At 34.6% G+C, this 72,089-nt stretch overlaps 1 protein-coding gene across 2 annotated transcripts; it reads right to left on the reverse strand.

The window, feature by feature from the left end:
- Window positions 1-7,033: 7,033 nt before the first annotated feature.
- On the reverse strand, window positions 7,034-45,476 carry LOC138714995 (uncharacterized). Of its 2 annotated transcripts, none has more exons than XM_069847393.1 (4): window positions 45,340-45,476; window positions 34,041-34,126; window positions 19,158-19,314; window positions 7,034-12,029 (listed from the first exon to the last, which is right to left on the reverse strand). In XM_069847393.1, exons 1-4 carry the CDS (start codon window positions 45,355-45,357, stop codon window positions 11,856-11,858), a joined length of 435 nt encoding a protein of 144 aa, XP_069703494.1. In that variant the 5' UTR covers window positions 45,358-45,476; the 3' UTR covers window positions 7,034-11,855. The 2 variants fall into 2 exon arrangements, with proteins under 2 accessions (XP_069703494.1, XP_069703585.1); XM_069847484.1 differs by having other exon boundaries at window positions 19,158-19,299; window positions 45,340-45,469.
- Window positions 45,477-72,089: the final 26,613 nt, after the last annotated feature.

Raw genomic sequence — 72,089 nt, forward strand, 5'->3', positions numbered from 1 at the left:
CCCAGTCATATAAGAATAACATGAATACTTACGAATAATTTCAAGTTAGAAATATGGTCGAGCACAAAAGGTCGTATGAAACTTGCCTATAATGGTAATTAAGACGCTCGTATGAAAATTATGAAACTCGCTTGCGCTCGTTTCATAAACATACTCGCGTCTTAATTACTACCATTATAGGCTCGTTGCATAATGTACTATTCTAATTTTCTTCTTCACTGTGATCAGCATGCAGCTACATATGATATGAAAATTCCCTCACATATTTTTTCACATTACTGTTGTCCTTATATTTATTTATTGATGTACAATCACTTCAATTCGCCGTTATGTAGTAATATACTCCTTGTTTACGGGATGTTTTACGATTAAGTGACCATTGTGAATTTGGATTAAATGGCATTCTCTGTCTCTTTCTGTTCTTGCTTTATGTTTTCTGTAAGTCTCCAAACACTTACGTAACGTCCAGAAACCTTTTTTTTTTTTATATTTAGATTAGAAACCTTCCACTACATTATTGAATCTATAACCACCTTGCATTGCTATTTCACAGGAATTCCGCATAGGAAGTGTGAATCTTGGCGGTGTAGCTCACCGAAAAGAATGTTGAATAATCGTCTGTGTGCAAGTTCTGTACATCTTTTTATTTTATGTTGATTTCAACAATTTATTGCTTTCAAAAGTCTAACAAAACTTACCAACAAATTATTTCGTTGTCATAACAACATAAGCTTCTATATAAAACAAATGAATCATTGTATAGCGATACAAAAATAATATTATCTGTAAGATAACATGAAAATAATACCACAGACTAGTATATACAGTCACGAAGCTTGAGTTGATGAGGGTACTAAAACAATAGACGGTGCATTGTCTGTGATAAGGCGATAGTAGCGATCCTAGTGGTTAGCAACTATCTATGGATGCATATTTCCTACGTATTGAGATTCGTGACTGTGTATACTAGACTGTGATAATACGGTAAGTTATTATTTGAAAAAAGTGTTGCCGATTATGTCATATCTCGCACAAAAATGCCCGCAAAATTATTCCGTATTCATAAAAACGTTCCTTTCAAAATGTAAGATTCGATTTGTCTTAACATTTTCTAAAAACATCCTCTACTCAATTTTAATTGAGTTTATGCGTTACTTATTTTTAAGAAGTTTTATATATAAATATTAATTTAAGATCGAAAGAAAGAAATTATTATTTGAAATCGGATTGCTCTGAAAAAACAAGAATTATTACTATTTCCATTGCGATTCGCTTTAATTGCGAGATTAGTATATTTAATCATATACTGTATTAAAATAAAGGAATCTATAGTCCCGACGCTGTTATTTCCGGCGTGACTCCGCCTCTTTGCTTACGTCTTAGAAAGTGAAGGCTCTATAAAGTCTAGGTAGGTAGTATCGTTAGCCATTTTTGTTGTTACGTTGCCGAGCTACCATACGAGGAATCTATTTGCCACACCGTTAAACATTATCATGTCGTAGCTCCTATGATAATAAATCAAACGCACTGTAATTCAGCAAATAATTGAGCGGCAAATAACGTCTTCGTGTGCTTTCTGCGAACGCCAACGAAAGAGCTAAAATGGCGGGCGATTATATTAAGTATTTATCGATCCTTAATAAATGAATCAGCGAATCACAAGATGCACACGTTTAAATGTAGCCGACCTGCAACGCGATTGGCTGCCGGAAATTAGAGCGACGGGACTATAGTACATCGAGGAAGTGAAGGAAGTTACTACATGCATTTTAATGACATCAGGAACAGAATACAGTTTCTCAACCAGTGTCAGGAAATGTGGCCTCTGGACATGGAAGTTCAAACAGTTCTGTTCAATAGGTCTATAACATAAATGTAAATTTTTCGTTACGTTTTTGTCTTCATATATGTATGTAATGATACTCTTCCGTTAGTTGTTTTTATGTACCAATTAATGGAATTTAATATTTTATTAGAACTGGTTTTGCAAGAATGTAAACCAGCGTTATTAGCATATAATACTTCTTGTCAGTCTACAGTAAATACAACCTAATAACCTCAACTTCCTTGAAACAAATGTGATGAAACTTGCTGCTAATATAATATTTTAATTGGTCATTTTACGACGCTTTATCATCTGCTATTGTTGTCTAGCGTCTGAATAAGATGATGATAATGCCAGCGAAATGAATCCAGGGTCCAGCGCTGAAAGTTACTCTGTTTGCTCTTAATGGGTTGAGAGAAAAACCCCGGCAAAAACCTCAACCAGGTAACTTGTCCCAACCAGGATTTGCACCCAAGCCGGCTCATTTCAAAGTCAGGCATGCTAGCCGTTACGCCACAGCGCTGGACCTGCTTCTCGTAAAATAATACTCACGGATAATATAATGATAAAGGTAAAATTATTTATTCTTAAGAGCTTTTATTGATAGCGTAATTTCTTCGTATTTATTCTTAAGAGCTTTTATTGATAGAGTAATTTCTTCGTATTTATTCTTAAGAGCTTTTATTGATAGAGTAATTTCTTCGTATTTATTCTTAAGAGCTTTTATTGATAGAGTAATTTCTTCGTATTTATTCTTAAGAGCTTTTATTGATTGAGTAATTTCTTCGTATTTATTCTTAAGAGCTTTTATTGATAGAGTAATTTCTTCGTATTTATTCTTAGGAGCTTTTATTGATAGAGTAATTTCTTCGTATTTATTCTTAGGAGCTTTTATTGATAGAGTAATTTCTTCGTATTTATTCTTAAGAGCTTTTATTGATAGAGTAATTTCTTCGTATTTATTCTTAGGAGCTTTTATTGATAGAGTAATTTCTTCGTATTTATTCTTAAGAGCTTTTATTGATAGAGTAATTTCTTCGTATTTATTCTTAGGAGCTTTTATTGATAGAGTAATTTCTTCGTATTTATTCTTAAGAGCTTTTATTGATAGAGTAATTTCTTCGTATTTATTCTTAGGAGCTTTTATTGATAGAGTAATTTCTTCGTATTTATTCTTAAGAGCTTTTATTGATAGAGTAATTTCTTCGTATTTATTCTTAGGAGCTTTTATTGATAGAGTAATTTCTTCGTATTTATTCTTAAGAGCTTTTATTGATAGAGTAATTTCTTCGTATTTATTCTTAAGAGCTTTTATTGATAGAGTAATTTCTTCGCATTTATTCTTAGGAGCTTTTATTGATAGAGTAATTTCTTCGTATTTATTCTTAAGAGCTTTTATTGATAGAGTAATTTCTTCGTATTTATTCTTAGGAGCTTTTATTGATAGAGTAATTTCTTCGTATTTATTCTTAAGAGCTTTTATTGATAGAGTAATTTCTTCGTATTTATTCTTAGGAGCTTTTATTGATAGAGTAATTTCTTCGTATTTATTCTTAAGAGCTTTTATTGATAGAGTAATTTCTTCTTATTTATTCTTAAGAGTTTTTATTGATAGAGTAATTTCTTCGTATTTATTCTTAAGAGCTTTTATTGATAGAGTAATTTCTTCGTATTTATTAAGAGCTTTTATTGATAGAGTACTTTCTTCGTATTTATTCTTAAGAGCTTTTATTGATAGAGTAATTTCTTCGTATTTATTCTTAAGACCTTTTATTGATAGAGTAATTTCTTCGTATTTATTCTTAAGAGCTTTTATTGATAGAGTAATTTCTTCGTATTTATTCTTAAGACCTTTTATTGATAGAGTAATTTCTTCGTATTTATTCTTAAGACCTTTTATTGATAGAGTAATTTCTTCGTATTATGTGCTGGCGTCCAGAAAACTTTTCCCAGGGTCTGATGTGTGATTTGTTTGATATTGGTCGTTATTGGAGACTGAAGTGTATGCGCTTTACCTGTCTGCATATTCTTCTCCAATGCTGTCCACAGAGAAAATTCAGGCGATGTCAGGTCCAGTGACCGGGCAGGTCACAGTCTCCATAAGATATTGCGAAATCGCAAGATGTCCTCCAGATGCCGTTGCGATGCGCGGGCTGTGTGAGCAATTGAATTGTCTTTCTGGAACCATCCTCTATTGTTCCGTGATTTTGGTTATGAATGGGTGAATAGTCTGCCTGGGGTACCGTTCTGAGTTAAAGGTTTAGTTGTAGGAAATAAGTCCAATGATGCGTTTACGAATAATGGCATACCAAACATCGACCATCTGGCCGTGAAAAGGCACTGCTCTAAATTCATGGGGATTTTCAGTACTCCGCAGGCTAGTGTTTGGTTGTTAATGTACTCGGAGAGGTGGAATCATGCCTCTTCTGCGAACAAAGTCACCTATCATAACGTAAAAGTGGTCAGGTCCTTCACTGCAAACCCAGCATTCTCCAATCTTCTCTCATTTCCTCTTAGTCTCCGCATACGGTCTCTCTGACTACTCAAGGAAAAAAATCGATACCGTCCATGATATAATTTTGGAGGATCCACGAATTTGGCTCCAACGTACATACATAGACATATATCACACACTTTGAAAATTTCCTATAAACGTATCTTTCACATACATCATGATTTGATTATGGGAAAATTATCCACTAAATGGATCCTAAAATTCCTGAAGGATCCAAGAGTGACAATTTTCAAGTTGCTTTTTCGCCGTTTTGAAGAGGATTCTCCTAAACGTTTTGGATCGTAACTATAGACGAAACGTGCAGTCATTATTACGATTCAGAAACAAGAGAACATAAAAGAAATGGACGCAATCTAGTTCTCCAGACCAACAGAAATTTCACATTAAAAAATTGTCAGAAAAGGCCCTCGCAATTTTTTTTTTTTTTTTTTTTTTTTTTTTTTTTTTTTTTTTTTTTTTTTTTTTTTGTACAATGACCGAATAATTGCGACATACTACTCATATAACTAAGCTTATAGAAAAAATTATGGCGGAATGCCGTGGTAAATTTTCCAATAATTGTATGCTGTTATTGCAATACAATACACTCGCTCACTAGCTCTGATTGCGTTACAGAAAATTGATAAAATTGGCTTTGAATTGATTGACCATCCTCCATACAGGCCAGATTTAACCCTATCAGACTATCACTTATTTATAAAACTAAACTTTGAAAAGAATGTTTGGTATTGTGTATAATAATTTAAAAAAGAAATGCGTTAAGTCAGATTGCCATAGATTTGGTCCTAATCATGTTGTCTTTTTTCATACTTTTGTGCTAAATAAGGAAACTTTTGGGTATTTAATGAACTTAAGTTCTTATCTACTGCATTGTATGCTATAAATTAATTTTCAAATTTTAAATATATTTTTAGATACACTTTGGTACACTTTTTTAAAAAACTATTTAACTTAGACTTAAGTGACACCAATAAAGCATCACTCATCAGGCAACTAAGTCAGGTGATAATGGAGTAAGGTTGCCAGTTTCTTTCCCCCTTCATTGCATATATCGCTGACTAACAACATATAGGTCTTAAATTATCTTCTTTGTAGCGAGGAAGGATATACGAGTAATTTTGTTTTATTTGTTTCACAGAAATTATATTTTTATAATTTCAAAACTTTATTTATAAAGATTGTGGCTGAAGTAAATAGTCTATATCGTCGGTTTACAAGCAAAACACATCAAGTAAAAAAATATTACTCTTGAGAAAAAGGTGTTTGAAAGATCTTGACAAAACTGAATCCTCAAAATATTATATTTAGTAAGTTGTTTCTTTTCATGTATATTTAATTTTCCAATTGTAAGTTTATATACATACATTATGTACATTATATAGGCTTTTTTTCTCAGAAGTAATATTTTTTTTTACTTAATGTGTTTTGCTTGTAAACCGACATGTCATTAATTTTTCACAAATTAATCTAGAATAGCCATGCGCATATTGTAAGACATATAGAGTGAATCATTTTACGCTTACGTTATTAAATACTAACATTCAAATAACCCCATGTGTATTTGTTTACTGTTGTACAATACAATATTATTTTGTGCGAAATCGTGCGTATTTGCTTGGTTTCCTCACAAAACCAATACGCGGAAAGTCTAAAATTCCACATTCAGTATTCCCAACCTAACACACATAACAATTTCCCTCTTCTTACCGCTTAAGTGACATATTGATTTTACTGCTTTAGGCTTTTAACATATTATTTTTAGAGACGTTCAATATAGTAATAATTATAAATTGGAAACTTACCACCTCTGCAATTTCACCTGAATTGCACTGTTAATTATTGTTTTTAAATATTTGCAAAAATTAAGTAAACTCTAAATCATTACATAAGCTTACCGTTTGTTTTAAGTTCGCATTTATAGACTGGGAGGAAAAAAAAGACAGACGTATATCACGGCCTGCTGGAGTATTATAAACACAGAAAACATTTTAAAGCAACAATGTTGAAGATATATATTTTTGTTTTGCAAATTTGACGTCATTGAACAGAAACCAAGATGGAGATTTCATTGCAACTAATTAGAAATTCCTCTTTCAGGTATGTAATAAACGATCTTCGCACAAAATAATGTACAATACACGAGCGGTATGTTTTCTTTCAATTCTCGGAAATTAAAAAAGCTCAACTACGTTTCGCTTTTTCAAACTTTTCCTCGAACATGAAAACTTCAACATACCGCTCTTGTAACGCATAATACTATTAGTATGTCCATTATTTTTGTACTAGGGCTCAAATAAATATTTGTCGTTCAAAAAAAAAACTTTTATTTCCGTGTGGAAAACTTAACACAAATCTGAAAATTTTAAGATTACCATCCCTGATCACATATATATGTAACAGATTGGCCATCCCCATTTTAAAAACAGTAACATATGGAAGAGAACAACCACCAGGATCGCCACTGTCGTTTGGTAACGACCGCTAATGGAAGTACAGTTGCTCCATGCAATTCAAATGAGAGTTATAACGTGATTTCTTCTGCACTCGCTAGATGGCAACATAGTAAAATTGATTAAAGTTGTTGCCTTCAAAGCCCATAAGGCTGATCAATATGTTAATATGTGATCTGGGCTACCATATTACATGTTGGGAGCGGCAAAGGTTATAGATTAATATTAATCACTCTCAAAGTATTATGGATAATTAATTTAATAACAAAATTACAAAAATGTATTGTTACATGTTTTATGTAATTTAAGTAATTCAAATTGGAAATAATTAACTGATCTGTGAAAGGAATAACACAAGTGCCAAATCATTTTGATATAAAACCAGTGCATTGACTAAAACTCAGAATGCATCAACTTCGTGGAGATCAACACCTTGCTACTAACTTTAGATTTTCTTATTTATTTTATGTTACAGTGTACCGAACGAAAAGTGTAGTCCCGATACTCACCTTCTAACCAAGTAGTTAGGCTATTTTTTATTTATTTAGTTTAAGAGTTTCGCAAATGAAGACATTTTACTGCAAAATTTGCAATACTAAAATTCTGCCCACAGTGGCGATCAATTTTGTCTTTCTTTCTTTAATTATTTCCGTTATACACGTTATCAGCCATATCCGTTATGATATTATCTCGTTAATGATAAATAAATAATCTATATTCCGTTCAGTTTTGTATTTTCTTATCTCCAAATATCTTATTTCGTCAGAAAATTTACTCATTGTAGTAATTTTTCCTCCTTTTATATATGGATTACAAAGTGTATTCCAATCTAACAAAATAATTTCATTTCTGCATTTAAATTAAATAACTGTTTGTATGAATGTAGGTAAATCTTTTGTTCTATATGTCACCGAATTAATAGCATCTAGTTCTGTTTAAATTTAGGTTGACGTGATCTATATCACTACATTAAAAATAAACTCATTCGGTATATGACTACATTCAAATTTCATTACCCTGCGCGTAACTACATTGAAATCATGTTGCTATGTGAATATCCGAATTCAAATTGTTTTTTCCTGTATATGATTTCATTAAAATCATCTCATTCTATATACGATTACACTGAAATCTTTGCTCTGGGTTTAATTTATTGAACTAAAATTACGTAATTCTGTAAACATCTACATTCAAATTTCCCTTCTCTGTATATCACTGCATTAAAATGTTGTACACGATTACGTTGAATTTTCCTTCCTCTTCATATATTTCCATTAAAGTCGCCTCACCCTGTATATCATTGCATTAAGTGTTTACATGTCATTATATTTCATAATTTTTCTCTTTACCTCGACGCATTTTAATTTTCTCGCTCTGTATGGATACTACATTTCAATTTCCCTCATTCTTTTCCATTAACTAAAACTCGTCTTAGTCTGTACAAATGTGCATTCCAGTAGCTTTCCTTTGTGTACAGTTCTTAGTACAAAGTGCGGCAGAAACAATGACTCATTTTAAATCTCGCGCCATTCTCGATTACTGTGTCCTAGAGCGCTAATATTTGTTTCATTGGGTAGTGCAGTTCAAAGCATTGCGGTTAGTATGGAGCAGTGGTCGAATGAACATAATATGTTTGCTGTTGAAAAATGTTTCTATATTCAACTTCTGGAGATTATAAACCAATAGCCAAATTTTCTCAACTACTTGATGATGACGGAGGAGGCACACTTCCATTTAAATAGCAAAATTAATAAACAAAATATCAGGTACTTAGGTCCTGAATATCCGCGTCACTTGCACGAAAGACTACTTCATGGCCAAAAATTAACAGTTTGATATGGAGTGTATTGTCATGATATTGTTGATCCCTAATTTTTTAATGACCCCGGTGGGACCGTCACGTCACAAGAGATCGATATGAGGCTATAATTATTACGATAATTCGTATGAAAAGAACTGCGCCAATAGGATATCAATCTGGACTCAGTATGGTTTCAAAAGAACGGCGCAGTCCACAGCTGTGCAGTAACGGTTAGCACGTCTGATCGTGAAACTAGCGGACCCGAGTTCAAATTCTGATTGGAAAAAAGTTACAAGTTTTCTGGGATTTTTCCTCAACCCATTAAAAGCAAATTCTGGGTAACTTTCGACACTGGATCCTGACTCATCTCCCTAATATTATCACCTTCATCTCACTAAGACGCTAGATAGCCATAGCAGTTGATAAAGCGTCGTAAAGTAACCAATTAAAAAATATAAATTCGCAACAACTCATACAGAAAGAACGCCCATGAGGACTTTAACAAGAATGTTTTCCGCACATTGTTTTCTGGTTCCAGATTTATCATTCTGTGAGACTTTCTTAAATCAAAAGTCTATTCAAATAAAGGGTGGGTTAAAATTCTCGGAACAACTGGATAATACCCACGGCAGAGCAATGTCGATAGTCGACGTTACTCGCTGGCCACTAGTCACCGGGCCGTACCGAGCCGTGCCAAACAAAACACAATCGAAATGGTGGTAGTAAAATTCGCGACTATATTCTTAAATAATTCACTGCATTAGTCAAGTGTAAGACTTCTGGCTTCTGTTGCATTCAAACAATTATAAAACACGATAATTGGGTCCAGGGAGCATCCGTTTTTGATGCAAAGATAATTTGTTTGGCTTATTTCTTAAATAAAATTACGAAATGGCGTTCCTGTACTTAACATTTAATAAAAAACGAAATATAGCAAAACTGTTTTGTCCCGAGACTCTCAACTAAGTCACGTAATAAGTCACGTAATCTACATCAATATATTTGAGCAAATATACCTCGTAGCTAACAGTGGTGCTATCTCTCAGTAATGTTCAGAATGAAGGAGATAGAGAGAGAAAATAAACAAATTTCTCCCTCCAACGACTCCACACACCAACGTCCTGTTCTTATGTTGGCGAGATTGTGTATTTACTTAAATTTGGTGCTAAACGTAACGGCACGGTTCAAAGATACCGTGGGAATTCTCCAGTTTAGCGAAATTCTCTTTCCCCAAACACTTCCTTGCATTTTATTACATTGAATTTACATTTGACACACATTCCTTTACAGATTTTGTTCAAAATGGAAGCCCTGTTTCTCGATACACAATTCACAACGTTTAGAAACTGATTTATAGACATAATTCACGATTTTCATCGATTTTCACCAATGACTGTTCGATGATCTGTCGCAATTGATGCAGAGCTTGTGGTTTCTGGGCAAAAATATCACTTTTCAGGATACCCCACATGAAAAATCACATGGCGTCAGGTCACGTTGTGCTGTGGTTAATTTGCTATTCATTGCAAGAAACTAGCAGTTATTGCATAGAGGCGCAACCCAACATAGTAAAACAAAACAAGAACATTAACAAGACATGACATCGGAAAAACAGTTGACACACGAACATGGTTGTCAACCCACCACTTATGACACTATCTATTTGTTTATTCAAATTAAGAATTTGTATATGTGTACAAGTATGAAACCTAAGAACGAATATTGGGGAAAGTGACTTTTGACCCACCTTGTAGATCAGCACACATCCAGCAATTGAATAATAACGTTCAAACCGAATGCAATAACACAAGAAACTCTGCAAAATGTTACGGAAAATGTGAGAGTTCGTATATTGCCAATGGTGGTCCTCAGCAGGGCGCAATTTACAAAAAGTGACTGTTGTAAGAAATGGTTTCAAGTGTTCTTCTCAACAGTGTACAGCAGTGGTGTCAAAGCAAGCGCATTTTTCTGACCTTGACGTCGTGCGCGGGCAGCAAGCGCTAAGTATCGAAAGAGGAAGAGTTGTGTATGTGAATAAGCAGCCTGTTGGATTAAGAAAACAGTGGTGCACAAACTTCAAACGGAACGTGAAATTTTATGTAGTTATTTTTATATGGCTTCTTTCTGTTTAATTTTACCTATATTGTCTGTAAAACAAAAGTACTAATACCTATTTCTTAATATTGCATTTGCGTTTTAAATCTTAATAACATAATAGAGAGTTAAGAAGGAATATTCACATAAATTCCATAGTAGTATAATATTATACTGTATTAAGTGGATGAAACACATCATTCATAAAGAAAGTGATATTCCAAAGAAAGAGATTGAGTATGACATGATAAGTTGGAATTTATATTGATGGTATCTTTAGCCTTACAAAAGTAATCAATAACTAATCAAAACAATATTACAGTACAAAGCAAAGTTACCTAGGTACTGTATCTGTTTTAAGTGTAACTAATATTACATAAAAAAACTCTTATCGCATTATGCTTTTAAGGTGATATTTGTGAGCAACTTCCTATCATCAGAATATTAAATTATTTTCTCTAAATCTGCTCAAGCTATAGAGCTGACATTTTTACAACACATGGGCACGTATCTTTTGCTTATGATGTAACAGTAGTTGCTTTGTTAATTCATTTTCTTACAAACAATTTCCATGCGAATATTTTCAAAATTTTCAATACACTATCTTCAGTAATACGTATATACGGTATATTAGATTTACGAAAACATTCTGTAAGGCTACTAAATAAATAGGCCTATACCTGAAAATTTCACTTTTCTATACGAAAAGTTGAGAAAATATTTCTTTTGAATAAAAAAATCAAACTTGTGAAAAATGAACATTAAAATTAAAACTTACATTCTTATAATGCACTTATACTTCTCAGGAAAATCTAAAAATTAACATGGATACAGTTTTAATAAGTTCTCTTCCCTTTATCTATTGAATCAGTGCTGGCCATCCCTGAATATAGTTCGACCAAACGGCATATACCACCTCTTTCGTCTATGTCTTTCATTTCAGCCGTAAAGTGCTCAGGCTCTCCTGGGCTCTAAAGCGCGCGTTTGCTCCTGTGGGCATCAATTGACATGCCTGGTGTACAGTAATAAAATTTAGTTACAAAATCTAATGCTGATATTTAATGTTTAAAATGGGTCAGTGTTTCTGCCGCAACCTGTATAAATGATGATATATCTGCATGTTATCTCCATTGGGACACTTGCTCGCCACTGTAGTCAGACTCTTGTGGTTCATTTGTTTTCATTAAGCTGCTGGTTGCCCTGCACCAGTACGGATCCCGCGTTGTCGATGTCGTCCTTGGGTACGGAGCATAGGCAGGGCACCAGTTGCATGCTGTGGTACGCTGCAGCCTGCAACGTCGCCGCCGAGGACGCTGCAGACACAGAAGGGGCCGCTAGCGCCACCTGTAACCAACATGGAAGCAACTCATCTGTGTACAAAATGATCTCTCACCCTTTAAAGCAGTGGCCGGCAGATGCTGCAGTTATGACGTAAGAGCCAGTCAGGCCTTAAGAGCTTGGAAGTGCGAGCAGTTGAGTCGTATTACTGTTCACACGCACCAGCGCAGTGGCGTCAGTGCAGCAATGATGCGACAGTTCTTGGAGATAAATTGATGGAATCACATTCCTGTATTTTGCTAGGGAATAACTACTCTGCGGTCATGATGGCAACATTCTTGGCAAATTCCCCGTCATTAAAAGAACGCATGTTCTTTGCAATGGCTAGTGAAATCCTATATCTTAAGCCTTAAGCTTACCATTGATTCACTGACAGTGTGTTCCCTAGCTTCACTTAACAATTTATCTTTCAATTGCTGCACTAGTACTTGTCGATAATCATTTGTGTGGCATAGAGAATAATGGCATTGTATCTTGAATTTCTTTACATGCTGAAACAGCTTGCCACAAATCAAACACTTCGCAATACCTCCATACTCCATAACACAGTTTGATCTCGACAAAGCATTTAACTTGGGCACGGTAGTAACACAAAGTGATGGTGTGTTTCAAAAGTTGAAATATACTTTGCATACTACTCACCAAGTTAGGGCCTATATAGTTCAATCTGTATATTGTGTAGGAAAATGTCTGTTAAAAACACTTGAACTGTTTTCAAGTTTCCGAATAGACAAAGTGTTGTAGTACTGCTTAAATTATTTATTTCTATATTTGTATATTTATAGCAGTTTCGGAGCCTCATTTACATAATGCGAACGCTTCTGCAGCTAGCTGTATTATGAATTTCATATTATTATAAGTATATTAAATTTGATTACAAACCAAAATATTTTGTTACATTGATTTATCACGGATGTACAGTTTTGTTTTCGTACAAATGTATTGTAATTGTGCTGTTCCCATACTACCTCAGACGAATGGATCCCGCTCTGTCAGTGCACAGACCCGCACCACCACTGTTCAGATGAACCTTCTCTCCTCGCTGTCTCAGTATGCAGAGATTGCCGAGCAAAGAGCGTGGCGGCTCCGTGGTATGACGTCACAGAGCACGGAACATGCCGGTCACTGCTTTAAAGAGTAGATGAATAATTTTTCAAAAATACTCTCACTTCAAAACTACTGCCCTGTGACAGATGTGTGTTCTGCGACACTAAAATACAGAAGTCACAAGCACTAGAAAGACAGTAAGTTGTTACAATATGTAAATAACATAGAAAGACTTCCAATTCAAAATATACTTTCGAGAGGCTGTTGAAGCGATGTTAAAGCTAAGCCAATGATGGCAAAAATCGGAACTTCAGCTCATGTTACACAGCTGGATCGGTATTGAAGTTGTCAATTATCTATATACTAATGATAAACCTGTAGCCGAAATTTTTCTGGTAATTTTCGATTTTCCAAAAATAATTGGTCCTAACATATATAATTAACCACCCTGAAACCGAAAATCGCTTTTTTGAAATTTTTGTTTGTATGTCTGTCTGTCTGTATGTTTGTTTGTTACCTTTTCACGCGATAATGGATGAACGGATTTCGATGAAAATTGGAATATAAATTATGTTCTTTGTAACTTAGATTTTAGGCTATATGGCATTCAAAATACATTATTTAAAAGGGGGGTTATAAGGGGGCCTGAATTAAATAAATCGAAATATCGCGCTTATTATTGATTTTTGTGAAAAATGTTACATAACAAAAGTTTCTTTAAAAATAATTTGCGATAAGTTTCATTCCTTGAAACATTTTGATAGGACTGATATTTAATGAGATAAATGAGTTTTAAAATTAAAATAACTGCCATCTAAGGCCGTGTAATGAATTAAAAAACAAATGACTTCGTCTATAAGGGGCCTTGGACAGCAACAATCGAAAGCTATGAAAGATAGCCTACAGAGAATGTTTCTGTGTTTGTAAGAAGTAATATCGGAAGCTAAATTAACCGATTTGTTTAATTAATTATTATTTCACCATTGGAAAGTGTAGTTCCTCTAGATGGACATAATGCTATAATGTTATTACAGTAATAACTTCTGATATAATATAATATAATATATAATATAATATATAATATAATATAATATAATTTAAGTTATTTGAAGGGTTCAGAACCATAGTGGGTCAAGCGCCATTTACTGAATACATAGAAAACAAGGGTTAAAATTAAGTTATTACCATAATTCAATGGAAACCTATAACAAGTAAAATAAAATATACACATTAAATCTAAATGATGTCAATCTTCATTAAACTATGGTTGCATGTAATAAAAATTAAGAAACATGTTAAAGGAATTGTCATTGCACCAAATGAGTGTCTCTAGACCAAAATGATCGCATTTTAATTATTTGGATACAATTTAAATTAAGTAACATATTAAACGATTTATCCTTCTATCAAACACGAATGTTCCCTGGATCAAATGTCCTATTTTAATTATGTAATTACTTTATATTTATTCCTAACGGGTGCAGCGGAGCGCACGGGTACGGCTAGTAAAAATAATATTATTACTATTATTCTTCATATTACATTAATGATTTATCAGTTTAATGAAATGTTTAATCACAATAGGCTATGCATACCTCACAAAGTTTGAGTTTCACATCTGGATATAAATATAATGGTTGAACATTAAACTGAAAATCATTGACAACACATTCTTCTCCGCTACGCGATCTATTCGCAACAACGAACTGTGTCTTTACTCTTTAATATTGAAATATAACAAGATCGCCAACATCTAATCATTGACTAACTGAACGAACTTGGCTAATATAATTATGTGCTTGGTCTCGGACTGGAATTGAAGATCTGAATTTCAGAACATAGAACTAGTTTTTTCAGAATAGACAATAAAACGTTATAATTATAGAAGTTTTTGTTTCATTGAAGTCATTTTTGGTCAGCATATAGAACTTTTTTTTTTCAGAATAGACAAAACCGTTATAATTATAGAAGTTTTTGTTTCATTGAAGTCATTTTTGGTCAGCATATAGAACTTTTTTTTTCAGAATAGACAAAAACGTTATAATTATAGAAGTTTTTGTTTCATTGAAGTCATTTTTGGTCAGCATATAGAACTTTTTTTTTCAGAATAGACAAAATCGTTATAATTATAGAAGTTTTTGTTTCATTGAAGTCATTTTTGGTCAGCATATAGAACCTTTTTTTTCAGAATAGACAAAACCGTTATAATTATAGAAGTTTTTGTTTCATTGAAGTCATTTTTGGTCAGCATATAGAACCTTTTTTTTTTCAGAATAGACAAAACCGTTATAATTATAGAAGTTTTTGTTTCATTGAAGTCATTTTTGGTCAGCATATAGAACTTTTTTTTTCAGAATAGACAAAAACGTTATAATTATAGAAGTTTTTGTTTCATTGAAGTCATTTTTGGTCAGCATATAGAACCTTTTTTTTCAGAATAGGCAAAACCGTTATAATTATAGAAGTTTTTGTTTCATTGAAGTCATTTTTGGTCAGCATATAGAACCTTTTTTTTCAGAATAGACAAAACCGTTATAATTATAGAAGTTTTTGTTTCATTGAAGTCATTTTTGGTCAGCATATAGAACTTTTTTTTTTCAGAATAGACAAAAACGTTATAATTATAGAAGTTTTTGTTTCATTGAAGTCATTTTTGGTCAGCATATAGAACTTTTTTTTTTTCAGAATAGACAAAATCGTTATAATTATAGAAGTTTTTGTTTCATTGAAGTCATTTTTGGTCAGCATATAGAACCTTTTTTTTCAGAATAGACAAAACCGTTATAATTATAGAAGTTTTTGTTTCATTGAAGTCATTTTTGGTCAGCATATAGAACCTTTTTTTTCAGAATAGACAAAACCGTTATAATTATAGAAGTTTTTGTTTCATTGAAGTCATTTTTGGTCAGCATATAGAACTTTTTTTTTCAGAATAGACAAAAACGTTATAATTATAGAAGTTTTTGTTTCATTGAAGTCATTTTTGGTCAGCATATAGAACTTATTTTTTTTTTCAGAATAGACAAAATCGTTATAATTATAGAAGTTTTTGTTTCATTGAAGTCATTTTTGGTCAGCATATAGAACCTTTTTTTTCAGAATAGACAAAAACGTTATAATTATAGAAGCTTTTGTTTCATTGAAGTCATTTTTAGTCAGTATATAGAACTTGTTTTTTTTTTCAGAATAGACAAAAACGTTATTATTATAGAAGTTTTTGTTTCACTGAAGTCATTTTTGGTCAGCATGTAGTAGTTTTTTTTTTTTCAGAATAGACGAAAACGTTATAATTATAGAAGTTTTTGTTTCACTGAAGTCATTTTTGGTCAGCATGTCATGGACTTGGATTTTTTCAATGTAGAGTAAAAAATAGATTATGGAAGAAAAAACACATTTAGTATAGCCTATTACGAGTATTTACACATTGCAATACGAATGATGGTAATAAACCTGAAAATAACAGAGGACAGTATTTAAAAAAATAGGAAACAAATTTAAGCAGTTTCTTTAAAGTAAAATTTTCAGTCAGCCATTTCTTCTTCTTCCTCTTCTTCTCCTCCTCCTCCTCCTCCTCCTTTTTTCTGCTGTTATTTCAAGTTGAGAAAAGCCTGTGAGAGATGAGTATAATGCTGAACCTGCTGATGATATATACTTCACTATACGTTTAAGATTTTCTTGCCTTTCTACGTTTATAGGCATATAAATGAAGGTCGCTAAAAGTCACTTGCTGGAAAGTTTAGTGCAGAAATTTGATCCGAACAAATGTAACATTGCAAAATTCTTTGCAGAACGAAAAATTACATTTGTTCGGATCAAATTTCTGCACATTTAAAGGGCAAAACTAAAATGTTTCAGTCATTTATTATCAACTGAATTAAGTCAATGACTTTCTCATATCATATCATCGTTCACAAAGTGCAGTCGTAGGGAACGGTTGTGTAGTAAGCAGCATATACAAGTAGGTTAGCGTGTGAAGAAGGTATGGGCGACGACCTAAATTCTTACAGGGCGCGAATCGGGAGCTTCAATGCAGAGCAGTGTTGCAGATGTTCAAAAGGTGAAAATGCTATAGTGTCGGATAGAATCAACATATTTGTGGCCGCGGCTGTTTTATCAGTTCTACTGATTATCGAGAATGTGGAGTTAAACCCTGGTCCTGGAGATACAGAAGGAAGAGTCTACACTGTTGAAGTGTTTCAAAGAGAATGGATAAACTATATGAAAGAAATGAGAGAAGACAGACTAAAGGCAAGAATTCTACTAAACAAAGTAGCAAGTGATATAGATACACTACTAAACAGATAACACTGAAGTGGCAAAGAAGTTAAAGGAGGTTATCCAAGAGCAGGTGATGTTAAAATCGATAGTTAAAAAATGGGAAAATGATAGTAAAATTAATAACATTGTAATTTATGGTGTTGAAGAGTGCAATCATGAAAAATGAATTGATACTGGTTTCGTAGTGTTAGAATTATTAACTAATTATTTCAGTCTAAACTTGGACATAAGTGCGATAAATAATGCATATAGAGTCGGTAACGGAAAAAAAAAGACCAATTATTGTGAAATTGAACAGTTACTTTATCAAAGAGCACATCATTGCCAATACGCGTCAACTCAAAGGCACAAATATCTACATAGAAAATGACTTTGCAAAAGAAATTACAGAGAAACGAAAGAAATTAATTCCAATATTAAAAGAAGTTCGAGGTAAAGGATTTAGCGTAACTTTAGTAAAAGATAAAATGAAGATAAACGGAAACATAGTTAACGTAGAGTCCTTAAATAATCAAAACATTGAGGATTTACTCAGTTACTGCAACAAGAACAGAAATAAGGAAATTGAGACTTGTGGAAACAGAGCATTATCTCTCATATCATATCATACCAAACAATTCTTATCTGGAAAAGAAAGCAAAAACGAACGAAATTGTATTTAACTTTTTGTTTGAAATATTTCAAAGAATAACCCTCTGAAATTAATGACATTACTTGCGATTCATCCTGTATATCAGTAAAGAAAGAAAGGGAAGATAATAATCATTAATAATACAACACATAAATTGCATTAAATTTACTTCGCTTTCAGTCTTATTCGCAATCCTTATACATAAGAACCAGTAATTTTTAAAAATCTAAATATCACGATAACATCCAACCGAGAACATGCACTTTTGACGCAATTACTCAGACGCTATGAATCCTCTGTCACTTTTTTGTCTTAATTTTTAAGGTTTTAGTATAATTGCTATTCGGTTAAAGATACAAGCAGACTAACAGCTTGCGAGATGAGATTCATGCGCCGAACAGCTGGCTACACTAAATGGGATCGAAATAAAAATGAAGATATCCTTCAAGAACTTAATGTGTCATCAATACTCGACTATATCTCCAGATATCAGTTAAACTGGAAGGAACACGTCTCAAGAATAGTTTCATCCAGGATCCGTAAGGCAATAATGAAGTATCGTCCAAATGGGAAACGATCACTTGGTCGACCTATGAAAAGATGGCAAGAAAATCGCTTTTTCAGGCCGTAACAGTTCTTTTGGGATTAGTACTTGACAGGATGATGATGATGATGATGATGATGATGATGATGATGATGATGATGATGATGATGATGATGATGCTATTCGGTTATTTTCTACAAGCTTAGTACTAATCATAACCAGACTATAAATTTTCTAGATTAATAACTAAAAAATTGCAATACGTTCCGGTTCAGTAATGGCAGTTCCTTATTGACGGCCGTTGGATTTTATTACAGTCTATTACTCTATTACCTCCTACACATACATCCATATTTACAGCTTTCATTTTTATGCTAATGGAATAAACGCATTAAATTGAATTCCTTTTGTTTCCTATCCTACACATAAAATAGCTTCTTTTAATGGGACATAATCTTGGAGCTTGCAGCGGATATATTGGCAAAAAGATTACAAAAACCGGACGGGAGTGAACGTAACAAAAGGATCAATTACTTTCTTCACAAAGTATAACGAAATACTGCTTCTCGGTAAAAACATTATAAATTCAAATTGTGTGAACAACTTTCACCTTGTGAACAATAACAAGCGATACCTGTGGATGGGGTGGCGGCGCGGGGACCGCGACCGGGTATGGCACGGCCACCGGCACGGCATGCTCCAGCGCTCCTCCGCCGTGGTAGTGCTGGCCGTAGAACAGAGTGTCTCTCATCACGGGCCACTGGGCAGCCACCTCCCTGGAACATGGGTCACTTTACAGGGGCGTTAGTATTCCGGACCGCGCCCACACAAACTGGGTTGATACATGGTCAGGAAGTTTGACTGATACTTAAGGCGTGCTACTCTGAAAATGTAAGTTGAAAACACTAGGGCGTGTGCGGCCAAAAGTCATGATAGCGCCGACTCACTGTTATATAATCAGAGATGGGCATCGTGCCTCACTTGAGAATCTATGCCTCACTGACCTTCACAGAGCTTATCGCTCTGAGTGACATCATCTTCACAGTCCCCGTTCCTCCCTCTCGTAGCTCCTAGGCGTGGGCATGTTCTATATCAGTTTCATAAGCAATATAAGTGGTGGCATAATAGCATTATCAAAGCAGTGGCTGGGTAACTTTCGGTGGTGGACCCCGGACTCATTTCACCGGCATTATCACCTTCATTTTATTCAGACGCTAAATAACCTAGATGTTGATACAGCGTCGTAAAATAACCCAATAATAATAATAATAATAATAATAATAATAATAATAATAATAATAAATCAAAGCAGTATGTACGCGTTAGAAAACAATTATTTCATGAGAAATGGGAGGAAGATTTTTTTGCTGTTTAGAAGGAGAGAACATACGATGTATGTTACGCTCGAAAATCCTATTAGGAATTAATAAATTTAATATAGGCTACAACGACATTACTCCTTATGTCATAAAGAACATGCTGAATTAGAAGGTAAGACAAATCAAATGTTACTTTTCGTACTATTCCGAAGAAAACTTATGATCTTAACATTTGCATAGTATACTAAATACGACATTATACCTTAAACACGCTGCATTAAAAGGTACGAGGAATTAAAAGTTGTTTGTACATATTATTTCCAAAAGAAATTTATATAAAAAAAAATCAAATGTGCATAGAAAACGAAATATGATTTTCTGAAATTATTTTAGGTCGAGAACGTGCAAATCTATTAAGTAATCTTGAGAAACGCCAGAATATTCAAGAAAATAAACGTAGACAACGTGATGGAATATTATTGGCTAGTTACGCAATTTCTCGCCTGTGGTTTAAATCAATTCAGCGAAACAGTAAAGAGGTTTATGATTAAAGCTGCCGAATTAATTTGCCAAATTGAATAAAAGTTTTCGAGTCTCTCACGTTAACCAAGCGCTTTCCTAATAATTCGCCACTGACCGCCTTAGCGATTACGATAAGGTGACGCAGGTCACAGCAGTTTATATTTCCCATCCTACTCTGCAGTCTCCTCTCCTAGTAAACAAACTATTTCAAATCGAGTGCCTCACGTAACCTAAAATTGTGCCCATGTATGGTTATATTCAATATTCATGTATGTACAAGAAGAAAACTGATTATGTGCTAAGGACTGCAATTTTACAACATTATCTCTCTGATGCAATAATAATATTCGTATAGCTCGAGCAAGGAACGATTACCTAAAAGCAATGGTGGCGTTGCTGTCTGTTTTGACGTGTGTATGTAGGCACGCCGAGGGGGGGAGAGGTACGGGCCGATGGAAGTACTGTCTCTTCCAAGAAGATGAACAGATGAGGACATCGCTGTGGAAATAAAGAACGTAGCAAGAGAAAAATTCGAAGCTAATTAAACGCGCAACATATGTTTACGAATGAAATAATAATACCGTGCGATACAAGACACGTATTCACATGCAATGGAACAAACCAAAGTCGTAATGTAACTATTACAACTAGAGATGGCCGATATTTCACAAACCGATATTTTTTTTTGTCACAGATAAACCTGTGACTGATGACGCGAAATATCTGTGACAAAATATCGCTATCGAAATCTGCTCCGTAGTCAGTACTCTGTGACTGATATTTTCTCCTCTACGTCGTAGGTTTGCGCGTGCGCATGATACAATAACAGCAATCGGGCGGTAGTTTCTCCATCTTATTATAAATGATGAAGTTATTACACGATTTAAATAATAACACCATTGGTTACCAGTACCTAATCTTGTGTAAAATCCTGTCTGAACAACTGTTTTGTTTTGTAATTATTTTCCAATGTTTTTCGGAATACTTACGTTTCATTAATTTTTATTCTATGACTCAATATTATAATGTTAATGCACGACTTAAAATAATTTAGCCATTATATTATATACAATAAAAAGGATCATTTTTTAAAACTATTAGGATAATGATATAAACTCAATTTCTCCATACCCAACTACATTTAAAAATGATCAACTGGTTCAATATCTATAATATAACCTCTTGGTACATGAGATTAACTTTTGACATGTTACTGTTCAGTTAGGTAAGAATTTATTTGTTAATGGTACATGTACATAAATTTCTTTGTTGGATTTTCCCATATAAATCACTGACGTGTGGCGTGTATAGAGAAATCGTATTCATATTTCACTGCTCTTCAATATTTCCTGCTCATTTTTATCGGTGTGACAAAATATCGGTGTAATTCATGCATTTTGTGCTTACGTATCGATATAAAATATCGGTGTGACAAAATCACCGATAAAAGTCACAGATATTTAATTGTCACAGTCACAGTTGTCACAGATACTTGAAAATATCGTTTAAGCTCATCTCTAATCACAACGAAAGACTGATTCTATCGATGTCATTTCTCTTCCGAATGTACTCTTGAATACCATTCAAGTTATCTCGTGACCTTCACTGTCGCCCGCTCTTCCTTATCGCAGTGTGATTCGCATTCCTTCCGTTGGTATTCCTGCTTGCGAGACCTACTGTCGGTGACTCAGAAGAAGACGAGAGCGGACTGAGGAGGAAGGGATGTGAACAGATAACGTACAACACGTGCAATATTTGTAATGTAGTAAGCGGAAACATTAGGTCTCCTTCTGTTCAACTTAGCTTTAATTTCCATACGCATTGTTACTCATGTTTCTTGCACGAGTAATAACCTGGTTACTGGGATGCTTATCTGAGCGATGTTTATAATAATCAGCAGCGATAGTCAAGTAGGTCACATTCTTTCCGCTCATCTTCTCTTGAGTAACGGACAGTATATCAACTAACAAACACTAACCACACCTGTGGAGTAACGGCTAGCGCGTCTGGGCGAGAAATCAGGTGGCCCGGGTTCGAATCCCGATAGGGGCAAGTTACCTGGTTGAGATTTTTTCCCGGGTTTTCCCTCAATTCAATATGAGCAAATGCTGAGTAACTATCGGTGCTGGACCCCGGATTCATTTGACCAGAATTATCACCTTCACTTCATTCGTCGTAAAATAACCCACCAAAAATAAAGTAAAATAAAAAATATAAAGGAATTGTACCTTGTATATGGCATGTTAAGTCACTGACTGAAAAAAAAAAAATAATAAATCTACTTAATTGAATATACGAAGTTAACCATAAATCTAATAATATTATACTTATTTACTTACTTACTTACTTACTTACTTACTGGCTTTTAAGGAACCCGGAGGTTCATTGCCGCCCTCACACAAGCCCGCTAGCGGTCCCTATCCTGAGCAAGATTAATCCATTCTCTATCATCATATCCCACCTCCCTCAAAAAATCCGTTTTAATATTATCTTCCCATCTACGTCTCGGCCTCTCTAAAGGTCTTTTTCCCTCCGGCCTCCCAACTAACACTCTATATGCATTTCTGGATTCGCCCATACGTGCTACATGCCCTGCCCATCTCAAACGTCTGGATTTAATGTTCCTACTTATGTCAGGTGAAGAATACAATGCGTGCAGTTCTGTGTTGTGTAACTTTCTCCATTCTCCTGTAACTTCATCCCTCTTAGTCCCAAATATTTTCCTAAGCACCTCATTCTCAAACACCCTTAGCCTATGTTCCTCTCTCAAAGTGAGAGTCCAAGTTTCACAACCATAAAGAACAACCGGTAATATAACTGTTTTATAAATTCTAACTTTCAAATTTTTTGACAGCAGACTGGATGATAAAAGCTTCTCAACCGAATAATAACAGGCATTTCCCATATTTATTCTGTGTTTAATATCCTCCTGAGTATCATTTATATTTGTTACTGTTGCTCCAAGATATTTGAACTTCTCCACCTCTTCAAAAGATAAATTTCCAATGTTTATATTTCCATTTCGTCCGAGGCTTATTTGAAGGATTCGTAACAAGCTTTTTTTTTTTTACGGTGATGGGTTGTTAGCCCTTCGCCCAACCCCCAAGCTGGAGGACCACCCCTCATCGGCTGTCCGCGACTGCTTATTCAATATGTTTACAGCTACCCTCCATATCTGGAGGCCGTCTCCTCGATCCGCAACCTGAGGACGCACCATGCCGTGGTGATAGGGACCCACAATTCATGGAATAATATTATATATTCAAAATATTAATTTACATTGACATTCACTTTCTACACTCGAAACAAGTTGGCGGTTCAATATACTGGACCCTGGGGTCCGGTAACAGTTTGTTGATATGAATAGATTAACGATTTAGATTCCTCAATTCCGAAGGCTTCGCTCCCATAAAATAGTAATTTCTCCTTTCGTCTAGCTACCGAATTTCACTGTCGCTTCTAGTAATTAAAAGCGACGGCTAGCTGCAACACACCCGCCGGATGTGAGAGGCGCTCCTGTTCCGGGCTTCTATTTCAGCACTTCTATTAATCTCGCGCCGTTCGGTGAGGCTCTGAAAAGATTTTGTCCAGTCATCTCACTTTCTCCGCGTGTTCTTATCTCGTACGTGACTTTAATAGCATGCACGTGTGATTCGATCGTTTAAATATCGCCCAGTCCATATTTTGGGTCTTCTTGCATTCATCCTTGTATTTCCCACCTTTCCTCTCACTTGCTTTTGTCTGCTGAAACGAAACTGCGCTTGGCATAGGTTCGATTACTGCTTGGACCAATTACTTGGTTGGGTTTCGACGTAGAATATTTTTTTCCACACATCGAATATGAGCTTCCGTTCCAGGATCCGTGGTGAAAAAATGGCAGAATTCGGACGGAAGCTAATTTTCATTTATTTATTTATTTATTTTATTTTTATTTATGTATTTATTTATTCATTTATTTATTTACTCATTTTATTTATTTATTTAATCTCACAGAAATAAGGTAATAGGAACTTCTCTTCCATCCTACGAGATAGCACATAGAAATACAAAAAGTACAAACGGTGACAAATATAATACAAATTAATTAAAACCCTATAGAGGATCAACAGGATCAAGGAAGACTATAGAGTTCTCATTAAGCTAATACAAGAAAAAAAGTAGATAAAATAACAGTAATAGCAATGATGATAGTGATTATGATGATGATGATAATGATGATGATAATAATAATAATAATAATAATAATAATAATAATAATAATAATAATATGGTTCTGAAACTTGGACCCTCACTTTGAGAGAGGAACATAGGTTAAGGGTGTTTGAGAATAAGGTGCTTAGGAAAATATTTGGGGCTAAGAGGGATGAAGTTACAGGAGAATGGAGAAAGTTACACAACACAGAACTGCACGCATTGTATTCTTCACCTGACATCATTAGGAACATTAAATCCAGACGTTTGAGATGGGCGGGGCATGTAGCACGTATGGGCGAATCAAGAAATGCATGTAGAGTGTTAGTTGGGAGGCCGGAGGGAAAAAGACCTTTGGGTAGGCCGAGACGTAGATGGGAGAAAAATATTAAAATGGATTTGAGGGAGGTGGGATATGATGGTAGGCACTGGATTAATCTTGCTCAGGACAGGGACAGATGGCGGCTTATGTGAGGGCGGCAATGAACCTCCGGGTTCTCTAAAAGTCATTTGTAAGTAAATTCATCCCTCATTGCCCATTCCATCTACTTAGCCGAATTCCTTTAATCCATTCGCACATCCATTATTTCTGTCCACCAGCACTTCTTCTCGAAACTATTTATATATCCTTGGTATAACCATCCATTCATTATTCCGCCCAACCACCCATTCATCCGCCAAAATATTCATCCAGTCTTTTGTTCAATCACACATCCACTCCCTATCCCAGCCTTCCACATATTCTTCTGTCAAACCATCCATCTTTTCATCGTTCAAACTTCACTTCATTCATCCGCCCAGCCATCCATCCATCTTAGCTTTTGTGCAACCACGCATCAATTTTTTCTCCGAATCATTCGTAAATCCTTTCTCCCAACCATCCATCCATCCATCCAGCCATCCATTCACTCATCCATCCACCCATCCCTCCATTCTTCCCCCCATCATCCATCAATTCTTTTGTCCAATCATACACCAATGAAATCGTCGAATCGCTTATCAATGCTTTCGCCCAACCATCCATCCGTTTCTCCACCGACCATACACCCATTTTTCCGCCAACCATATATCAGTGCTTTGGCCAAACCATTCATCCATTCATCTGTGCAGTCATTCATCCATCTATTCATCCGTGCACATATCCATCCATTCCTTAGTCATTCACTTATTCAGTTAGCCGTCTATTCATTAATAAAAATTTTTCTGTGTCTCTGACTACCTCTTCAAAAGCATTTTTATTGTCATTTAACAATTAAATGAGTGAAACACAATATTTGACAGGATTAAATATTAGCATACACCTGTTATTTGTTAGTTTATTACAAAATATGGTCTAAATATTATTTTAATCAATCCCTAATTGTTAATGTCAGTTCTGTGACACATATTACAAGCGATATAAGTATCCACTGGATGATTGCAAGAGTCCAGAACAGTTCTTCAGTTGTTCTTCAGTAGGGGTATGCAATGAAAGGGTGATTTGAAATTTTTATATTAGAGAAAGAAAACCATACAGTATGTAACTGTTTTCCTGTGAGTAGTACTTTTATTACCAGTCAGTTCTGAGATAGGTAAATTCTGTAAAATATGTAAAATGTATCCTGTAGATTTATGTTAACAGTGGGATATGAGGTGTGTATATTCAACAAATCTTAAACCCGGTAATCAACATGAGATTTGTGAATTTTAGCCTTAAGTGAAGTATCTTAGAAAAACGGAAGAGGATTTAATTTCAGGGATATTCTTGGGCATTTGTTAGGAGCAAAGCGACTGTGTAGCAAGTGAATTCCAAGTACATTGGCTGTCGTTGCACATAAGCACATCGCTGAAGAGTCTGTCTTGCTAGTGACGGCCACAAGTATAATTGCGGAGCACGAGGGGTTGTGTCGTGACCTACCAAAAGATGGCAACCCCTCCAGAATATCCAAGTCGCGTGCTGTCGGTCCAGACGATGAAATATTTCCCCTGTGAAAGACCTGCTACGACCAGGCCGGGCGTGTGAAGCCATCAGCACGCACCTCACGCGCTCCGAATTCCTACGCACAAACACGCAACATTCCAGAGATGTCGTTTCACAGTGCACCACGCCATATTTATGTCTTGTTCTGTCTTAGAATATGGCGAGATCGCGAGACTGACAATCTAAGTTCCATTATTTCCATAATTTCTACTCGACGGCACGTGGATCGCGTAATTCTTCCATTTAAAATTTGTGTTTTGTTTGGAAAAGTCCAGCATGAACTTTAAAAAAGACTTTTGAGCCATAAAAGTAGGTCCATTTGTAATTTGAGAGAGGTTACAGCGGCACCATTCAAACAAATAGGCTAAACACCAACCGATAATCTCGTAACTGTTTTATAAATTCTAACGTTCAGATTTTTCGAGAGCAGACTGGATGATAAAAGCTTCTCAACCGAATAATAGCAGGCATTTTCCATATTTATTCTGCGTTTAATTTCCTCTCGAGTGTTATTTATATTTACTGTTGCTCCAAGGTAGTTGAATTTTTCTACCCTTTCAAAGGACAAATTTCCAATTTTTATATTTCCATTTCGTACTATGTTCTGGTCACGAATAGTCTATGAGTAAAGAGACGCGGGAGTTTATGGATCGATAATAACTAGACATGGTAGATTTAGCAACTTGAAATTTAAAAAAAAATAACACTTAATAAATCAGATTTAGCGCTTTGTAGCACTTTTAATAATATGTTTTTGGTGGAACATTTTTACAGAAAGTTTGGTGGTAAAAATTCATTATTATTGTCAGACCATTGGATCTATGCCCCTTCAGCGCTGTCGTCGTTCTTGGAAAAGTTAGCGCCTCTACTCACCCCATTCCACCCGTTTCTCTCCCACTACGTCAAACAGCAGGCCACGAACCTTGCCGAATAGGAATGTTACCAAACTTCCGTCAAACAGTGTCATGTCTCTTGAATATTCCTTATAATACTGTAAGGTTAATTATTACTTATTCATAATTTAATTTAAGTAGGTCTAATGACGCTGATTGACTTATGCAAAATGCTATTACTTGCTTAATAATATTTCTTTCACCACTCCGTGCTACAGTATTCATGTTGAGTTGACAACACTGGACTGCAAGTGCAAATAAACTGTCCCGCAAGAAGGCTCAAAATTGTGAGTAGTGGGGGAGAGAAAGGGAGATGGATAGAAAAGAGAGAAATAGGAATACAGGGAGGGAAATGAATTGCCGAGGCTGAAAAGGAATTAAGGTTCAGTTCGCATATCTTACGGGGGCACAGATCGGATGGTCGGACTATATCAATCTGTTAACAGTTAGGTACGTTTTCTAAATTTTTCAAATAAAATTCTTTAAAATAATATTTAAGCAATGGGTCATATAAAATTACAGCAGAATTTTGAACATTAACAAACCTGCCAAAAGATATGGTGTGATTTTATCTCGACCCATCATGTTACTCAATCACAATCACCCGCTACCACATACAGGGTGATAAAAAAATTATCCAATACTTTAGGAGGTGAGAGTATGCATCAAAACAAGAAAATAATGTCTAATAAACCTGGGTCCTTCAACACATACTTTCTGAGATCTGAACACTTGTTCATAGGAGGTGCTCAATGTGACGTCCATTCATGGCAATGCATTTCTCTGCCCTACAATACAGCAGACTACCAGATAATCATACCGTAGTTGACACCCCTGGCATGGAATACTGATACGTCGCAAGGAATACTGAAAACAAAAGTCTGGTTGCGGATATGAGCGGGGTTCAGCAGAGATGATGTTGTGAATTTTCGTAATCAGCATGTGTGGGCTGAAAACCCCCATGCAGTTGAAGAAACAAGGCATCGGCACCGATTCTCAATCAACTTATGGACAGGCGTTCTTGGTGATAGATTAATAGGGCCATACGTGCTACTACAGAGATTAACTGGGGATCGTTATCAGGGCTTTCTTATTAACGTATTAAAACAAATTTCAAAGACTGTGTGATTCCTTACGCCGAAGGGCAGAGGAATGCATTGCCCTGAATGGACGTCACATTGAGCACCTCCTATGAACAAGTGTTCAGATCTCAGAAAGTATGTGTTGTAGGACCCAGGTTCATTAGACATTATTTTCTTGTTTTGATGCATACTATCACCTCTTAAAATATTGGATACTTTTTTTTAACATCTTGTATAACCTGTTTGTGAAAGATCGCATAGGCTGCCAATATTGTACCACCAGCACCAGACAGATAAATTAAAACTCGAGTTAACTCTACAGATAACAACAAAGAGAGTATCAGGTCACATTCCTGTGCTATTCATGTGAAAGCTAACATGGAGGTGTGACCAAAATATTTAAAAAGAAATGTAAGAGCCTGTATCTGGTGGGGCCTTTAGATAGGAATCTGCTTTTTTTTACACAAAAACAAAATATAATTTAGCTCTTATTTCGCAGAAACGCATTCATTTCGTATTTTGTATTCAATTTCCCATTATATCAAGGATTAAAAAACTACACTAATAAAATTTACATGCTTTTAAACATAAAATTACTTATTTTGACAGCATTTGGGCACATTTTGCATTTATCACGATTGCAAAAATCTACCATCTCTAACATTATCACTAGGGCTAGGATTCTTAGGTAAATAAATATTTTATTTGCGCTGTAATATAAACTCGTAATTGTGTTTTAAGTTTCGGACAAGGTCACCTGAGCATATACTTCAGATTTTATTTCACACAGAAACACTATTTTGAATTTGTTTTAATGTAAATGTATATTTTCCAATATCCACATAAAAACATATAAAAATTAAGTTTTCATCTAATAATTTTCGACTAAAGCCCCATTTCAGATTAATCATCACCCGAATGTTCAGTGCAGTTGCTTAGACGTGACAACAGGCAGCTGTTTCTCGGAATTGCCTATCTGTTGACCTGTGAAACTACGGTCTGCTCTCTCACCACAAGTGATATGAGCTGTATAGCTCGCGCAAGAAACGATTAACGAAAACAAATGTTGGCGTTGCTGTCAGTTTTGACGTGTGTATGCAGGCACGCCGAGGGGGCAGAAGTGCGAGCCGATAGAAGTACTGTCTCTTCCAAGAAGATGAACAGATGAGGACAGCGTTGTGGAAATAAGGAACTTAGCAAGAGAAAAATTCGGAGCTAATTAAACGCGCAACATATGTTTACGAATGAAATAATAATACCGTGCGATACAAGACATGTATTCACATGCAGTGGAACAAATTACAGTCGTAATGTAACTATCACAACGCAAGACTGATTCTATCGATGTCATTTCTCTTCCGACTGTACTCTTGAATATCATTCAAGCTATCTCGTGACCTTTCCTCTCGCACGCTCTTCCTTATCGCAGTGTTTCATTCGCATTCCTTCCGTCGCACAGTGGTCTAGAATGCAAATTTAGCGGGACATATTAATAACTTTTCATCTACCTAACAGATTTTTATGAAATTTTACACAGTAGTTACAGGTAGCATATATGTTTTGTATGCAAGATCTCATTACGTTGGTATAAGGGGAACTACCCCTTATAGGGGGGCACAGTCAGACAAAATTAGAAACTTTTCTCCTATCTGACAGATTTTTATGACATTTTACGAAGCAGTTAAAAGTAGCATATATGTTTTGTATACAAGCTCTGATTACGTTCGTATAAGGGGAACTACCCCTTATAGGGGGCGCAATTAGACAAAATTAGTAACTTTTCTCCTATTTAACAGATTTTTATGAAATTTTACACAGTAGTTACAGGTAGCATATATGTTTTGTATGCAAGATCTCATTACGTTGGTATAAGGGGAACTACCCCTTATAGGGGGGCACAGTCAGACAAAATTAGAAACTTTTCTCCTATCTGACAGATTTTTATGACATTTTACGAAGCAGTTACAAGTAGCATATATGTTTTGTATACAAGCTCTGATTACGTTCGTATAAGGGGAACTACCCCTTATAGGGGGCGCAATTAGACAAAATTAGTAACTTTTCTCCTATTTAACAGATTTTTATGAAATCTTACACAGTAGTTACAGGTAGCATATATGTTTTGTATACAAGCTCTCGTTACGTTCGTATAAGGAGAACCACCCCTTATAGTGGGGGCGCAATTAGACAAAATTAGTAACTTTTCTCCTATTTGATAGATTTGTATGAAATTTTACAAAACAGTTACAAGGAACATATATGTTTTGTATACAAGCTCTGATTACGTTGATATAAGGAGAACTACCCCTTTTAGGGGGCACAATTAGACAAAATTAGTAACTTTTCTCCTATTTAACAGATTTTTATGAAATTTTTACAAAATAGTTACAGGTAGCATGTATGTTTTGTATACAAGCTCTCATTACGTTGGTCTAAGTGTAACTTCCCCTTATAGGGGGGCGCGATTAGACAAAATTAGTAACTTTTGTCCTATCTAAGAGATTTTTAATTAAATTTTATACAGTAGTTACACTTAGTACATTTGTTTTGTGTACAAACTCTGTTTACGTTGGTATGAGCAGAAGTGCCCCTTACAGGGGGATGCATTTAAACAAAATCTTATGGGGGGGGGGGAATGTAACATTTTAGGTACTATTGCACCTTTTGGACACTCAGGAAGCTTATTTGATATATAATTAACAAGCTGTCATCTTGAATTCCCTGAATTATACTGCGGAAGCAGATTCGGTTCACAGATATTGAAATAACTGCAACCGAGAAAAATTGCACTACTGCACCTCGAAAGAATAGTGCTCATGAATTATTACTTCCGCAAATCTGCGCACCTTAAGACTAGATTTAAAATAGAGGTAAATAGTGGAGGAAGCGAAAAGAAATCATTTTTGGACGAACCAAAGGGGTTTTTTTTTTCTCTACCTTAGCAAAGTCTGCACTCAATGGTTATATTTATATTTTGTCCCGTGTCCATTCATGCTAATTTTAGATACTATAATAACATTAAATGTAACAAAAACAAACAGTGTTACATACCTAAAGAACTACTTGACATTTTGGTACCAAATATGAATGGAATCGACCACTTACAACAGAGTTACAGCACAAGGAAAACGGCAGACTCGCGGCGCTTGCTGAGTAAGAATGCTGGGTGGCGAAATGTGGCATGTTACCGGCTTCTTATCTCGCTATGCAACCACCTCCTCTGATTAAGATTATCAATTGAGTGTTACTCAGTTATATAGGAAAAATAATTTAAGGGTTTAATTTAATTTTTTTACATGTCATTTTTCTCCATTTGTCCTCCTAAATATGGATTTTAGACCACTGTGCGTAGGTAATCAGTGGTTGCGAGACCTATAACTAACGCATATAAACACTGACGTGTCATTTAAGTGTGCCTTGTAATTTATCATAACGCTGATTCAGGAAGCAATTATAATTTCATAAACATCAGCTGCCTCTGCTTTCGTTTCCAATCATAAACATGTCTCTAGGGAGTGCATGTTGTTTCGCAATGGCCAGGGCGCTCTTTTTCCCAGTACAAGGCAGTGTTTCGCGATAAACGTTAGTCATGTGTGATGGACAACTTGAGGATGAATCTCATTGTGTACTGTAATTCTTGAGCAGTTGGCGAGTCAGCATAATTTATAAGCCTACTGGTTAGTAAGGCATATAGCTTATATTCACATAAACTAATTGAAACATAATTAAATATTTTTCCTTTTTTCACATTTTTCCCGATTTTTAACACACAAAAAATAAATATATTCCCGATTTTTAGCACCTAAAAATCTGAGCCCTAATTATGAAAGATTTAGGATCAAAAGTGCAGAAGAATCTCTGTGCATATCAAAGACAATCAGACTGTTGAACATTTGATTTTTCACTGTCCTGTGTTCGAAAGAAAAAGACACTTTTAAGATATCATATCTCGGACTGCAATTTAAATTACTGCATACCCCTTTACCATTTACTTAGGAAAAAATGTTGTTATAAACAATTCACAGAGTTTATACACCACATCCACGCAAGACTGTAGCTATTAAGTGTATCTAAATTAATGATGATATAAAATCCTAATGCACTATCTAAAACAAGTTGTCTCTCTTTGGGACATAATAGTAATAACAACAATAACTATGTCTGTATTATGGATTTTACTATTGTTCAGTATTTGATGACAGGTATATAGTTTGTAACCGTAAGTAATTTTGTTCTTATTTCTTTACTATCGCAAACCACCTATATAATAGGTGTTTAATTTGTAACTACAGTAAGCCAATTTTGTGCATTATCTCTTTACTATTACTTAAAATTATGTATAAAATCGCAAATTTATGTCATATACTTGCAATCTCTCTACACATTCGATTATAATTTCTAATTTTATTTAATTTTGGGAAATGCGTGTTATTATTCGGTTGAGAAGCTCTTATCATCCAGTCTGCTGTCCAAAAATCTGAAAGTTAGAATTTATAAAACAGTTATATTACCGGTTCTTCTGTATGGTTGTGAAACTTGGACTCTCACTCTGAGAGAGGAACATTAGTTAAGGGCGTTTGAGAATAAGGTGCTTAGGAAAATATTTGGGGCTAAGCGGGATGAAGTTACAGGAGAATGGAGAAAGTTACACAACACAGAACTGCCCGCATTGTATTCTTCACCTGACATAATTAGGAACTTAAAATCCAGACGTTTGAGATGGGCAGGGCATGTAGCACGTATGGGCGAATCCAGAAATGCATATAGAGTGTTAGTTGGGAGACCGGAGGGAAAAAGACCTTTAGGGAGGCCGAGACGTAGATGGGAGGATAATATTAAAATGGATTAGAGGGAGGTGGGGTATGATGATAGAGACTGGATTAATCTTGCACAGGATAGGGACCGATGGCGGGCTTATGTGAGGGCGGTAATGAACCTTCGGGTTCCTTAAAAGCCATTTGTAAGTAAGTAAGTATTTAATTTTGTTTTAACTGAATGTAATTATTGCATAACGTATTTAGTATTGTTTACTGTCTATTAATTAATGTATTTATATCGTAACCATGACTCATGCCTACTACTACTTCTTTAAAATTGTGTATTATCTCTATATAATGTATTTTACATGTAACAACCTACAACCCTAATATACCAAAGGATAAAATAGGGTTTCAATATTTGGATAACAACAATAATAATAATTATGACGCAGTCTATGCCGGTCATGCAAGCATGTCTGATGAGTGTGTTTCCGGGGAGAGCCTAGCTGAACGCTCTGTAGAAGACATAAATGTAAAAACAATTGAATAATAATATGTTTTTCTAATGTATCTTTGCTTCCTTCCTATAATAATTATTCATAACCCTGAATAAGAAAATCTGTTGTGACACTCTCTAATTACCTGTCGTGACAATTTCTAACTAAGTGTACACATTACCTACAATTAGCATGGAGTTAATTAGTCTTGGTTGCTACAAAGGCCAACAACCTTAACATTAGTCGAAACTTAGTATCGTGATATTAGTTTTGATAGCGAGCAGGTTACGTACGATTTCTTTGGCTGGCTGCTGGAGAAGCTGGGTAGGAAGAAGCCATGTCCTGCAGCCAGACACGCTAGCAAACAACTCCACAGCAACTGCAACAGAACACAAGCTTTCCTTTTCACTGTGCACCAGGGGGTGATTCAGATTTTCAACTATAACGTAGGTTTAGCCTATACATTAACTATAATATTTGGAATAAATGAAGAGTCCACTGCAAGAATGATGGATGTCACTTTCTTGTCGAAAATGAACCAAGATTGTCAATGCATAGCTTAAGACATATAGAATGTACATAGAGAGTTATATGTAGACTTCGTGGAATTGCCACGAGAATCGTAAGGTTTACTACGCACGCGGTATAGACTGTATGAGAAGGGGGCGTGCAAAAGATTGAGTATACCTCTGATGTAGACACTGAGCAGTATACTGCGGTTACAATAAAACCTGTATCCTGCATTCAAGAAATATATTGAATGATCACTGAAGTAGGAAACGTCTAAACATATAAATACACAATTATTTTGTAGTGAGATACGTATATTAACTCTTAAAATTTAATGTAATATACTCACATCATCCTTGAATATGTGCATTGCAGTGAAGAGTTACGTACATTTTGAGCGACTGCAAAGTAATCTCCTTCGATGATCACTCAAACAGTTTTTATATTGGGAAAATGTACGTTCAACAACACACGATGTAATAGGTGCATATTTGAAGAACGGAAAGTCACTACTTTTCAGTACACCAACTTCAGATGTCTTGTCGTACCCTGATAGTACATTATTTATAATATGAAGTTGTGAATAGGCAGAATTTTTAGCAATAATGTTTCTCAACTTACATTTCACTTTTTCTGAAATTAGTGAACTGTTATTTTGGATAACGGTTTGTGATACTTTATACACTATATTAAGGGCTTCTGAGATTTGTAGATTAGACGATTCTAACAGGGTGATGCTTTTGGACACGATTTTAAAATTAGAATCAATGAACAGAATATCTTCCAATAGCTGTTCAGAAAGCAATGATTTTACAGATCTGCTACAGCGGAACTGTCTGTGCTATCCAATGCATCAATTACCGCCATTATTTTGCCGTGATATTTTGCGTAATAATTAACAGCATCCAACCACGTTTTCCAACGGGTCGAGACTGGCTGCGGGAGTAAGGATATTCCAGGGGCAATTGTTTGGAACAGCAACACTCTCATTGTAGTATGTTTGGTTGAATTCTTGTCTGCACTGAACAAATGTTAAGCTTTGACTATTCCAACCACAGTAATGCAAAAACAAGTGCTTACATAGGTATACATTAGCTGTAGCTGCTCTATCTATTTGGACCGGTCACAACTCTTAACATGAATTGCTTATACTACGAGACCGGGCGATCGCTCACCTCTTCTATACTACCGTACATAGGCAACCTGATTGCATGCTGAGTGTGGCAATTCAACGAAGTCTAGTTATATGGCATTAACACTGATAGTCATTATCTAGTAATGATCGGAAAATCACAGTTAAGCTTTGAGCGCTAAGCATTTCAAACTTTCAATTGCTTCCCCTGCAAAATGTATTCCAAATGACATCCATCATTCTTGCAGTGGACTCTTCAAATGTGAAAATAGTTTTCAGTAATAGAACTAGTTTATATGAAGTGTACAAAATTGTAAAACAAAAGGATTTTTGGTTACTGAGGGGAAGAAAGTAATTAATTCTACTCATATTCCAGTAACTAGAACTGTACCGTATCTCAACCTCCCTTAAATTACAAAACAGAAGGAACAAATTCAGAAATTCCATATCGCTGATGGATCGAATAAATGTTTGTAATCGCAGTACCGGCATTGACCTAGATCTGCAAGAAAGAGCAAAGAAGAAGAATTAAAAAATATTTTTTCTCAATTACAACTAAGGACAAAACCCAAAAAAAAAAATGAACAGATTGATAGAAAGCTGTGGAAGATAATTTTAAATTAATCTACATTTTGTGAAGCCAAAACAACCAAGTTAGCTGATTCTTAAAGTTGATGATGATGATGATGATGATGATGATGATGATGATGATGATGATGATGATGGCGATGATGGCGAACGACGACGATGATGACGATGACGACAGTTATCCTGAATCCAGCTATTTCAGGAAAGCTTATATCCAAAGTAAACAAAATTGATTAAACATCACGTTTGCGTAAAGAGAAACTACAGAAACGAACATGAGATAATGTTTTCTCCCGCTTTTGAACCCTAAAAAAATTAAAAGTCTTACCACATCTTAAAAGCGACGTGTGAAGTATTGTTCTTTTTTTTTTGCTGCATGACTAAAACTTTCGCACGCGTTTTTAGTCTGAGCCAACATAACACGAATGTTTGTTTACAAAGCTCTCAAGACTGTGGTCGTAAATTAATGCTTCTAAACAGAAATCAAAATTGAAGAGATTGTTTTCAAGACTTACTAATTCCACACAGCGCTTGTTGTGAAAGAAACACAAACATTCACAAAAAGAAGACCGGTCTCAAATTTTAGATCACTCTCACCTGCATGAAATCTGTGAAATGGAGTTTATTTTGATTCTTAAACGGCGCAGAAGCTCGGGCCATAGTGGAACAAAACGAACTACGTCAAAAAAAAAAAAAAACGACGAGATGAAATTATTAAGTCTGAATTATAGAAACAAATATGATTTTAGCATATAACTAGGAATTCGCACGCTCCGGTTTCATCTGATTACTTGGTTTTTCTCAATTTCTCAATTGTAAGGAAAACATCAGATAATCCCATACCGGTGAATCCTCGACCTCATATCGCCTAATAAATCTCGCTATCACCAATTTCACCGACGTTAAATAACCCAGTAATTGATATAGCGTTATTAAGTAACAGACTTAAAGACGTTTCAAAATTACAAAGTCTAAAGGATTGTTTCAATATGGTGGAAAATAAGTGAATTAAAGAAGTTTTGCTTTAAAAACATTTTTATATGTTATATATTATATCAGTTATTCATAGATTTCAAAAAGGTATATGACTCGATTAAGAGAGGTTTTATATGATATTCTTATTGAATTTAGTATTCCCAAGAAACTAGTTCGATTAATTAAAATGTGTCTCAGTGAAACGTACAGCAGAGTTCGTATAGGCCAGCTGCTGTCTGATGCGTTTCCAATTCACTGTGGGCTAAAGCAAGGAGATGCACTATCACCTTTAATTTTTAACTTTCTTCTAGAGTATGCCATTAGGAAAGTGCAGGATAACAGGGTTTGGAATTGAACGGGTTACATCAGCTGCTTGTCTATGCGGATGACGTGAATATGTTAGGAGAAACGATTAAGGAAAACACGGGATTTTTACTGGAAGCAAGTAAAGAGATAGGTTTGGAAGTAAATCCCGAAAAGACAAAGTATATGATTATGTCTCGTGACGAGAATATTGTACGAAATGAAAATATAAAAATTGGTAATTTATCTTTTGAAGAGATGGAGAAGTTCAAATATCTTGGAGCAACAGTAACAAATATAAATGGTACTCGGGAGGAAATTAAACACAAAATAAATATGGGAAATGCCTGTTATTATTCGGTTGAGAAGCTTTTATCATCTAGTGTGTTGTCAAAAAATCTGAAAGTTAGAATTTATAAAACAGTTATATTACCGGTTGTTCTTTATGGTTGTGAAACTTGGACTATCACTTTGAGAGAGGAATAAAGGTTAAGGGTGTTTGAGAATAAGGTACTTAGGAAAATATTTGGGGATAAGAGGGATGAAGTTACAGGAGAATGGAGAAAGTTACACAACACAGAACTGCTCGCATTGTATTCTTCACCTGACATAATTAGGAACATTAAATCCAGACGTTTGACATGGGCAGGGCATGTAGCACGTATGGGCGAATCCAGAAATGCATATAGAGTGTTAGTTGGGAGGCCGAAGGGAAAAAGATCTTTAGAGAGGCCGAGACGTTGATGGGAAGATAATATTAAAATGGATTTGAGGAAGGTGGGATATGATCATAGAGACTGGATTAATCTTGCTCAGGATAGGGACCAATGGCGGGCTTATGTGAGGGCGGCAATGAACCTCCGGGTTCCTTAAAAGCCAGTAAGTAGGTATATATTATATGTAATTTAAAGTACATTTTTGTCTCTGTTAGCTGCTGCAATGCTATTTTTAAAGCTCTGGTGCATGGGATTTTGAGGATAAATTATGGTTAAGTATAATGAAAAACCAGTAATTAAAAAAAGTCGCTGTAAAATAATCTTCATGTCAAAAATATATTTAATAAAATTATTACGTGCTTTATTACCTGCTGTGACGCCATTTTTTAAATTCTGGTGCACAAAGTTTTTTAATTACATCAAACTTTGATTGAAATTTCCCAAAACTTTGATTTTTTACTTTATTCTCATACAAGAAGTTACTTTCGCAACTATTAATGCTTCATAATTGGCACGCACACTCTTTAAGTTAGTATAAACATCTTTCCTGTAACAGAAATGTGTTATTTTATTGCATTTGAAAAATGTTCTTCTATATTTCATTCTTAAAATGAAATCGTTCACCTTAAAATTTATCTCAACCCTTTCCTGAAAAGGTATAGAGCGTAATTTTGATGTTGGCTTTCAAAATTTGCTTCCTTTGTCCCCTCTGGAATTAATCCCATCCGAGCTTTGCCAGTCTTATTAAGTACACAGAAGTTGCCTTTCTTGTAAATAACGAATCCACGTTTTTTGTAGGCTCCTATGATTTTCACGTCACTGTATTTGGCATCGGAAAGAGTCGTAATGTACCGTTCCCAAAAAGGTTCGATTTTCTTGGGGATTGCTGCTGTGAGACACCGTGCACTCTGATTATGAAATTACTCACTACTGACTGGTCTGTCAGCTCTCGCCCCAATTCAGCTGTTGTATGACTCCAGACGCACATGGACGTCATTCAAAATCGTTTCCAGAGATCAGAAACAAATCTCTATAGGAGGTAGATTTGCTTTTCCCAGATTTTGCTCCATTTTGATATTTAAAAAAATTGGGATAGAAATGTGAGGCGAAACTCTCATGGTACAGATGTATAGTGTTATCCGTAGGCAGCAGAGACGTTTAATATATATAAATTAAATTTTAACCGTTCAATTTAAACATTTTTTTTGTTCCTATACACCAAAGTCACTGATTTGTATATCGTATCGATTTGGTCACTGAGTTTTAACTACCAAAAATATTTGTATTTATAGTAACTGATTACAACTGAAATTCTTGGAATTTAAAAAATGAACAATTTATTGGTTTACGATAGCTAAAGTAAGATAAGAAAAAAGCAGACGAAACCAAATTAGTTGTTTATAAATTTGCTTTTCGAGATATTTGATGAGTAATTTTATTGTAAGGCGAACCACGATATAATTGTTTAAACATTTCAAAGTTTTCAACATTAAACAAATGTATTATTTTAGTTTATTAAAATATTTTCATAGAAATTTTAATAACTTTGAAAGGTATATACATAAATATACAACTAAAAATATGAATTCTCTGCGTTTGTCTGAACCAAAATGTAAAACCAATGCAGCTTTTTATCATAGTATGAGTCAAGGTCCCAGATTATTAAACAAATTTTATTCCAATAATATTTCAACCACGAATCCTCTCCAAATTAATAAAAAAAAAATAAAAAAAATTGTATTGGATTTACAGTTTGGGTTTAAACATATTAAACACTATTTAATCTGTATTCACTCTCAATTTTAATTTTATTTTTGTCTGTATTGGAATCTCCTCCTGAGCACGAGTCTTACTCATTCAGTTTATCTTTCATGATATTTATTAACTTGTATTCATTTCAAACATACTAGCAATAAAATAAATAAAATAGAATCACTCATACCAGTTAGATGAGGCATTATATTCGTACATTTTTCGTGATGTTGTAGGAACATTCACACAATCATTAACACTTATAACTCAACTGCAGAAGAGAGGTTGGAAGATGCCTTTTTCCTTGCACTGCATTCTTGCACTCGTTCTAGTTTTTTTTTTTTTTGTCTTATTTTTATTCAATTTTTCACTGCTCATTTGCAAGCTTTCCTTTCACGAAACGCTCTCGTTCAGCTCCTGATTTTGAGCAAGAACCTTTTCAACAGCATAATTTCACTCACTAGTTTCGATTGTTTAACATCACAACACTACACAGAAGACGCACTGCCCTGCAGCAGCCCCACTATCATTAATTCATGCATTAATTTGTTTAAATTGGTGGAAAACCACAAACATCAACAATTTTATTTACGTAATAACGTAGCAACATACACAATCCCGTGAAAACAACATGCCAATTACTCTTATAACGTCCGTCACAGAATATGTCGAGTATAAAAGTGTTAAATGTAACCGTAATTTATCGTCTCTCATTGCACGAACATTTAGAGTCATTACTGCACATTTTCAGCTCGAGAAGTTTAAATTCTATCGCACGTAAAGGTCACACATTAAGCGATCATGCGACTGACATTAAAAAAATCTGCTGAAATTTTCTGTTAATACGATGCCGTCATTAATTGCAGTAGCCTTGGATGACTGAAATTATGATCTATTTTAAACAGAGGGGTTTCGAATGCAGCCAGCCGTGATAAAATATAAAGGATAAACACATGAATGTGACATCATAATGAATTCATTAATATTCAAACACAAATGGGGAAGATTAATAAATGTGGGGAGTGTAAACATAGAAATAATTAATTTAACGTAGTCTAATTCTAAATTACTTAAATTCCAAATGAAACCAGTTCTCTACAATAACATATTATTCGTTACAATTTCAAACAATTCGAGACAACGATGTAATTAATAGTCGAAACGAATCATACGTTAATATGACATCAATGAGTTGTTTACAAATTCTAACAATATAAACAGTGTAGTACATAAAAAGGGCTCTCCGAAAAGGGCAGTGTTGTGTTAATTTTTTAAAACAATCAATTTAGATCTCTGCAAGTCGTAAATTCTTTGAAGAAATTTTTCGATTTGAGGCTTAAATCTACGTACAACAATACATTTATCACACTTAAACATTTTTAGAAATTTGCTATCTATGCTGCAGATAGACTACCTACTATTTGACCTTTTATTATATGCGAGAATATATTTCATTAAAAATGGAAATAGTTGGAATTGAATGTAATAAACATCTTTATTTTAATTGTTAAATAAACTCCATTATTTTCTTTAATAGTCTTATTAAAATGTATTATTCTCGGATGGATTTAGTGGTAGATAATAAATAATATTAACAAATTCAGTCCAAACGTGTTCTATAAAAGTCACTATTATTTTCAGCTGAACATTAGTAAATAACTAGAGATTAGTTTCTACGTGTTATTAACTTACAAACATATTGTAAACTAAGTTTAATTATTACTGATATTTGCAGTAAAACATGTGGTAACATGGTGAAACATGAATGAAATAATTGATTTTTTAAAGCCATTTGATATTCAACTGTTTCACCAATGAGAGAGAAAACAAACATCACTGCCTTCTAAATATGCGTCTCAATATGTTTGAGGAAGATCGTGAACATTGCTTTCAGGCCTGATTTCGTTTTGTTTGTGGTTGTAACTGAGGACGTAATCTTTGTTGAAGTTCTTCCACTACAAATTTTGGTAACAGAAACGTCATTGTAAATTGTATATCATCAAGTTCAATGAACGGATTTACTCGTACGTGGAAAATTGGAGGAGCACAGGAAATTCAATATCATAACCAGATGAGATGTTATAATAATCAAACTTGGATATAAATATATTATTTGGTATTTTAACAACCCAAAAAATATATATTAAAATTGTGTACGATATCATTTCACTACAATCGGAACTTAAAAATTAACCGAAGACCGTCTAAATATAATTAAAATGAACTTTTCTTGCCATTTTACTTACAAGGAGAATTTTTTTCTCTTTTCTGTCGGAAATATTTTCTGTAAGCTTCAGTTAATATCATTAACATGAGAAAATTCGTCTGTTATTTATTTTAAGTTAAAGTTAAGACGAAATGAACTAAAGTTAGTATTTATACAACCAAAAACTCGCAGTTAAGTATAACTGAGGATTAATTCGATATTTTAATCTGACATTGTTTATACGATTGATTCCAAGAGAATTTGCTGTACACAGATCAGACAGCTACCTCGGTAGATGGATGCTGTGAATATTTTGCAATACATTTTCTTAATGGATTTTTAATATTGGCTAATTTTTTCCTGTTATATTTTGTATATTCATAAGTAATAATAATAATAATAATAATAATAATAATAATAATAATAATAATAATAGCTGTAATGTCACTGTTTCATATCATATACCGTATATGTATGTTTTTATGTAATATTTGTCTGTTTTTTATGTTTTGCGTTTGTATTTTATGTAATATGTTTATGTTTTATGAGTTGAATATACATTTGTATGTAATGTATCTATTTCATGCCATATCTATGTATTTGTATCATATATCTGTGTTTTATGTCATATAAGTCCTTAATGTAATATGTATGATTCTATGAAATACGTTTTTTTTATGTAACAAGTCTGTGTGTGTTATGTCCTGGAAAAGTATTTAATGTAATATGAGTGCGTTTCATATATTGTTTATTTATTTCTATGTACGAGTATTACGTCTATTTTATCTTATATCTTCGTATTTGTAGACTATATAATATAACTATGGTTTTCATTATGTCGTACATATATAATGTAATATGTGTGTTTTATGTCATATATGTGATGTAACTAGTGGCTTGTGCAGCAAATGCTGCAAACTAAGTTCATTAGACATTCAAATAAACATTGTTAGATTTATTTTCAATGAATACCAGACATCCTGAAAGTTATTTGCTTCCATAATAATGAAAGATACTCTCTCTCTCTCTTTCTCTCTCTCTCTCTTTCTCTCTCTCTCTCTCTCTCTCTCTCTCGAGTCAATACTACACCACACCGCCATTAAATATATGAAAAAGACCCAACCTCACTTGATTAATAACTATAAAAATATTTTATTTTTAATAATATTATCTTACGTAAGTTGTATAGCTTTCAGTAACATATACTATACAGCCGCCACTCAGTAAAATATAGAAATCAAAATCTAATATAAGTTATTCTCTACATCTACTTATATAACCCCAAAACGTTTCACTTTCATATTATCAATGTAGCATTAATATGTATAATTAATGAAAAATAGTCACATCATGGCATTAACTACAATAATACTTCATTTCTAATGGTAATAATGTCATCAAACCACCTCAAGTTTTGTAGTTTTTAATATCCAATACACAGCTGTACCCAGAAAATTAATACAACACAGAATCGAACCAGTAAATTATTTTTAGGAAGTTAAGTTTTTAATAAGCAATTTAATTTGAGCTCTAAATATGTCAGCATTCTTGCAGATCATGGCCTTCGTGTAATATTGTTTACTGTAGTGTGTGTTTTGTTTTATTCTGAAATGCAATTAGCTAGTTCTCAAAACTGACGACAGATGGATTTTGGAAAATAGGAAAATTATGTTGAAAAATTGACATTTCACTGAAAACTACTATTTTTCTGAAAAACTTTGAATTCCAAGCTTCAAAATGAGGGGTCATTTATTAAAATCCGTTCAGCCGTTTTCCCGTAATTTTCATTACCAGTTCAAATTATATATATATATATATATATATATATATATATATATATATATATATATATATATATATATGTATGTATGTATGTATGTTTTATGTCATATATATTTATGTAATGTCTGTGTATTTATGTCATACGTATGTTTTATGTAATACGTCTGTTTTTCTTAGTAATATGCTCAGTGTGTATTTGTAAGTAAGTTTTTAAGTATTTGTGTATAATAATGTATGATTTAATTACAGCCCTAATATACCTTACGGTAAAAAAGCGTTCAATAAACTTGGATATACAATAAAATTAAATAAAAATAATATTCATAAAGAAACAGAATTTGAATAACAATAAAATTCTATATAAATTTTACAGACCTAAAAATACTGTAAATATGATTAACTGTGAAACATTTGTGTAAAATAACTCTAAGGGTCAAATTCATAGTCGTCACTTATAAAATGAGGAAACAAGTAATGAGCATTTCCTTAGCACTTATTTCAGATCGTATTGCAGAGACGCTACTCATTCATATGCCCTGAGCATTCCCTTGACATCGAAAGAAATATGGCAACATGGCTAGATGGGAGCGCTTTCCTACATTCAATTGTTTTCCAGCGCCTTCAAATTGTTAAGTCGGCATTATTGTCATACACAAATACAGAAGTAAATATTATAGAGCTAAAATTATACAAGATGTGCAGAAAGCATTTTACAGAAAAGAAAGGAGCTAAGATAACTAGTTATGAAATATGGAGATATCGTCGAAAGTATTAAAAAAAAAAAAAATTATAATTGTTCTCTCCAAAAAAAAAAAAATTGACGTGGAAAAAAATTGCAGTTGAGTTTAATGCAGACTCCGGATATATTCCTGTAAGTAAATAATTTTCATTTATTTTTCAGTTATTTTTATGCTAAACAAAGTGGAAATGATATAATTACGCAAATTTTTAACAGCTTATTCCTTGGGTAGAATACAAACAAAAATGCAAATAACACTTTGTTGGGACGTGAATAATTTTCGAAAAAAAAAAATGCCACTTAAATCTACCTGAAATGCTGCTGTATCATAAAATCTCAAAGCAACCAGTACTTTCACTAGTGGTGAAATCGGTAAGCCTCATGGTTGTATTGTGAATTTAAATAAGAGACACCAGAATATTCACAACAATGTTCTTGTCGAAACGGTATCTCCTCTTAAATTGTTGATCATTATACATCTCTAAAGGGTTTTCCATATCTCTGATATATCTTTTGCTTGCCGAAACTCATTTTCATTTTAATTACAGAACTCAATAAATTAAATTAAATCATAATCATCATCTATTGCATACCGAATCAGCTGATTGCAATGCATATGAGGAAACACTTGAGTAAGCTGACAAGCTACCTTATTTGAATAAGTGTTCACTTCAGTGGGATTTATGAATTGGAAATTATTATAAGCAGCTGCTTAAGTGTTTCCTTACGATAAGTGTTGACTATGAATTCGGCCCTAAATTCGTTATAGTTTAGCTTATATTTGCAATGAGCCTAGTTACGTATAAATTCGATATCCATTTATAGTTTGTGAGCCTGCAGGTGTCGGTGCTGTCACTTGCAGGATAAGAAATGCAATCCACACACTCACCATAGCAGTAGCCGCCATGGATGCACTCACTTGTTTTCGGTGGGCTCTGACGTTCTGACGCAATCGCCCACCCGCGTACCTGGTTTTATACTCAACCCTTCCCTCTGAGGGGTGCCGTGCCCTTGACTCTCGTCGGACCACCGACCGGTCCTCTGTAGTGCCGTGTGCTTACCCTGAGCAAACACAACTGATTAGCCGCTAACAACCAACAATTCACACACGATCCAATTTCCTCTGCGCCTTTCTTTCTGGCTTCCTTCTGTTCTTCCGTTTTAATATTAATTTCATCCGTTCCTCTTCTTTCTGCATTAATATGTCACTTCCGTCTTCAGGTCTACTTTTTTTTTTCTACCTTTTCCTCTTCCTTTTCGTTTTCATTCCATGTTTCGTTTTTATTTTATGATTTCATAATTTTCTTTAATTTTTGTCTTTTGCATAGTTATTCCTATGCACACATTTCACCATATTATCAAATACAGTGAAACCTCTCATTATGGACACCCCCAAGATACGGACACTCCTCATAAACGGACAGATTTTTTGTTCCAACTGAAATAATATAGAAATAATGATAAATTTAACTCTCGTTTACGGACACTCTCAGACACGGACACGGACAGCTGTTTCACAGTCTTGCTTTCTTTTCTTCCACATAGTTATTCCTATGCATACATTTCACCATATTATGTTCTTTATTTCTTTCTTTCATTTTCTGTCTTTTTCTTTTCTTTTCCTTTGCTATATTTTTTTCCTTTATCCCCTTTCAGTTACCTTGCACTTTTTTCGTTTCCTCTTCTTTAAACCTTTCCTACCTTAATTTATTTGTTTTCCGTCCGTCCTTCTTTATTTTCTTCTCGTTTTTCTTCATTGTTCATATTTTTTCCTTCGTTGTTCCTTTACTTCCTCTTTCATCTCTTTTCTTTCAGTTCTTTTTTGCTTTAACCTCATCTTCAGTTTCTTTTCTTTTTTCTTTCATGTCTTATATTTCTTCAAATGTATATTCCAATTTTCCTTCAATTTCATCTTTCATTTTATAGTTTCCTTTGAACTTATTTTTCATTTCCTTTCTCGCTCTAACATCATCCATCATTTCTTATCTTCCTTTAAATTTCTGTTTCATTCTTTTCTTACTTTAACTTCATCTTTCATTCTTTTCTCGCTCTAACTTCTTTTTTAATTTATATTTCTTTAATTTTATTTATCATTTCATTATTTCTTTCAGCTTCATTTTTTTCTTTCTTTCCTTGCTTTCAGTTAATTTTTCCTTCATTTTTCTTCCTTAAACTTTATCTTTAATTTCTAATTTGCTTTCAACTGAAGCTTCAATTTCTTTACTGCTTTAACTTAATCTTTCATTTCTTTTTTCTATTTAATTTTAGCTTTCATTTCTTATGCTCCATTAACTTTAATTTGATTTCTTTTCTTACTTTTCTTGTATCGTCAACTTTATATTCCATTTCTTTCCTTAATTTAACTTTATCTTTCATTTCTTTTCTTCCTTTAACTTTATCATCTGTTAATCGTTTTGCTTTAACTTATCTTTCATTTCTCACATAAATTTAATGCTTTAATTTCATTTTCCAGTTTTATTTGCTTTAATATAAGCTCTCATTATTACTTTAATTATAACGTATATTTCATTTTTAGCGCTTTAATTCTGTTTCAATTTTTCTTGCTTTAACTTCATCTTTCCTTTCTTATTTTACCTTATCTTAAATGCTTCTACTTTAACTTTATCTTTAATTTTTTCTTGCTTTAGCTTTTCTTTCTTATTTTGCTTTAACTAATAACTCTAATTTCTTTTCTTGCTTCAACTTTACCTTTCATTTCTTTTCTTGCTTTAGCTTTATCTTTAATTTCCTTTCTTAGTTTAAATTTCTCTTTAATTTCTTTTCTTACTTTAAATTTATCTTTCATTTCTTTTCTTAGTTTAAATATCTCTTTCGTTTCTATTCTTGCTTTAACTTTACCTGTAATCCTTTTCTTGATTCAACTTTATGTTCCATTTGTCATCTTACTTCTGCTATATATTTTATCTTTTATTTTTAACGCCATATTTCTTCTCTCATCTTTAATTTTACCTGTTGTAATCCTTTTCTTGATTCAACTTTATGTTCCATTTGTCATCTTACTTCTGCTATATATTTTATCTTTTATTTTTAACGCTATATTTCTTCTCTCATCTTTAATTTTACCTGTTGTAATCCTTTTCTTGATTCAACTTTATGTTCCATTTGTCATCTTACTTCTGCTATATATTTTATCTTTTATTTTTAACGCTATATTTCTTCTCTCATCTTTAATTTTACCTGTTGTAATTCTTTTCTTGATTCAACTTGATGTTCCATTTGTCATCTTATTTCTACTATATATTTTATCTTTTATTTTTAACGCTATATTTCTTCTCTCATCTTTAATTTTACCTGTTGTAATCCTTTTCTTGATTCAGCATTATGTTCTATTTGTCATCTTACTTCTACTACGTATATATGTTATCTTTTATCTTTAACGCTATAGTTCTTCTCTCATCTTTAACTTTACCTGTAATCCTTTTCTTGATTCAACTTTATGTTCCATTTGTCATCTTACTTCTACTACGTATATATTTTATCTTTTATCTTTAACGCTATATTTCTTCTCTCATCTTTAAATTTACCTGTAATCCTTTTCTTGATTCAGTTTTATGTTCCATTTGTCATCTTACTTCTACTATATATTTTATCTTTTATCTTTAACGCTATATTTCTTCTCTCATCTTTAACTTTACCTGTAATCCTTTTCTTGATTCAGCTTTATGTTCCATTTGTCATCTTACTTCTACTACGTATATATTTTATCTTTTATCTTAACGCTATATTTCTTCTCTCATCTTTAACTTTACCTGTAATCCTTTTCTTGATTCAACTTTATGTTCCATTTGTCATCTTCCTTCTACTATATATTTTATCTTTTATCTTTAACGCTATATTTCTTCTCTCATCTTTAACTTTACCTGTAATCCTTTTCTTGATTCAACTTTATGTTCCATTTGTCATCTTCCTTCTACTATATATTTTATCTTTTATCTTTAACGCTATATTTCTTCTCTCATCTTTAACTTTACCTGTAATCCTTTTCTTGATTCAGCTTTATGTTCCATTTGTCATCTTACTTCTACTATATATTTTATCTTTTATCTTTAACGCTATATTTCTTCTCTCACCTTTAACTTTACCTGATTCAACATTATGTTCCATTTGTCATCTTCTACTATATATTTTATCTTTTATCTTTAACGCTATATTTCTTCTCTCATCTTTAACTTTACCTTTTTTCATTCTCCTACCTACTACATTATCTTTATCCTTAATTTCTTATTTTGTTTAACACTATATTTCATGTAGGCTATTTATGTTTTTAATGTTATCCTGTTTTTCTTGGTTTAACTTTATCTTCCATTGATTTCTTTCGAAATTCTTTTTTTCTTTGTCTGCCTTTCTTTTATTCCCATTTTTTTACTCGCTTTCATTATTCCTTTTCCGTTTTATTCTGTGGCTTTCTACTTTACACTATTCCTTGCAGTTTCTTTCTGTTTTTATATATTTTCTGCATCTTTTTTAACGTCCAATTCCTCTTTTTACTTGTACCTTCCTTGTTACCATCTTTTCCTATTCTTTCTGTTTTCTTCCTTTCATTTCCCAATTTGTCTTCCTTTAATTTAATTTTCTTTGTTGCATAGCCTTTCTTTCTCGTTTTTTTTATCTATTTCACCCTCTCTTCTTTATATTCTAACTTCCCCTGGTCATCTTTTCTCTCTTAATTTTTTCCCTCTATTTTTTCATATCTTGCCCACATTCATTTGCATATTCCTCCCCAAGTTTATTTGATTTATTCTACATCTTGATTACACAACTTTTAACATTGTATCACTTCGGAATATGTAGCCTATGGTAAGACTTTCCTGTGTTAAATTTCGACGTACCTCGTTTACATGTTTCGACCTATTTATGGGTCATCTTCAGAATTGGTCGTTGTTGGCCTTGGCGCCTCTTGTTCTGTTTCCTGTGAGGGTGTGTTCCTGTGGTATAGTGTAGAGTCAAAGAGTATGTGTGTTTTGAAGTTGAGTTGTGTGTTGAGAATTTCGTTGGGGTGTGTTTTTGTGTGTCTGTATATTTCATATTGTTCTAGTGTGTTTAGTTTCTGGCTTTTTGGTTGGATGTGTAGTATTTCCATGTCTGTGTTGATGTATCTGTGGGTGTGGTTAGCATTTGTGATGTGTTCTGCAGATGTGGAGGTGTTTTGTAATTTTGTTATGGCTGTGATGTGTTCTTTGTAACGTGTTTGAAACGATCTGCCTGTCTGTCCTATGTAGAAGTTGTTGCAGGTGTTGCATTTGAGTTTGTATACGCCTGTGTGGTTGTATTTGTTTGTTTGTGTGTTGAGATGTTTTTGTAGAGTGTTATTTGTTCTGTATGCGATGTCGTAATTTAATTTCTTGAATGAGGTTGCAATTTTGTGTGTGTTTTTGTTTTCGTATGTTAGTGTGATGTATTTTTTGTGTTCTTGTGTTTGTGTTGTATTCTTATGTTTTTTTGTGATTATGTTTTGTCTTACGTATTATGTTTTCTATTATGTTAGGGTTGTATCCGTTTTCTTGTGCTATGTATTTGATTGTGTTTAGCTCTTTGTTGTAATCTTGTTGGTTCATTGGTATGTTGAGTAGTCTGTGTACCATTGTTCGGAATGCAGCTTGTTTGTGTTGTGTGGGGTGGTTGGATGTGTTGTGTATGTGTGTTGTTGTTATGGGTTGATTTATTCTGTTTTTATTGTTTGTTTATTCCCTCTCTTTTTCGTCTTCATTGCCCGTTTACTTTCCTCTTTTTATTCATAATCATTTTCATTTCTTTATTCTTAATTAATTTTCTTTTCGTGCTCGCAAACCTTCTTTTCTGTCAGAATACATCTAATTTAGCTCCAAGGAAAAATATATGGTATTGAAAAACAATTTAAACTCAATTTTAGCCTATTTTGCCGTCTAATGTTGATGTTAGAGGTTTTAAATTACGGGAAAGCGTACCGGGTAACATAATCATCGTGTGCTTTTTGTAGGGGTGGTGGAGGCAAGTGACTGACCTACTTCAACGCGCTCTCTGTTGCGTGACTTGGGTACATCCGTCAGGACGGACGAACCCTGCCTTCGTCACACTTGGCATATCCCTCTTATAGCCACGAAATTCAGGATCACTTAATAGCGTATAAAATTATAGTTCCAGATTATTAATGCGCCTCTCATTTTGAAACAAAGAACAGAGGTTGACAGTCAGCGAAGGTAAGGCGCCGACAGAGATTTTCCTGAAAGAGGGGAAGATTTTAAGGGATATAGACAAGTAAGTTTTTTTCTGAGAATTTCTGGAATGGCTTTGGGCACACTAATGTTATTTAGAAACAAGGGAAAATATTCCTTCCTTAACATAAAGTAGCCACATCTTATGAAGGTCTCCACATTTCTCTGCAACGTAATCTCATGAAGAGCAAAATTGTTTTTCTTCTTAACCTAATTCAAACATCAGACAGGAAATGTAACGTATTGGCAGTTTCATTAGTTTTTTTTTTTTTTTTTCAGCGTTTCTTAGTCCTTTCTGTGAAGTTGATTCTCTATTGCCGTACGACTGGTATTTATGTAAAATCTATTTTTACACATTCTAAATCCACTGCACTTATCTGCCAAAATATTAAATTAATAATAATTCTAAAGCAAAAATTATTCCAAATATCTGGTTCTCTCATACTAAGATATGAAATTAACTATAGATAAGCTCTCCTTAAACGAGGGAAGCACTTAAAAGTATTCACTGACTTCAGTTAGTGTCGACAACACTATCTATTCAATAATTAAATAAAAAATGAAATACAAACTGAATACATAGTTAAAATTATTTTAAAATGATAATTAGCCTGTAGTGATTTCCTTAAACGGATAAGTAAATTACCCTACTGTACTTAAAAAGATTTAGTGACTTCAGTGAGTGTCAAGAACACTAACCACTACGTATTAAGTAAAAAGTAACACAAAAACTGACCTAACTCACGTGGTATTTCTGGCAAGGAAGAAATTCTGACTCATTTTACAACTTGTACAGTACAAAAAAGTAAAACTTCACATAAATGTAATCCTTTCCTTTTCACCTCTATTTTCTTAGCGGCTAGGTCAAGTAGAGTTTTAGAAGGTACTACATGTAGGCCGTAGGGCATAAATATCTAAAATTTATTATTATTACTTACTCACAAATGGCTTTTAAGGAACCCGGAGGTTCATTGCCGCCCTCACATAAGCCCGCCATCGGTCCCTATCCTGTGCAAGATTAATCCAGTCTCTATCATCATATCCCACCTCCCTCAAATCCATTTTAATATTATCCTCCCATCTACGTCTCGGCCTCCCCAAAGGTCTTTTTCCCTCCGGTCTCCCAACTAACACTCTATATGCATTTCTGGATTCGCCCATACGTGCTACATGTCCTGCCCATCTCAAACGTCTGGATTTTATGTTCCTAATTATGTCAGGTGAAGAATACAATGCGTGCAGTTCTGTGTTGTGTAACTTTCTCCATTCTCCTGTAACTTCATCCCGCTTAGCCCCAAATATTTTCCTAAGCACATTATTCTCAAACACCCTTAACCTATGTTCCTCTCTCAGAGTGAGAGTCCAAGTTTCACAACCATACAGAAGAACCGGTAATATAACTGTTTTATAAATTCTAACTTTCAGATTTTTTGACAGCAGACTAGATGATAAAAGCTTCTCAACCGAATAATAACACGCATTTCCCATATTTATTCTGCGTTTAATTTCCTCCCGAGTGTCATTTATATTTTTTTATACTATTAAGTACGAGAAAAATTCGTACCGGCACCGGGAATCGAACCCAGGACCTCTCAGCTGTGCGCGCTGAGTGCTCTCTAACCAACTGAGCTATGCCGTGACCCGATTCACGACGCCGGCCGAACTCCTCTCGTAGTATCGTGTTACGGCCTTACTGCCTGCACTTGAGACGATACACGTCATATATGTACAGGAGCGCATATTACATGACTTTGTGGCCATATTCAACAACAGTTTCTTTAAACTGTTAACATCATATATGTATCAAATATGAATGAGGTCTCGCCCACCTCTGTATCGTCTCAAGTGCAGGCAGTAAGGCCGTAACACGATACTACGAGAGGAGTTCGGCCGGCGTCGTGAATCGGGTCCCGGCATAGCTCAGTTGGTTAGAGAGCACTCAGCGCGCACAGCTGAGAGGTCCTGGGTTCGATTCCCGGTGCCGGTACGAATTTTTCTCGTACTTAATGGTATAAAAACAAACTGACTAGTGATACTAGTCGAGCAAAATATGAGGTGGGCGAGACCTCATTCATATTTGATACATACATCATTTATATTTGTTACTGTTGCTCCAAGATATTTGAATTTTTCCACCCCTTCAAAGGATAAATCTCCAATTTTTATAGTTCCATTTCGTACAATATTCTGGTCACGAGACATAATCATATACTTTGTCTTTTCGGGATTTACTTCCAAACCGATCGCTTTACTTGCTTCAAGTAAAATTTCCGTGTTTTCCCTAATCGTTTGTGTATTTTCTCCTAACATATCCACGTCATCCGCATAGACAAGAAGCTGATGTAACCCGTTCAATTCCAAACCCTGCCTGTTATCCTGAACTTTCCTAATGGCATATTCTAAAGCGAAGTTAAAAAGTAAAGGTGATAGTGCATCTCCCTGCTTTAGCCCGCAGTGAATTGGAAAAGCATCAGATAGAAACTGACCTAGGTCTATACGTAGTCTGCTGTGTGTTTCACTGAGACACATTTTAATTAATCGAACTAGTTTCTTTGGAATACCAAATTCAATAAGAATATCGTATAATACTTCCCTCTTAACCGAGTCATATGCCTTTTTGAAATCTATTATTATTATTATTATTATTATTATTATTATTATTATTATTATTATTATTATTTTGTTGTTAAATCATAAGCTTACGTTTCTGCCGTAGTGATTTAATAGTATATGGTTTCTTTCCATCGATAACACGATAAATTAATAGTAATTAGGTTTAATGTTTCCAATATAGGTTCCTTCCTTGCTCGTCTTCGTAATTAACCCACCGTCACGAAGCTATAAGCTATAATATCACATGCCGAAGGAAGCAAGCAAGAAAAATCCCGCAACGAGTGTTGGAAACCTTAAAAAATGTTTTCCACAATAAATGAGTTTATGTTGCGGTTGTATTCATTTTTTTTTTCTTTTTGTGGGTTTTGGTTACTGATTTTTTGTGTGGTAGGAAGTCGTTAAGTCCATATTTTTCAGGAAGTGGTCCATTATATTTCCACTGGAAATTCTTTCCTCCTGTATACGTGCGTATACATTATCGTTCACCAGAATAGGGCAGATAATATCTTCATTCATACAAGATTCATACTAGATTTAATGATGTAATTACAAAAGCAACAGAGATGAACTGAACAAGTGTAACTTTGCGTACGCTAGGTGTAAGTATCAGGGAACGAATAATCAAGTACTAAACATTTTTCAAATAGGCAGGCAAATAGGCATTAAAATATAAGGTTTAGATATTCAAATAGGCTCTAAAAGGAAGAACAAACTGGCGTACAATTAGTAATGTGAAAATAGCAAGAGAGTAAAAGTAGATTTATGCGCATGTGGAAGCGCCAGAGGCGAAACAAAGAATGATAATTTCCACTTAATAATTAATTTTAGAATCCATTTTGTTAGACTTTTTCTGTTTTGATGATAAGCCTATTACCACCTCTGAAAATACTGAATACTTTTTTTAACACCATATATATATATATATATATATATATATATATATATATATATAGTGGACGTGAAATAACTCTACAGCTTTGCAGAGCGAATTGGTCATATTGATTATAACAAAAAAGTCTAATACCATATAGTTTCCGAAATAAAAGTTTTTTTTTTTTTTCCGAAAAATTTAACGTCATCGTTGTGGATAATTACTATTCATAGAATCTTGATTTCTGTCAATACCAATAGAGAATGTAATAAACAATGTGCTTTCCTTTGTCGAATTTCGATAGAATGGACGGTTTTCGTGTAAATTAAATAAAAAGTATTGCAAATTTGTTGCCTGACTAACAAGACTAGGCATGGCAACACTGATCAACTGTTCTTGACTTTCTTTCGCTAGGGATAGGGGGTAATTGGTAGTAGAGGTCGTCTTGTCCCAGTGTTACGTGATCTTAAGTGAAGTTTGTATCGCCATTCAACTTAGCTTATCGCAACTGGCGTGCCGTTTACGCGCGTATGCAAAAAGGTTTCTGGTAGGATATTAAATAATTGTAAATAGTGAACTCACTGATTTTGTGCGTTAGTTGAAAATAGCAAACATATGTGTCAAAATATTGTAAATAGTAAAGTCATTGTTTGTGAAAGTGCCAATTAAAATATTGTAAATAGTAAAGTCAGTGTAAGTGAAACTGCTAGTTAAAATATTGTAAACGGTAAAGCCAGTGTTCATGGAAGTGCTAGTTAAAATATTGTAAATAGTAATCTCAGTGTTTGTCAAATTGCTGGTGTTAGTAATCCGTAGACAATGCATAAAAGGACCGAAGAACAAAGTGGTGAGATTAGTAAAGTTTAACAGGGTTAACAACCGTGCCACGATAGTATCTACAACTCTCCTGGATTGGCTCACCAATTGAGTACCCATGAGCCACCCCTGTAAAGGGGGTTCTAACCCTAACACAGGACCACAGGAGGCCTTTGTCCAACATGAGACATCACGGCTATATCCATTCAGTCATTCATTCATTCATTACCCAGTGTAGAGATATTCATCCCTGTCTGCTAGCTGGTCGGTGACACGGGCAACGTAATTCCAACAATTTCGCAGTCGTGGTCTACAACGACCTGATGAAATTGTTTACAGAGAAGAGATGATTTTAAATTTTGTCGAAGAAAACCTGGGCCGAAGCATTCGCTTGTATTTGCAATACGTAGCCTTTTGTTTACATCTCACATCGGATGAGTTCAAGCCTCCATGTGGAATCTTGGGCACTGCGACGTTGCCAGCTAGTTTAAATTTTCGATGCAATCATTTAATTAATCGTACACTTAATCTGAAAAGTATAATATCTTATATTTGTTTATTTTCACGTAATCTATCCCTCCTTTCAATGCGCAGGGTTATATCGCTTATTATTATTATTATTATTATTATTATTATTATTATTATTATTATTATTATTATTATTATTATTATTATTATTATTATTATTATTCAGGTGCTGGCTTACGTTGACGACTTAGATACCATAGGAAGAAGTCAGGCAGCAATGAAAGAGGCTTTTATTAAGCTGGAAAAGGCAGCAAGAAAAATGCATTTACAAATTAATAAAAAGAAAACAAAGTATATGCCAGTCACGAGAGCTAATATAAATGGATCCCCTTAAATGGAAATAGGCTCTTTTAAATTTGAGACTGTCCATAGTTTTATCTATCTTGGCTCTGAAATTAACAACAAAAATAATGTTAGTTCTGGAATAAAAAAAACTAATATTATCTGCCAATAGATGCTTTTATGGTCTTAGAAGACATATGAAATCTCAAATTATATTTAGGAATACAAAAATTATGATGTATAAAATTCTTATAAGGTCTGTACTATCTTACGCGTCTGAGACTTGGCCATTGTCGAAGTCAGATGCGACATTATTATGTACATTTGAAAGAAAGATTCTTAGGCAAATCTTTGGACCAGTTAGAGAAAACGGAACATGGAGAAGAAGATATAATTTCGAACTGTACAGATTATATAATGAGCCGGACATTGTTAAATTCATAAAAATAAGAAGATTGGATTGGGCCGGGCATGTTGTGAGAATGCAAGATGATAGAGTTACGAAGAGAGTTTTTAAAATTATTCCGATGGAAAGAAGGAAGGTTGGGAGACCCAGATTGAGATGGGAAGACTGTGTGATGGATGACATCAAGACTTTGGGTGTTAGAAATTGGAGAAGTTTGGCATTGGATAGGGAGGAATGGCGAAAACTTCTGAAGAAGGCCAGGGCCCATGAAGGGCTGTCGTGCCATTGATGATGATGATGATGATTATTATTATTATTATTATTATTATTATTATTATTAGTCACATTTTTCAATAGACCAGAAACGTTTTTCAGAGAAAATATACACGGTTCCGATTAGCCCAGAACTGAAAAGAAGCGTCAAATGTAGAAATAAACTAAGAGGACATAGTATCCCGAATGCACTTCATTTGTCAGGTGGATCCCCACATTTTCAATTCATTTCCTGAGCAGTAACAGCTTGAAGGAATGCTCCTCGTTGTGGCTGAGTGAGACATTCTTTCCAGCCACTCCGTCCGTTCCCACACGGTAATTCCGGGTGAGGATATGTTAATGCGGCCATCATCTCTGTCAGCGTATTTAAGCGTGGGGCTGTTAATCTCGTGGAATGCCTGTAATAAAACCCGAGGTTTGTGCCGTTGAATAAATAGGGAAAGTGACATGTCGTCCGCTTATAACTTTGTGTCCAGGCTGGCTTCCACCACCTGCCAGGGGCAGTCACCGGTCTATAAACAACAGGAACAGAAGACTGTTTTTAAAACCTGGTAAATTTAAGACACTAGTGACTCGAGCCGTACTTTAGCCTGCTTCAAAGCTACTTACAAAAGTGAGCCAAAGTCGATTCCGATTATATCATCATCGTCGCCATCATCTTCATTCTCTTATCATGTCCTCTTTCGGAAGATCGATTCCAAAAATGCCTCTAATTGTCTCCATCTTTCCAAACTTGTTTGTATATTTCTCTCCATCTTCATCTCCGTTTCTGAAGTAGATTTCTCTTAATTTGGCCGATCCATCTTTTCCATTGTCTTCCTCTTAGGCCCGGATTTATAAATACGGTTAATCTAAAGATTATGATCGCGTTTTCTCTCCTTAAGTAAAAGTTTGGTTTTATGATGGCAGATTTTTTTCTCTTGTTTGCTGGTGTTTCTGTTATTTCTTATTTTGTGTTACGGGATATATTTATTTATACAGTATAGGGGAGACTTGTACCTTTAGCATAGTGTACCTCTGAACATTTTTTGTTTTTTAATTTTTGCTGCTACCTAGAGGACTCAAAATGAAGTAGATTGTAGAGAAAGCCGCTAAGTAGCTCTGGTCGTAGTTTCAGTTTGATTTATTGCAAAGTGTGAGTTCCGTAGACAAAAGAAGTTTTTTTAGTACCAAAAGTAAACATTTCGTTCATTGATACATGTTTTCTAACACAAAACCAGATTGCATTTGTTAATATCTTTCAAGTACGGTGTGTTCCCTATCATCTGGTGAGTAATAACATATTTGAATTTCCATGATTTATTTGACTCTCTTAGTTTTCGGAGCCATATTTGTTTAAACGTGCACCCTCTTGTACCTTTGAACACAAAACATCTTGTACCATGGAACATGTTCCAAATTACACGATATTATCGGTTTTTGTTTTTCTTTTATTTTAAGGTCATGTCACGAAGTAAGTCTGGAATTAAAGAGGTCCCCAATTGATTCGGATGCCTTGAATAAAGCTGCTGAAGCAGTTATTGCTCCTCCAGAAAATAAAATCTCAATCAGAGAAGCCTGCTCTGGTTTATGATGGCAAATACATTTTAAATATGATTGTCAGTTTTTACAGCTATATTCCCCCCCCCCTATATTCCATGTATTCCAACTTACAAGAGTGTGTGTTCCAAGGTACATGATCCTGTTGTACCTTTGAACAGATTACATATCCCTTCATTTTATTTTTTCCATCCTTAATAGATCTGTAAATAGGAAAATACATACTGGAAGTTGTAAAGGAATCTTCAATAATTATTTCAAGCATTTTTTCATTTAAAAAATTTCATTTCCCAAAATTAAAAAAAAATAAAATGTGAAAAATGTTTAATGGTACAATAGTCTCCCCTATTAAATATATCGACAGTTTAGAAATAAATTATGATTTGTCTCTAGTTTCTTCTAGTACTGTCCGACAGAATGGTTATGTCGATTTCCCACACCCGTTTCTGCTGGCATCTCTGTAAAGGAACCTAGGTTAAACCTAATCGTGAGTTAAACTCAAAGTGCCGTATTACAGAGTCTCGGTTAAGTTAAACCGTAGTGGAATACGATTGGTATTACTGCTAGGAAAGAAAAGAAGACGATCGCAGCCGTTTAATTACATTACTGATTTAAAATAGCCGACGCTCGTGGAGAATCTTCATTAAGAAACATCTTTGTTCTTCAACATCAGAGAGAGTATCATAAAAAACCTATAGAGGACCAATACCGCTTACTTCAGTGTGCTTGTCAGACTTAACCTCAAATAGTTTCTTAACGCTGGCTACCAACGTTATACTCCCAAACACAATGCAGCCAAACTAAACCTTGAATGACCTTCCGCGTCGTACCTCCGTACAGAATCAACTGAGTAATGAAGTAATAATATTAGTGTGCGTATTTTATGTGTTGTCTAGAATGTTTATGAAACAGAATTCAGTCAAACAATACAATTATTTTTATGAGTCTAGTAAGGTGGAAAAATTCAAATATCTTGGAGCAACATTAACAAATATAAATGACACTCGGGAGGAAATTAACCGCAGAATAAATATGGGAAATGCGTGTTATTATTCGGTTGAAAACCTCTTATCATCCAGTCTGCTGTCCAACAATCTGAAAGTTAGAATTTATAAAACAGTTATATTACCGGTTCTTCTGTATGGTTGTGAAACTTGGACTCTCACTCTGAGAGAGGAACATAGGTTAAGGATGTTTGAGAATAAGGTGCTTAGGAAAATATTTGGGGCTAAGCGGGATGAAGTTACAGGAGAATGGAGAAAGTTACACAACACAGAACTGCACGCATTGTATTCTTCACCTGACATAATTAGGAACATTAAATCCAGACGTTTGAGATGGGCAGGGCATGTAGCACGTATGGGCGAATCAAGAAATGCATATAGAGTGTTAGTTGGGAGACCGGAGGGAAAAAGATCTTAAGGGAGGCCGAGACGTAGATGGGAGGATAATATTAAAATGGATTTGAGGGAGGTAGGGTATGATGATAGAGACTGGATTAATCTTGCACAGGATAGGGATCGCTGGCGGGCTTATGTGAGGGCGGCTATGAACCTTCGGTTTCCTTAAAAGCCATTTGTAAGTAAGTAAGTAAGTAAAATTAGGTAATATTGTTAGTGTGTTTATAAATCAGGTCCCATAATAAATCTTACCAGGAGACTGTCTGCCACACACAGTACTTACAATGCTCAATAGGTTTATAGTAGATTTATGGACACCTCCCAACTAGTAACTGATGCAGAGATTCAACAGAATGTTTTCAAAAGTAAAAAAGATATCATTTATCTTTTAAAATGATCTTTAAATCCGATCCCTAAAATATATATTTTTGCACTTTTTCATTTTTCAGTTGCATGTTGTATCCGAGTTTCAATTTTTCGAAACAAGGTTAGGACTATAAAGCCTAATTCTGAAGTACGATGCAAGACTAATGGAAGGGAGAAAAATTCTCTCCGGCGCAGGGATTTGAACCCGGGTTTTCAGCTCTACGTGCAGATGCTTTATCCACTAAGCCACACCGGATATCACCCCGGCGTCGGACAGAATCGTCTCAGATTAAGCTCCAACTCTTGGGTTCCCTCTAGTGGCCGCCCTCTGCACTACGTCATAGATGTCTATGAACGTAGGACCAAAGTCCACCCATGTGCTGAGGTGCACTCGTTATGAGTGATTAGTTGGCCGGGATCCGACGGAATAAGCGCCGTCTTAAATCACGAAGTGATGACGCATATCATATATATATATATATATATATATCAATGTACCGAAGTACATATGATATTTCCATGCAGATATTCTGCGTCATCATACGATGTAAGAGTAATGGAACGGAGAAAAATCCCGGCGCCGGAGAGAATTTTTCTCCGTTCCATTACTCTTACATCGTATGATGACGCAGAATATCTGCATGGAAATATCATATGTACTTCGGTACATTAAAATATATATCTAATTCTGAAGGTTAGGACTGTCTGCTTCGAAAGCCTCAATCTGTTTTGAAATTTACATTCATTTATATTTCAAAGTGGTGCACTCTATTTCGAACAATTCCAAGTGTAGGCTATTGCGGGAACCACCATCTTGCACTGTTGAACCTTGAACTGCAGTTTAAACGGCAAGTTAACTAAAGATTAACTGGTTGTTAAGGTTTATAATAAGAAGCAGAACGAAAAACTTCAGTTAAAACTAAACGTAAGGTTTAAACGGCGTTTATAATACCTACTGGCCCATAGTCGCGTTCCTTTAACTTCAGATTTAACTTATTTTAGGTAATAGGCCTACAGTGAAACCTGCCTAAATCGGGATCTGAATAAAACGTAATTTTTCTTTGGTCCCCTGAAGTTATAAGGCATTTATACGGTGTAAAATGGAAACGTAACTAACGAGACAAAAATCAGCGAATGAAACGGAATTTCTACCAGCGTAATGCAATAAAATTAAAATAAAATATTGTAGAAATGGCTGGAAAAATTATACCAGTCGCCAGCTTTCTCAACTAGCTGAACTCAGAACTACTACTACGTTTTCGGTCAAACAAAAAGTGCAATCGAGTAGGCTTTAGTATCCAGGAAAGTTATGAAGCAAAAAACATCGGAGGACTTTTGGAAAAAAAAATAATACTGTACACTTTTGTAACACTAGAGTGCCTTTAACATTTCAATAAATAGTTGTTTTCATATTGTAATGCTCCGTATACTACAATTAGAGATTTATTTATCATTAAAGACTCTTAATATTTACATGTTAAATGTGTTTACTAAAATAGCAAAGAGATATAACAAACCAGTCATCCTAGCATAAAACAGAAACCTCTCTAAAATGGAAGTTATTTCTGGTCCTAAACACTTCCGGTTTTGACAGGTTTTACTGCATTGCATTTTGCTTTCTTTTTATATATTCGAACCATTTAAGCCAACTGTTCTGTAAGTTTTTTTTTTTTTTTTTTATTTTTTTTATTTTTCTATATTTAGAGTGCTCCTGATGTCGTTAGTTTTAATTTCATCTCGTCTTTTATATTCCAGATTATTTCACAATAAACTAGGAAAGTATTTTAAATAAATATAACGAAGCTTTATGCTCTGTGCAACTTTATTTCATTAAAGAAAGAAAACATTTTTAGGCATTAAAGCTTAAAGGTGAAACTTACTTGTTCGTGTTCCTTTACGAATAAAATAAGGCTGTGATGTTTTGAATGGAAAAGGGATACAAAGGAGTTACAACTTACACTTTTGCAAACGTTATGTTTCATACAAAAGGAACAAAATCAAAACTTCTCTCAACTTCTACAACTGCTTTTTCTACTACCTGACATTGTTCCGTAGGGTGAGCAAAAGAAAAGAAAATGAATTATTGTAGCTTTATTTCAGGCACTTTCATCATTAGTATCTCCTCTCACAGTTATTGCATCCGGTATGGCATAGTTGCGCCCCGCGGTCAATCGGGAGGCCTAGGCATGGCATAGTTGCGCCCCGAAGAAATTAGGTAGTAGAATGGACATGGCATAGTTGCGCCCCGAAGAAATCAGGTAGCAGAATGGACATGGCATAGTTGCGCCCCGAAGAAATCAGGTAGCAGAATGGACATGGCATAGTTGCGCCCCGAAGAAATCAGGTAGTAGAATGGACATGGCATAGTTGCGCCCCGAAGAAATCAGGTAGTAGAATGGACATGGCATAGTTGCGCCCCGAAGAAATCAGGTAGCAGAATGGACATGGCATAGTTGCGCCCCAAAGAAATCAGGTAGTAGAATGGACATGGTATAGTTGCGCCCCGAAGAAATCAGGTAGCAGAATGGACATGGCATAGTTGCGCCCCGAAGAAATCAGGTAGTAGAATGGACATGGCATAGTTGCGCCCCGAAGAAATCAGGTAGCAGAATGGACATGGCATAGTTGCGCCCCGAAGAAATCAGGTAGCAGAATGGACATGGCATAGTTGCGCCCCGAAGAAATCAGGTAGTAGAATGGACATGGCATAGTTGCGCCCCGAAGAAATCAGGTAGCAGAATGGACATGGCATAGTTGCGCCCCGAAGAAATCAGGTAGCAGAATGGACATGGCATAGTTGCGCCCCGAAGAAATCAGGTAGCAGAATGGACATGGCATAGTTGCGCCCCGAAGAAATCAGGTAGCAGAATGGACATGGCATAGTTGCGCTCCGAAGAAATCAGGTAGTAGAATGGACATGGCATAGTTGCGCCCCGAAGAAATCAGGTAGCAGAATGGACATGGCATAGTTGCGCCCCGATAGACATAGTACACAAAATAAATAAATTACTTAAAAATATTATAATGGTAGCTGCATTGAAATCAGGTAGGCCTAGCATATGATCAATTTTGCTATTTTAATTAACACTTTTTTTTAACGATCACACACAATAAATGAAGTCCATTTTTTGTTTGTACACCGATATCTTAACCCTACGGTACAGGGTTTCGAAAATTGAAACTTAGAACCATTGTGAATTGTTAACTCTTTACCCTTTTCACTAAACTTAACATTCATTTTAAATTAACCTACTATACGCCACAGACGGTGTGAAAATCACTAATAAAATGTCAAGACTGCTAAGGCCCCATATTCCAACGGCTCATTCATTTGAATATGTCAGTTAATAAAGTACTGCCAACTCCATGGTGTTCATTTTAACGGTAGGCTATTGATAATCACTGCATGAAAGTAGAAAAACAGTTAATAAAGTACTGCCAACTTCATGATGTTCATTTTTACGGTAGGCTATCGATAATCGCTGCATAAACAGTAGAAAAACAATTAATAAAGTACTGCCAACTTCATGGTATTCATTTTAATAAATATTAAATGGCATAAGAAATCAATAAGGTTGGTTGCTTACGAGGCTCGAGTTTCCGTAATGTCTTTTTCTCTACGTATTTCATCGGGGCGCAACTATGCCATGCCCCTTTTCTCTACCTGATGGGAACGGGGCGCAACTATGTCCACAAAACAGGGACCCTTTTTTATCTGCTGCATCTTACCTGACCGTGGGGCGCAACTATGCCCTGCCCATTGCATCGTTGTCTTCTTAGGCTGCGCTTCTCTGCACAAATGGTAGGTTGTTGAAACAATTGTGGTGTAGGCCTACTTGTGATATATATTTTAACATCTTCCTCAGATCCATTATCTTCTCATCCTTTAAAAAAGGGGGGAAAAACCTAAGAAATGATGAAAAAATATTAAGATTTTTGTGAAATATGAATGTTTTACTAAAACATTATTAAATACAAAGCCTTCGGCGTTAATTGCATTGTACACATCCGGAATTATGAAAATCCTTATTCCCATACTGCTAGCAAGATTGGTTTAGACGTGAATATGAAATTTAATATTTTGCTTCTCACTAATCATCACTCTTGAATGTGTCGTAGTTAAGTAAATTGTATATATAATTACAACACATCCTTACTAACGTTTATAGAGCCATGATTGTTATAGTCCCGTCGCTCTAATTTCCGGCAGCCAATCGCGTTGCAGGTCGGCTACATTTAAACGTGTGCGTCTTGTGATTCGCTGAGGAAGACGTTATTCATTTATTAAGGCTCGATAAATACTTAATATAATCACCCGCCATTTTGGCTCTTTCGTTGCCGTTCGCAGAAAGCTCACGAAGACGTTATTTGCCGCTCAGTTATTTGCCGAATTACAGTGCGTTTGATTTATTATCATAGGAGCTACGACACGATAATGTTTAACGGTGTGGCAAATAGATTCCTCGTATGGTAGCTCGGCAACGAAAGAACAAAAATGGCGAACGATACTACCTACCTAGACTTTATAGAGCCTTCACTTCCTAAGAGGTAAGCAAAGAGGAGGAGTCACGCCGGGGATAACAGCGTCGCGACTATAGTTACTTGATAAAGAAATAAATATTAAGAACAATTCTTATGTCACTTGAAACCGAGTAAGCAGAACTGAACTGAAGTGCTGTTTCTCAGGACGGTACCTATTTATTTTACATGAATTCAAATACACGCCCCCTGAAATTCGATAACTTTTCGATATTCAATCGAAATCATCTAACAATGAGTGAAGAGTTGTGTGTTAATATTTACACATACCTTTTGTACTAACTAAAGAGAAGTTGGACGGTTATGCTGTTACTACCAGAAGCCTCATGATGTGTATTGAGAAATAGCTTAGAGTCAGTTGTCTGACAGATTTATATATTATCAAAGAGTATCAGGTTCGACCCCAGGCAAAAGAACTACTAAAATCAGTTTCCATGCTATTTTTCGAAGCTGTTTTATGTTCCTCAAGGTTAATAAAAGCATCTATCTTTACTTTCTCACTATATTCAGTACAATAGAAAATATTACGATACTGTGTAAGTTTCGTTTTAAGACTTTTATTTAAAAAAGTGTTTCTGGTACCTCATCTGTCTACTTAAAAGTTTCTTTTTCTTTAAGCTATACTTACAGCAGTTTCTTCTAAACTTTTGGACTGTTTGTTTATATTAAATAGCTACGAGTCACTCTAATCGGGAACGATACACATGAAATAAAAGTGAAAGCCATATAGCGTGAACGGTAAATAATATCATCAATTTCAGGGGGCTATCCTTTGAGATATTTCCAACAAAAAAGTTTAATACAATTTTGCTCGTTTTTGCTTCCTTTCCGAGATAAAAATTGTTTTATATGAAACATTCCATGCCGTGTTTTGGGAAAGCTATTTATGGAATTCCCAATATGCTCAGTCAGTTTAAGAGAACAGTGTATTATGATAATAAATTATTAAATGAATTTTATTTGTGCCCTTTAAATGTGAAGAAATTTGATCCGAACAAATGTAACAAATATAAAATTCCTTTACAGAACGAAAAATTACATTCGTTAGGCCTACATTTCTTCGGATCAAACTTCTGCACATTTAAAGGTTAAAACTAAAATACATAATACCCTGTTCCCTTGAATTAACTGAGCATATTGGGAATTAAGTCAATGGTTTCCTCAAAACACGCTATGAAATATGTCACATAATGTTTCAGTTCTTTTTTTAGAAAAAGAAGTAAAAACGAGTAAATTTGTATTAAACTTTTTTGTTTGAAATATCTCAAAGAAAAACTCCTTGAAATTAATGATATTACTTACGATTCATCCTTTTTATGTGTTAACAGCAATCACCTATACCGCGAACCACCATTCGTAACAACTAATAGGCAAACAAAATAACCGTCGATCGAGGGACAGATGTATTTAATGCTGAAATAGACAAGACACCTAAATCCTGATATGAGAAAAAGGAGAAGGAAAAGGAGGAGAAGAAGAAGAAGAAGATCCTTTTTCTCTGTCGAGTTTGATGAACTCTCGTATCTGGGATGTAATTGCAAGCATGGAACCATTCCAAGGGCCAGCACTTTGATTATTGTTAAATGTTCACTACATTTTCCTTTTATTTTTAGTGGGCAATGCTTTATTGTATGTAACTGAGTGACGAAAGAAGAAGAGTGACTCATAGACGAACTGTCAGACAGACAGAGAGCAAGAAAAAACGCTGTGAAAGTCCCATCAAAAGACTCTGTAAAAAGAACGTTTCATCCAACGCACTGTTACCATTGAAATACTCGCAGTCATTATCAAAGCCTTGGAAACCCTACGCACGCCTTCCGAAGTGTGGCGCGGTCTTGTACCGGGGCTGTACCCAGACGGCCCGGGGAACAAGACATGAATGGTCGGAAATTACTGTTTAGCTGTAAAATATGGATACGGCTCGCTTTAGCCGGTCGGTCGGACGCCTCGTTAGTGGCTGCTGTGAAACAGATCGCTACAATGCATCATTAGCGAGCACAAGTTACACAGATTTAACATAACGTAGGCTAACTAGCAGCGAGATCAATGGCCAAAGCCCGCCTTACTAGTGAATTAGCATAACGTAACTAGCAGCAACTGAAATCATTATGATGAACCGAAGTGCATATGAGATTTCCATACAGGAATTCTGCGTTTCCATATGATGAAGGATGAAGAGATCAGAGAAAAATTCTCTCCGGCACCGGGACACGAATCCGGTGTGGCTTAGTGGATAAAACGTCAGCACAGCATTTATGTGGACATGACCGCTTTTTGATAATAAAAACAGTTGTCCGTATACATTTTTGGAAATCCTCTAATTTGTACGCATTTTCTCATATTGAAGTATCATTACTTTATTGCTGTGAGCTGTGAGAAACGTATTGCCGTGTGTGTTATTGTTAAACGTGTAAATGTTGTTCATCCAGATACATCCTTCATTTCGTTAACTGTAAATAGCATTGGACTCATGAAGTAAGTTAGAGTAAGGGAGGGGATTGTCGGATAGGTCTGGTTAATGTCGGATAATCTCGGATAACATATTTTTTTTTTCCATCGAATGGTGCAATCTGATGTGAAAATAATGCATTACGTTCTCTACAAGTAGACGAACATCTGCATGAATAGCCATTACTGTTGAGTGCTTCACTTTGTGTCAATAGCGTGTTTTCAACGTTTCTGCAAACAAAAAACTTTTTGAGGGTAAGTAATGTGATTTATTCGTTACAAGTTATTCTTATATTTACACAACATGGTATGCACTGTTTGATATACCATAGATAAGGCTTATTAATTCTCTAATTGCAGAAATGCTATCGACAACATGTTTCATGCAGCTGGCTTGTTTTACTGTTTGTGAAGAGTCGGCCAATGTCGGATACTAGCTGAGGGCAATGTCGGATACTAGCCGAAGGCAATGTCGGATACTAGCCGAGGGCATTGTCGGCTGTCTTTCAATGCTACTCGCTACATAAAAGCTGCCTTAAACCCATTTATATGTTTTCTATAACAAACCACTACATTTTTATTCATGGGTATTTTTAATTAATGTAAGTAATTAATTTTCTAACTAATCGAATATTATGAAGTAAGGAATTGTTTCTTCTGATATTTTTAGATGCCTAAAGTAACAGAAAAAAGAGATTCAGTCTTAAAAAAAAAAGGAAGTCTTAAGATATGGTAAATGCCATTGTCGCACTACGGGAGAAAAGAATGGGCTATCTTGCTGCTTCCAAAAGATTCAATGTACCTCGATCAACATTATTTGGTTATGTGCGGTCCAACTCTGAGCCCACCAAAGCCGTTAAATCGAAACTTGGACGAAAACCAATACTCCCAGCTTCACTTGAAGAGAAGCTAGTTGACTATGTGTTAATGATGGAGAGAAAATATTTTGGATGAACCAGAAATGATGTTAAAAGGCTTGCATATTAGTTGGCTAAACAGAACACTATTGTAATAGTTTCTGATATGCAATATATTATTTTAAATACATTATCATACCTATTACATATTAATGTCTAATGTATCCGACATTAGCTTCCCATTCTGTCAGTGATGATATTATTTCTGTTTTGTCTTTGCACGTTATACAGCAAATACATATTATGTAAATTACCTGATACTTATGCACAATCTGCAGGAACCCCAAGAGGTTATTATAATACTAAGTAATTCCAGTTCTAACTTTTTTCAATTATCTTTATTTTGAAACATCAAAATGGTATCCGACAATACCCTCCCTTACTCTATTAAATTTCATGGACGCGACTTACCATCGATTCTGTGAAAGGATTTGTTTTAGTGAAATTTAATTTAAAACATTTTACATGCAAACGTATGTTTGATTATTTGTGCAGTGAAAAGTAATTGTTAAATAAAATTAGGTTTAGTGATAAATATGCAGAAGCCGAAAAAGTGATATAAATGACGAAGTTGGTACAAGGAGTTCGTTGATGAGAGAAATGCGTCAGCATTTTCACATTTCAGAACATGATGACTGGAGATGAACAAAACTAACTGCCGCTCTCGCTCGCTGTGTTCGTTGCATTCTAGATCATAATATGATATATTATATGCCGAGATTGCTCGGCGTTATAGGCTTTGACGGTAACAACTTTTGTCAGGTTTACTATGCTGTCATCTAGTTGTTACATAAGGAGTCACGTCATAACTCCCATTTGAATTGCATTAGCGACTGTACTGCCATCTAGTGTTCGTTTATGGCGGACGGGTGGCGATCCTGGCGGTTGTTCTCTTCAAAGTGCATCCGATTTTAACATAGAGATGAGCAATCTATATATGATCTGGGGTTGCATTTATCTTTCGAGTCTCGTCTCGTCATTCTCGTGCGCTTCGATTCTCGCTCATCATTCTCGAAATAGCATTTGGTCGGCGTGGAAAGATTTCGTAACTTTGAATAACATAAATCATTGAAATAAATAACATTATAAATGTTTAATTGAGACAAAAAGACAAAACAAAATAGTGTCTTAGTTAGCAAAATGTTCTGGTACTATTATATGATATTACCTATGGTTATATAAATAGAAAAAAAAAACAATTCTCAAACAAATTTGCATTTCTAAGAAACATAAAATATAACGTTAATATATTTTTACTTGAGATTGCATACTTGATCTCAAACATATGAAAAGAAAATTCATAGTCTTTTAATAAGGGCCTAATAATTAAATAAAGACTGGGGAACGGATTATTATACACTGAAAGGTAGAGATGATGTTTCAAATAGCTACTTGATTGTTTATACATATATAACAGTTGCCAAAGTAGATAAAAGTTCAGTCAGGTATAAACAACTGTGGGAATTCAAGGCTGCTTGACTTCGGGATTTCGGGAGTGATCAAACTCGAGTCTTTACGTCAAGGACGCGACATAATACACCATTGTCGTGCGGGTTTCTGGCTTTGCGGGCGCTGTTAGTCTCGCTTTCTCGATCGTTGTCCATCTCTAATGATAAGCTTAGTCATTCGTTATATCGTGAAAGCAAATGCTTCCGTGTGCCGTGGCATATACTGTAGTAAAAACCTTTTGCTGGAGGAAAGCGAGTTCGCTGGCTACAAGTAGGAAGCTTATCAGTCCACTTTCTTCCTCCCCTGACGTGCAGGTAGGTTTCATGATATGACGAATGACCTATACTCCTTGTATAAGTCGTGTAACATTCAATTTGTATAAATTCTAAATCAGAAACATTTTCTGTTGACCAATAAACTTTTTGACCATCAGCATAAAGTAAACATTTTGAATATTTAATTACTCTATGCAAATGTTAATATAAATCAAGAATAATATGTGGTAATAACATTAAAATTATGTTTAGGATTTTAATTGAGACGCTCTGTAAAATAAATTAATTTTATAGAGTGAAATTCCTGCCTAACTCTTTGACCAATCTAGTCTTTTAATTGAATCTTCCTTTTATTATTCATGAGCTTTGAATCTATCATACAATAAGACTCGAAACGAATATCGGTATCCACACGGATTCAAACCCCGATGCCTTTCTTTAAGGAGCCCGAACTATTTCTTAGACCAGTGATGTCAAAGCAAGCGAATTTTTCTGACCTTGACGTCGTGCGCGGGCAGCAAACGCTAAGTATGGAAAGAGGAAGGTTTGTGTATATGAATAAGCAACTGTTGGATTAAGAAAACAGTGGTGCACAAACTTCAAACGGAACGCGAAATTTTATGTCGTTATTTTTATATGGCTTCTTTCTGTTTAATATTATCTATATTGTCTGTAAAACAAAAGTACTAACACTGATTTCTTAATATTGCACTTATGTTTTAAATCTTAATAACAAAATAGAGAGTTAAGAAGGAATATTCACTTAAATTCCATAGTAGTACAATATTATGATGTATTAAGTGGATGAAATACATCATTCATAAAGAAAGTGATATTCCAAAGAAAGAGATTGAGTATGACATGATAAGTTGGAATTTCTATTTATGGTATCTTTAGCCTTACAAAAGTAATCAATAAACTAATCAAAACAATATTACAGTACAAAGCAAAGTTACCTAGGTACTGTATCTGTTTTAAGTGTAACTAATATTACATAACAAAACTCTTATCGCATTATGCTTTTAAGGTGATATTTGTGAGCAACTTCCTATCATCAGAATATTAAATTATTTTCTCGAAATCTGCTGAAGGTATAGAGCTGACATTTTTACAACACATGGGCACGTATCTTTTGCTTATGATGTAACAGTAGTTGCTTTGTTAATTCATTTCCTTATAAACAATTTCCATGCGAATATTTTCAAAATTTTCAATACACTATATTCAGTAATACGTATATACAGTATATTAGATTTACGAAAACATTCTGTAAGGCTACTAAATAAATAGTCCTATACCTGAAAATTTCACTTTTCTATACGAAAAGTTGAGAAAATATTTCTTTTGAATAAAAAAATCAAACTTGTGAAAAATGAGCATTAAAATTGAAACTTACATTCTTATAATGCATTTATACTTCTCAGGCAAATCTAAAAATTGACATGGATACAGTTCTAATAAGTTCTCTTCCCTTTATCTATTAAATCAGTGCTGGCCATCCCTGAATATAGCTCGACCAAGCGGCATATACCACATCTTTCGTCTGTCTCTTTCCTTTCCGCTGAAAAGCGCTCAGGCTCTCCTGGGCTCTAAAGCGCGCGCTTGCTCCTGTGGGCATCAATTGACATGCCTGTCTTAGACGAATCATCAAAGGCTGTGAATCCTGAAAGTTTAATCGTGTTAGTGCACACCTCTGAATGTGGGATGCCCGTAACGCCATATTAATATTTCACCAATGATATATCTATTTGACATGTCGGAGTAGATTTTATCATTGTGTTCATTCTCAGCGGGAAGTCTACGATCCCTTCATAAATATTTTAAAGGCTGTCATTGTACACAATAAAGTCATTGAATGCTCATTTTCTCGGTTTGGAGAGCGTTTTCAGTGAAGCTCCTGGTGACTATGCTTGAAGCCACATTCATCAATTATTCATTTGTCGTTAATTAATTATTTCACTTATCCATATATCCATTTATTCACTCATTAAAGCGTACATTTACTGGTTTACATATCTATTCATTCTACTGTCATTCACTGAGTCATGAATTCATTCAATTACATTATGGGCTATTCCATATGAAATCGATCAGTAAAAAGCCTCGCATTTTTTTAATACTCTAATTTTTTCCCTATTTATACAAGGTGCTGAGGACAGTGCATTTTCAAAAATATACTATCGAAAATCAAACGGTTTTCGTACTATTGAGCAACAAATTTAGCGTATTTTATAAAAACAAGCCTCTTTCAGCGCTCAGAACTCTGGAACCATTTACTGCAGAACATTGAACGAGAGCTCATTTTGAAGCTGACATTCGGTAGGTTATGTTAAGAAGTAATTCTTATTTTTATTGTATACAGAGAGACAGATAATCTGATTTTACTTACTTTTAGGCTTTTTGCCAATTTGTAAAAATGTAAAAAATATTGAGAAAAAACATTGCATTATTTAGAGGGATTAGGCATTGTTTGCTTAGTGGCTTGACATTAAGTTTCGAGGGTATTAAATAAATTATTTTATCACGCGAACGGCGCAGTACCGCACGCACTGGCTGAGAGCTGAAGATAAGCGAGCGTTGGGTGTCATTTTACTCTATGAAAACTTGTGATAAAGCTAGCCCAGCTATGCGCTACTAGACGAAACATCACGTGTTTGTCTCCTGGCCTTGCTTGTCTCGGCTAGCTCCCGCCTCACAGTCAACTG

This window comes from Periplaneta americana, chromosome 1 (assembly GCF_040183065.1).
Source record: "Periplaneta americana isolate PAMFEO1 chromosome 1, P.americana_PAMFEO1_priV1, whole genome shotgun sequence".
NCBI lineage: Eukaryota > Metazoa > Arthropoda > Insecta > Blattodea > Blattidae > Periplaneta > Periplaneta americana.

What these genes read in the sequence shown, in the direction of transcription:
- LOC138714995 (XM_069847393.1), bottom strand. An exon ending in AGCAGCCAGCCAAAGAAATC is followed by an intron (nt 19,315 to 34,040) that starts GTACGTAACCTG and finishes GCCCCTGTAAAG; the next exon opens with TGACCCATGTTCCAGGGAGG. An exon ending in CGCCGCCACCCCATCCACAG is followed by an intron (nt 12,030 to 19,157) that starts GTATCGCTTGTT and finishes TGTTGGTTACAG; the next exon opens with GTGGCGCTAGCGGCCCCTTC.